General features: G+C 30.0%; 1 protein-coding gene across 1 annotated transcript; it reads right to left on the bottom strand.

The window, feature by feature from the left end:
* Positions 1-57,942: 57,942 nt before the first annotated feature.
* Positions 57,943-70,433, bottom strand: LOC113513610 (uncharacterized). Its single transcript, XM_052903466.1, has 12 exons — positions 70,195-70,433; positions 69,356-69,425; positions 66,926-67,019; positions 66,572-66,729; positions 65,804-65,956; positions 64,493-64,699; positions 63,556-63,858; positions 62,941-63,077; positions 61,979-62,124; positions 60,892-61,058; positions 59,287-59,438; positions 57,943-58,399 (listed from the first exon to the last, which is right to left on the bottom strand). Exons 1-12 carry the CDS (start codon positions 70,260-70,262, stop codon positions 58,246-58,248), a joined length of 1,809 nt encoding a protein of 602 aa, XP_052759426.1. The 5' UTR covers positions 70,263-70,433; the 3' UTR covers positions 57,943-58,245.
* Between the last annotated feature and the right edge of the window lie 1,656 nt (positions 70,434-72,089).

The raw sequence follows: 72,089 nt of genomic DNA, 5'->3' as shown, positions 1-72,089 counted from the left end.
GTCAATGTATTTTTGATGACTACCATGTAGAGCGTCAACTTGTTTGCCATTCTGGGTTCCATAAAAAAGTTTTAGAGACAAGACGAATCGCAATATAATAAGAATAAACTAAAAATAATAACTACTCGAAGTTTTTCTATAGGTTCTGTATTATATATTGTAGAATAATATTTATAACATTTTACTAAAGAAGTGTATATCAATTGGTGTTGGACGTAAGTAGATACAATGAAATACGAATAGGTATTATGTAAGTAAGTGTTACCGAAACTCGTCACGTACTTAGAAGTTACCTACTTTGTACAAATATGTGTTGTTAGTATTTATATGTTTTTAAATCACTTTTTTGTTATGCACATATTAGGCTTCATGGCTTTGTCCATGCCCTACAAACAATACATGCCCTACATACAAATCTATCATAAGTATCTACCTTATATTTATAGATTATCTGTGTACCAAATTTTATTCAAATATTTTCATTCATTTAAGTGTGGAGGGGTGTAGCAATGAGAGGCAATGCCGTACCTTGAAAAATTTTTTTTGGACAAAACAAATTCGCTTTTTCGAAGTCACTTATTTATGTCTTCTGCCCTACGAATAAGTTATTTTCCTTACTTTAAATTTGGGTCTAGGCACGGCCCTGCCTTCCATAAAAAGTATTTTTTATCCCTGTTAATAGTCACATGGGCACAGCTGTAGGTTAAAACTAGTGTTGTATATAATGCAAATAAAGTATACATATATAAATATGGCATACATATATAAATAAACCTATGGTACAAATTTATGGTACAAATTATACAAAATATTGCATTCGAAATTCTAAATTGACTTGGTATGTCACAGATATAACGACATAACGGATTAGTTTGTGGAAGCCGAAAACCGACAAATAAAGGCCTGTAGACACACCTTACCATGAATTTTAATGAAGTAGATTCACTGGAATAATTCCTTTTACACGGTTGAATGCCTAAACAGTCACAAAGGGTTAACATTTTGGATCAACGCCTTTGTTCCGGTTAAAGGTGGACGCAAACAATAGACATCCTATTTATTATGTTTTGAACTGAGATTAGAAATTATTTTCATCCATTTCGCAGGAAATGAAACAAATAAGAGAGCATCTGCTTATTTCAGATTAAACTTCCTCATTTAAGACATTATTGAAAATTTTAACGGAGCGATAGCTTTTTCAAATGATTGGACAAAATATCTCGGATTTATGATTTTATCTTTAGATTCGTAATGCATTTGCAAAAAAAAAAAAACAAGGGATTGATATTGTTTTTTTTTTTTTCAATTACGTTTATTATGTATTCCGTATTTACTGAATTTTTTCCTTATTTATATATTTTTTATTATTAAAATTTGATTTGTCATAAAGCTGTATTTTCGCTATTAATTTAAGACATTAAATTTTAAAATGTAGAATAAATCAGTTAGGTATTTATTTGTAATGGAATTGTTGTAAATTAAAATTAATATTATACTAAATATTAAATAAAGATCATATTATAATTCAGAAGTAACAAGTCTGTATAAAGATCAAAATTGAAGGAAATGGCGATATGTTATTTATACTTGTTTCAGAGGGGAAATAATTCTATCGTTATTGTAAACTCTGTATGAATTTATGACAATTATTATTATAATATTTAATTTACATTTGGAAATATAGGTAAAATATAGTTAAAATCTTTAGTATCCATGCATGGTAATGTAATGAATGATAGTATACGTAAGATTATTATCCCCTTAAAAAGACGCATTTATACTTTCAGACATGTTTGCTAAGCTTCGTTACAATCCTGAGATGAATGTTTTACGATTCTAAGATGGGCACGGTCCACCCGCACGCTTATAGTGTTTACCAGTAAAACTATATTTCTAAAGAAAAATATATATATATATATATATATATATATATATATATATATATATATATATATATATATATATATATATATATATATATATATATTATCATTATATTTATTTTATTATATGCATTGATTGAATATCCCTCTTAAAAGTATAGTAATAATTTCATCTTATATATTTCATAGAAATTACCACTTAACCTTCCAGAGTATAATTAATGCGGATAACATTTTAAACTAAATAAACAAACCATTTGATGTCCACTGATATACAAATTTCTTCCTCGAAATTTAGTTACCGCTCTTACGGCTTATTCCATAACAAATGAATGTTTTTCATTATAAATATCTGAAACAAGGTCCCAAGGGCAAGGGATATTGTTGTATCAAAGGTTCTCCTTCATGTTCATAGACGTTAATAATTTCTGTCATTTGCGTAAAAGAGAAATAAAAGTTTTCCGGAATTTCAGGACTTGGCATAATAAAATCCAGTGGTCCTCCATATAAATATGTACGCAGTTGTGTGATATTGTTGCGGTAATGTCCACTTCATATTCTATGCCCGTCTGACACACGCGTCCGCGCTTGTAGTCTTGTTGTCATTTTGTTTCAGAGCTAGTGCACATGATCGGTATTTTATACAACTAACATTCACTGGGCGTCATTCTTGTCTAGTACAAGTTTTGCTTAGTTTAGTATTATTTATGCTATGCGATATCTTTAGGACAATTTGTTTTTAAATTTACAATCACATTTCTGTGGTAATAAAGCATAATATCGAAATACAAATGTTTCTACGTTACAAACTTTAGTAACAATTACATTAATACTATTCGCTTGAAGCAATAGAAGAAAAGTTGGTGGTAGTGATTTGCAGTGCAGATTTACTGTAGGTGGAAGCATATTCTGCGCCGGGGTACAAACACCAGTCCTGCGCAGACTCCGTCATCAATTATTTCATCAACTCTGTTATTACACTTGCTACATATAAATTAAAGATTAACGAGGAGGTGTAACAAGACGACGTTTTCAGTCTGTCTTTGTATATATAATCATAATTTTCAATATGATAAAGTATTAAGGGAATACAAGGTGTGTTTGTATTAAGATTTTGCTCCTGTGCGTCATTCACCTCTATTATTTACGTCACGAGAGGTATTTTGGATGGATATGCTATTAATAGTGGATTTTTCTTCAAATTATAGATGTAATAATTCTCAACATACATAAAAATCTCCTCATTTTTCATCAATTAGATCTAAAACATATATTAAGTGGCAACCGTAAATGTATCTAAAAAAATAAACATGTAAAGTAAGTTTATTACTCATGTAATATATTGGCTCGTCTGACGAATAACCATGTCACAATTTATTTATAAAACAGGAATCTAGTTTGGTTGCGGGGAAGTCATGAAATCCATGCGCTGGGAGAGAGCGTGTGCTGAATCTTTATAGCTTTTACATATTTAATTTTTTATCAGTGTTTATCACCTTTGTTTATTCTGGTCGATAGCTAACTTCGCATATAGCAGGTGTGGATCCAGCTCAGTTTATCTATGCTTATATAACAAAGGGTTACCGGCATCTTTACTGTATCAATTTTATAATGTATTTAATAATATTAAATTCATGCACAATTTTAAATTCTGTGTTACAGGTACAGTAAAACTTCTATGTAAGTATTTAATACATTTTTTTATACAACTCAGAATGACAAATAAGTTGATGGCTCACCTGATGGAAAGTGGTAACCGTCGCCCATAGACATGAGTAGTACCATGGACATAACAGAGTACACTGCTTCGTCCATGACACCCCCCATGCGTTGCCATTCCTGAGGACTCGGGTTTTATTCCTCTGTACTCTGTAAATTCACGCCATATTCTACCCTTCAAACTGAAACACAGCCATGCAAACACAACTCCTTTACGGTTGAAACACGAATGGTACAGAGATGCCCAAGCAAACGACTTTTGTACAAAGTCTCCCTCTGGGTAATTACATTAATAAGACATCGTTATACAATAAATAAAAAAGTGTCTCAGAATGTATAGAACTGAAATTTGTCAGTGTTATCGGTGTACAACTATAATAATATGTAAAAAAATACTTGATCCCAAGAATATTTGAATAAAGCAAAATTGTAAGGAAAAATGTATTAAATATCTTATAATTTTGTATTTTTTTTTCTAGCACAAAATTAATTTAAAATTGAATTTTTTGATGGTTGTTGTTTTCGTTTTAATTAATTCATATGAAAAAAAAAATATATGGTAAAAAATAATCGACAATACTTTTGTGTCAATAAAGTACTCTGTTATTATATCAGCTGTTAACTGTCCACTACTGAACATAGCCTCCCTCATAAGCTGGGTTTTGCCAGTAGTTGTCAGAATTGGCAGGCGGGTTGGCAACCGCAGTTAGGTTTTGGTGATCTTTTAAGAGGGACGCCGCTATTCCCTTAGTAGCCTCTTACGACACCCACGGGAAAAGAAGAGGTGGCCTATTCTACGCTGGGACCTACACGTCGGTATTATTCAATATTTTAATTTTTTTATATTTTGTTGATAATTCTCGTATTTCTCATTTTTTTTTTTCGAGATATTGTGCAATGATTGAGCTCAAAATAAAACATCAGCACTTAAGATTTTGTCATGAAAAACATTTTAAATAGGGGTGAAAAATGTACATGGAATTGATATGAAGGTAAACCAAATTAATTGCAAAAAGAATGATCGAAATGTGTAAAGAATTTGTGGAAGAGTTTATTAGTGCCAAAGCCATTAATCATAAAATTTTAAATACACCTGTCTAGTATTTAAAATAGATAGGACATAGGCTACTTTTTATCCTAGGCAATCGATATATGTGGACAAATTGCAACTTACAGTTTATCTTTAAACCAAAAATAGTGTAGAATATGTACGATAACAAACAATAACAAAAGAATGAAGTGGCAAGAACAGCCAGTGTCGAAAAATATGTATTTGTAAATAATAGACGCTGCCAAAGTGAACTTGGCTGGCCGTCTATCAAGCATGAAATATAATGAAAGTTCCTGAAAAATGGTTGCGCATATGCCGTAAAAGTGAATTTCATCATGAGGTAAGGCATGGCTGAATATTTGTACTGAGGGTGCGTACTGGCATCATTTATCACACCTTTATGTTATGGACGTAATATAAAAAAATCGTACACCGTGATAGATAACGGTGTTCGAAGGTACGACAAAAAGATTATTGTGCGGTTTATGTTGTGCTGCTTTGTGTGTGGATTTAAATGGGTTTAGGCAAATAAATTATTATCGATATCGTAAAGCTTTAGTAATGTAATTATAGAATCTATTGTGTGTATTTTTATCATGGGTACTGTGTGTTTGAATTTTCTACATCATTGTGTTTGTTTATGAGTATAAATATACTGCGGATAATAATTCACTAGAACCAATTACTTATGATATGCGATATTCATAGAAGAAATATTGAGTAGGTATTAAAGGTAACATAAGATGATTCAACAAAATATTTGCATAAATTCTAACTCTCTATCTAAAAAAGTAAAAGTACTTTTATTTCCGCTAACTCCGCTAAATCTCAGCTATTATCCGTACCATGTTATAATGCTTAGTATTTATTGCTTTACTCATATATAAAATTTAGCATTTACTCGCGACTTCATCCGCGTGACCGAGATATGTTTACTAACCAGGATAAAAAGTCTATATATAATTCTCCATTGCATATAGTACATTTATACTAAATTTCATAGTGATTGGTTAAGCCGTCAAAGCGCTATAACAAACAAACACTTTCACATTTATAATATTAGTAAGGGTACCAAGTTGTAACATATATAACGTTTACTGAAAATCATAATTATTACAATTTAGTTGATATTATTTCTACTCGGATCGCTTTGATAAAAAAAGACTCAGTGAATAAAAAATTCGGTATATTATTGGTACGTATAAAAAGGTATATATATATGATATTGGAATTTTGTCTTATTTGCTGTATGCAAACGCTGTCAGTATGAAAACGGTCGCTGTTTTGTAAAATGACAGACAAAGTAAATTAACGAATTCCTCTTCATTTTATTCTTATTAAATGCTTCATGGCATTTTACAAAATTCCATGACTCCAATGTCTCTCCAAATAACGATCCAAATGTTTTATAAAATACCACAATAAATTATATCAAGTCATTTTACTTTTATAACGCGTAGTGTTTCTATTACATAATACGAATAACATGATAATATTGCAGAAAATCATGTATTTGATTTGAGATAAAAGTTATCAATATAGTAATAACATTTGTAAAAAAATCTTGCAACGAATTATAAGTATTGTATTTTTAAAAACCGCGTGGCCATCTTGATTTGTAGGTAATAATAGCGCAATAATAGAGTAGATAATTATCACGTATTTGTCTTCTGATAAAAGTTGTCACTAAAATAGTAACAAGATTTATATGAAATGAAACAACTAAGATAAATGTTAATGAATTAAATTGTTTAAAAGCTACATGTAACAATAAATTTTATTACACACACACACACACAAACACACACACGCGCACACGCTGGCATGCACGCACGCGCGCACGCACGCGCGCTCACACATACACTCGCATGCACGCACACACACATACATCTTAGTTCTCACCACAACATCTTACATTTCTGATAAAAAAAAGAAAATAGTAAGCTATAAAAGTTTTTCCATATGAATAAACATCCGATGATAAATATTGAATATTTCTTATTCTGTGATTTTTCCATATTTAGACAGTGAAAAGCTTCAAAAATAACGCAACATTTAATGGATATAATATATAGGTAAAAACGATACATTTTAAGGAAACCAAAAATACCTATATTCTCTATAAAAGAACAATCTAAAGTGAAATTTTGCGGTTGTCATAACAGTTGTAAAACGATAGGTGTTTGAATGTTTATATATTATAATTGATAACTGTAATATTCTTATGATATTAATTATTTGGTTAAAAATTGTTGCTTTTCTGATACCACGAAATACGAGGGGAACGAGTATATCGCGGCCGCTGCTGGCAAATTGCCAGAGAGAAATTTTAAAACTGCGACTATTTAGAGCTTTCGACTATATTTTGTCCTTACTTTATTATTTCATATTTAGAGTCATACCGCACTATTTGTTTTTACTTTCAATTACAATTCGTAAAATCTTGGGTAATAAAAGGATTATTACCCAAGATTTTCTGACTGATAAGAGATAATTCTTGACGTAAATTTTTACGTATATGTATTGTACAACTAAACGACTTATAAAGGCGGCTTTTGTGCAAACAATAAGACCATTATTCAACCTTAACATTTTACTTTTTGTATCAAACGATTATTTTCGGAATTTAACAAAAATGGCTATTTTTAAAGTACCGACGTTCTTCGTAAAGGAATTATAAAATAGTCAACGATGTCTTATACACAGAAGACTTATTAATTGTAATAATACCAATTGCGGTCTGCTTGCAGTTTCAAAAATAATTTATTATTTGCAATGTATGTATTTAAGTTCTATAGATAAACAGTAACGAGAATTCTTACTTTTTAAAAACACAATAAAAGCTTGCAAATTGCAATGATGTAACTATACGATCACTGACAACAATTATGAAAATTATAAAATGTTTAAGGGTAAAAACCGTACAGCTAAAGATAAACTGTATATTACCTAGTGAAAATTAAACATATAAAACAATTATGCTCTTCTCCACTCCAAACTATTAAATAAATGTAAATTTTATGATAATTGGTTGAGATATTGAGGCAGCAAGAGGTAACGAACAAATAAAAGGCCGGCAGCACACCTGCAATGCCGCTGGTGTTGTGGGTGATCATGGGCGGCGGTAGTCACTTACCATCAGGTGAGCCGTATGCTCGTTTGCCCCCTGCGTTGTAAAAAAAATCACTTATGTTCACATTTACCATATAATATTAGTAAAATTGATAAACTTGATTTTAATCAATTAATACTATCTTAAAACGCGGATAAAGTCACAAGCTGAAACTAGTCATTCAAATTATTTTGATATATATTTATATAATATATAATAATAATGCAGAATTAGTAGTAATAAATTTGGTTTAGTATTTAATTTAAATAGGTCAAAATTACGAAGAATAAAATAATTAGTGCCTAGATGTATTATAAAGTATACTTAGGAATGTTTTCTTAAATGATAGTTTAGATAAGTAGTAATATAAATATTATAACAAGTCATTATAATAACTGTAAATAAAACATTAACAACTCTACACAATATAACAGACCCTTCTACTGACACTGATGTAACGAACTATTTACTATGCAATCAAATTACAGCTTAGGCACTCACATTTTCCATCAATATTGGCATTGCAAATGAAACCAACATAACATCCTGCCTGCATCGAGCATCGTGAATTCACTGATTTATATCTATACAGACTGGTACAGTCAGAGCAAAAAGTTTTATTATACTACTATCTACTCAGAGTAACTAGTTTTGGTGTTGAATTTCTAGACTGACATTGTTATGTAGGAAGATAGTTTCAGAATAAAACGTAGAGAAAATAACTATCAATACCATATAAGTTATATTGGTAATTAATGCTCCTTTACACTCAGGGTTTGCTGGAAGAGAACTCTTTTACAGAGTTAAGCTCGTCTGTTGTACATCTTTAGTTAACATAAATTGAATGTAATTTTTGTGTACTGTATTACACAGATTTTTTGCAAAAGTGGCTTTTCATAATTTGGTTATAGTATTTTAAGTTATTTTTTACATGTTTCCGTATATCATCATAAAAAAACCGTTACAATGTTCGAAAATACAATTTTTTTTTTTATATTTTTTTATGCATTTATGGCAAACAAACTGATGGCCCACCTGATGGAAAGTGGTAACCATCGCCTATAGACATATGCAGTACCATGGATATAACAGAGTATACTGTTTCGCCCATGATACCCTCATGCGTTGCCATTCCTGAAGACTCAGGTGTTATTCCTCTGTACCCTGTAAATTCATTGCCATATTCTACCCTTCAAACTGAAACACAGCCAAGCAAACACAACTGCTTAACGGTAACAGGAATGGGACAGAGGGGCCCAAGAAAACAATTTTTGTACTAAGTCTCCCTCTGGTGTATGGTGGTATATTAAAACAAATATTTGCATATCACACACAGTTTTGCAAACTTTCGACACGTATCCAGAAATGTCATCATACAAGTATTTAGAAGTCCACATATAAAGTTGAAAAAGGGCAAGTAAATTAATAAAATTATTAATTTAAATGTTATTTAAGGTTTGTTAGTAACTAATTCTCCATATATATATATTTGGTTTATTGAATTGTTATTTGACATCGACTGTACTAACATGCTATATAAACATATTGCCTAATTGGGGGTGGTTGTAAGGGACACGATTCATTACTCGTAGTTTCATTTAATGAAGCCATTTATCTATTTATTTTTTGATGAAGGTTTGAATGTATAATATATTATTATTTATCATCATATTTACATTGTTTAGTAAAATTCTGAAATATTTTAATTTACTTATGTATATAACAATAAGGCAGATAGTTTGAATGATATGAGGCAACCTTTTTCAAACCGTCACAATGTTCAAAAATACAATTTTTTTATGCTTTTATGGCAAACAAGCTGACAGCTCACCTGATGAAAAGTGGTATCCGTCACCTATAGACATGAGCAGTACCATAGACATAAATGAGTAAACTATTTCGCCCATGATAATAATAATGCCAAAATTCGTTGCCATTGGTAATAACAATAGTAAAATAATAATAATATATTCAAATTAAAATCACCTTTATTCAAATAGGCTTGTTTATAAGCACTTTCAAATCATTTTTTTTTTAAACTTACTGCACGATACGAAATGTTATCTGTTGAGAAGAACCTACAATAAACTCAATAGTTACTCTTTTAAATCTCTGTATATTAATCTATATAAAGTATAATCAACTAACTAGTAATATAGTGTTGAATTTGATCCGTATTCAAAATTACAATTTTTTTTATTTATGTTGTCCAATTAAAATCACGCTTAAATAATTGCTCGTGTTCTCAAATAGAACTGTCAGTGGATAATATCAGGAATTTACACATATAATTTCGTGCAGCCGCAACCACAGGATGTATCTAGCCTCCATACTATTTAAGGCGGACGTTATTGCAATTTATAATTTCTATCCGAAGGCGATAGCGAAATGCATTTGAATATTGGTTTAAAATAATTTTTCTCTGCAAAACTGTTTTTCACGCGATACTATCTTTGTCTTTAAAAAGAGAAATATGGTACTGACAGCAATTCTATTGTAGATGGAATAGAAAGGTGTATTTTAACGATTATTACCTAGCTTTCATAAAAGGATGAAAATAACGGAAATCCAATTGAATGAATCGAATCTTTATTTCTTGTAATTTATCAGTAGTTTCCTTTACTTGTAGTTTAGCTTACATGATTTATTGTATACAGTGTCGTTTGATGTTTCTTCTGTGTACAAAATTTCATTTAAATGGATGGACGAATCATCCATTTAATAACAAATATCAAAACAACGTTGCGAAATAGCTATGTCCCGCGGCTGTGAGCGTGTTTATTCAACTTTAATACACCTAGAAAGTGTAAAAGGCGGACTTTATACCATATTTTATAATCGTTATCTACCAATCGATTAAATCTTATTTTTTTTCATCGTAAAACATAAAATTGCTAGAGGCGAAACAAAATTACTAGAATACATAATTCTACGTTCTAAATTGAAATATTTTTTTGAAGCTGCTGATTTTTTGTAGAGCTAAGGATTCTCTAAGATAGAAATTGCATTTAAAATTATTTTTGAATTTTATTTGTATACAAAAATAAGAAATTTATGCATTAAGAAAGATAAATAAAATATAAGCCAGATTCATTCATTATGTACGAAATGCTGTAAATAACGCCGAGTTTGCTCATCCGACGCCATGATGGAAGTCGAACTCATGATACTGCACGTTCTTTTTCCCTTTCCGGATGCTTCAAAAGCTTTTTTGGCTCACTAATGGGTATTAGTCAGATGGAACTGCATTGAATGCTTTTGTATACATTTTATTTGATGTTGATTCCCCAATGGATTTACCATGTATCTAGTAAACCTTTTTTTTATACTGCGACCCTTAAATGTAAACTTAGTTTATTATTAAAAAAATTCGTAAATGAAAACGAGAAATGTTGGGATACTTATTACAATATAAAGAACTTATGTACATTGTTATAAAATGTAAAGAGGCAAAAGGGAAAAGGAAAATTAAGACAAAGCAAAACAAGTAGTGTGAGAAAAAAGTTGAAGTCGTGTCATATCAAGGTATAAAAAAACTTATTGAAAGCATATTGATTGGTAAGGATGTAGTTCTTAAATAATAAATAAATGAGAAATAAATAGATTTTCGTGCTGTGTAGGTTCCTGTATAGAATAGGCCACCCTATTCCTTTCTCGTGGGTGTCGTAAGAGGCGACTAAGGGAGCTTATGATGGAGGGATGGACAGCAGTGTCCCTCATAAAACATCACCAAAAGTCAAACTGCAGTTGCCTACCTGCCTGTCAAGCGTGACAACTACTGGCAAAACCAACCTTATGGTGGAGGCTATGTTCAGCAGTGGACAGTTAATGGCTGAAACAACACCTCTACTTTTCAGGTATAGTAACCCATCTGTTGTATTATAGGAATTATTCTGTGGTTTACAAATAATAATACATTGTTTATTATTCGAAGTTGTTTAAAATAATATATACCTAATATAAAGAAGACTTTTCTTAACTGATTAATGGTAAGAGTTTCATTCCCAGTATTGAAGCTTCTGTTAATGTTATTTATTTTACATTACTATTTGGTAAACATTAAAATGTGTTTGAATTAACGGTTTTAGACTAAAACAATGAAAAATTGAATATTAAATTAGGAATATGAAATATTATAATTTATATAGATAGGTAAATTTGTATCTATTTTGACATAAGGTCTCGGTACGAAAACTTGGCTATATCTAGTTATCTATGTTTTCTTCATAGGTTTCCATCAAGCGAAACACCGGGTAATTCGGTATGTCGCCATTTGTCCATTTCAATGCAACAACCGCAAATGGCGTTTGTAACCACAAACTGACGTTAATGAAACCTCATTGATGTTGGACATTAGATACATATATCAGTGTTACACTAAGCTATTAATAAGCTCATTAAACTATATTGTACATATTAGTTTTATTAGGGAATTTTTTATTGATCAAGAAAATTAATTTTGCCTAAAAACGAGATATTTTAATTAATTTTTAATTCATATCAGGTCCATTATTAGCAACTTAAGTAGGCTTTCTTGAATGGTAAAGTTAAGTATAATATCTTTTTCTGATATTTCATAAAATATGTAATAATATTATTTCATTTTCATCTCATTAAATTCAGTTTAATTATTTATTACATTTTCATAGATATTCTTGTCGTAAATAGCAGGATGCAGTAATAAAACATATATGTATTTGTGATATAAAATAATAAGTCAAGTGAAAAAAAATACGAGACATGTCTTATAAAAATCTGACACAAAACTAACTCAACAGCCAGTATTAAAACTTCAACAATTTTAAGCATTATCAACGTGAACCCTATAAGGGCACAGCAATTATATTAATAAATATTTGTTACATATAATTTTAATAACAAATATTTGCTATATTATTATTCTTATAATCTTTTTTTTTTCAGTTTTTTTATAAACATAAGTGTAATGTAGAGATGTATGATGTTTAAAAAGTCATTGAGAATATTTAAATTACTGTTCTACTAAATAGAGCGACTCGGTACTATGACTATGACAAATTATCGGTATCGTTTACTTCGAAGAAGCTCGCTTTAAAGTGATATTGATTCTTCTTTGTAATGGCAGTAAAGTGCAAACACAAAATACTTTTGTGGTATCTTTTTTATCGTTCATTGTATTTAGTAAAATCTTTGAAATGTTTTGTAAAATATACAGCTTACTTATTTCTGAGAAAATGTTGCTTGGTATATTAATAAAGCATGTTCCTTGATCTTATTTCTACAAATATTAAATGTCACTTCTAATAAAAATAAATATAGAAGTGAAAATACTCGTATAGCTACTTTTCCATAAGCTTATTTTACCATGTCATATCAATAACACGTCATTAATTTTTCACTTCTGTGCCTTTAGAGGTATAATCCCTATTGACGGAGGATAGGTATTAGTCTACTATTACCACTCTATGCAGGGCGATTGGAATTAGTATTTTATCTATGGTATAGTGTTTTATTTCTACTTTTTTCCTTCTTACGTGGATGCATTGTGCATATCATATATGTACTCATATCAAGATAATATGTATATATTTTAATAATTACTAAATTAAAAATATTTAAAAATTGACAGCATTATAACCAAATACTATTGTAAGTGTGAAAGTTTGTTACGATATATGGATAAATGTTTACGCAAAAATACTGAATAGATATAAATAAAATTTGGTATACAGATACTTTATACTTTAACTTAACATATAGGATACTTTATGTACTAATTTATGTACATAGTAGTGAGATACAGTTAATAATATTATAAATTTGAAAGGTAGATACGTGACCTTTAGGTGCTTTAACGACTTAACCGATCGTTATGAAATTTGATATGCACGTAGAATTTGGAGTAAAAATGCCATAGTTTTTTTTTTATTCTAATCAATATATCTCGAACACGCGAAAGTCGCGAGTAAAAATGACTCCGACTATAAAGTCTGCGATATAATAGAAGAGTTGTTTTAATTATTGCATTATTTGTACTGGATATTTCGTTAAATCACATCGTGATAGTATTATGTATTTAATGCATCTAGTACAAGTACAATCTAGTACAATAGAAGAATCTAGTACAATAGAAGGTATGATCGATATACGTTACAAATAATAGTAATTCTAAATAATATATTATGCTCCAATGACTCCGTAGCTGTTACCATTAACCATTTAGTTCTAAGCTCGTTTACGACGTCACCGTGGATAAATACGTTACAATATACATACACGTAACGTATTTAACCTTTGTAAAGTAAATGGGAGGGTATCTATTGTCATTGGAAAATAGGATAATCAGTGTTTGGGACATGTTATCGAAGAGTCACAGTTTATAGTCGATTCCGAAAATGGAAAAGATCCCTCTCACCCTACTAGTATTTTTATAGAAATAATAGTGAATAAAATATACAAATATCTAATTTAGAAAGCTTTTGTATTTGTGATATATTATTGTATATTTACTCGTTGTTTTTCTATCTTATTATTTTTAAACGACTGAATTCGTAAAATTAAATATTATAATTTATCATTAATTTTAAAAGAAGAAATTTCTTTATTTGTGTCTACTTTTGTGTAATAATATTATAAGATAGATATCTACTTACCAATGTTGAAATGCTTTTAAAATCATCATTTCTATAAAATTATTGTAATAGATTGTTGGTGTTTTTTTTTCTAAAATTCATTTAGTGCGTCTAAAGAATATTTTTATAATATAAAATATATTTTTACAAAAAACTTAGCTAATATTTTAAGGATATGTTTTACAAAAAAACTTAAATCGAGATAAAATTAATAATTAAAATTACTACACCAGCAACACAAGATAGCTGTTTTAATTAAAAAAAAATCAGCAGTAAAGTTGATGTAAAATTGGCAAAGATACAATGTAACAATCACAAATCTTTCGCGGGCGGGTAACTAGTGATAATTTTTTTTTATACTACTTAGAATGGCAAACAAGCTGACGGCCCACCTGGTGGAGAGTGGTAACCGTCGCCTATAGACATGAGCAGTACCATGGACATAACAGTACACACACATACTGTTTCGCCCATGATACCCTCCATGCGTTGCCATTCCTGAGGACTCAGGTGTTATTCTTCTGTACCCTGTAAATTCACGCCATATCCCATCCTTCAAACCGAAACACAACCATGCAAACACAACTGCTTCACGGTAGAAACACGAATGGGACAGAGGTACCCAAGCATTCGACTTTTGTACAAAGTCTCTCTCTGGTAATTAATATTGACACTGAGAACCATTTTTAATAAGACCAACATTGAAAGTAAAATAAAATAAACACGAACAAAATTAAACATTCAGATTTGCAGTATTTGTAAAATAAATTACAAGAAAAGAAGCCAGTTGAGAATAAATCAACCTCAGAATGTTTCACTTGGGTGTAATTAATGGAAATTATAGTATTCGTTCTGCGTAAATAAGCAAACTTTTGCTATTTTTAAGCAGTTACGGAATCAAGGTGGTTCTCAGTTTTATTGTTTTTAGTAAATATACTTATATATAAACGTCGTAAAAATAATAATTTATGTTTATTTTTCTTGCATTCGATAGATATGATTTTTATATATTGGTCGTGGGTAGATACATAAATCTTGTCACAATTATGTTTTTTTTTGTAAAAAGAAGTCTTAAATTATAGGTAAGTTTAGATGTAAATAATTTACAATTTATTTATAATTATATTGTACGAAATGTCTGTACGTGTGTCTCCTGCATAGTCTTATTTGATAAATGGGGACTTCTTTATATATTTCTCCTTCCACTTTGTACGATTACATATAATCTGTACATAATTAATTATTATAATTTTGTTTTGCACAATAAATGTTTTTAAATTCTAATAACTGGTTTTGCAGTTTTCGAATTTCATTGAAGTCGGTTTTGTATCTTTAATTATTAGATTTATTGAATTACGACGACAACAAAGTTCAAAAAATGTCATAAATTATTCAGAATATAAATAAATTGGTTTTTAATTTGGTATTGCTGTAAAATACAATAATATAATTTTAATATTTTAATTTTTTTTTAAGTGCAACTATTTAAATAAGATCATTCATCGAGTTTGAACTTTATATCCAATAGAAAGGAACAGAAAACCAAGAAGGTATATTGCTTACACGTTCCTCCCTATAGCCGATTATTTAGTAAATCCCCCTGGCAGTGTATCGCTACTTGCCTGTAGTCTATATTAATGGGCCTACCTGCCGCGTGACTGAGACGGATGGCTCTTAACCGACCCTGTGACCTGACACCTTTACTCCATATCCAATTTGTTTCATCCCAATTTTGTAGGCAAGGGCGTAAACAACGCGGATTCTACACCAGATTAAGGTAATTTATTTGCCTATAGCTGTTATGTATATATAAGTGTAATCATACATATATTTGCGTCCCTTTTCTATAACCTTACAATTTATTAGGAGGTAATTGTGCAAATACTCCTTCATAATTTTGTAAATGTTTACTCATGTTTGGATCACATTGTTTGATATTTTAATATTAAGAATTATATTAAATTCCTTTTAAATTAATTATTATATTTAAATGTGATAATAGAATTGTATTATCCTAATATATAAAAAATCTATGGGTTACACTTTTCATTCTGATAAACTGATTTTAATGGAATTTTGTATGTATGTATATTATTTGCTCCAACTTGAGAGATAAGATAGTTTAATACGTTAAGTTTTTAAGACGTTCACGTACGAGCTAATGATACTAGGTATAATAAATTTATACCAATTTGCGATTTTACCTAAAATATCAATAGCTTATTTTTATTTTACTTCAATAAACCGAATATACCTACTTCTGAAATTCCTTTAACATATTTTATTTTAAAATGTGAACGTCTAAATACATTCATGGTAGATTGTAATTAAATTAAATAACTTTTACCAAGGCTTCTATACTTCGATGCATGCAAACAATTTTTGAACTTTTCACATAGAATCAATTACGATCATACGGTTTGTATCTACTTATGTATAATGTATAAAGAAAGCAGTTAAGTTTCATAAATAATTATCAGTTTCTTTAAGTCTTATTATTTGTGTAACTTTGGAGCAATCGAAGTGTGCGTTAAGCAATAATTATCATCGTCAATTCTCAACTGGTATTAAAATTTATTTATGCGATTGATATACATAGTTTATTACTGTATTCATATTCCATATTAATTTTTTCACAATTGTCACCATTTAATATTTTCTCTGCAATAATAAAATTTTGCAGAGCTAATATTAAATTGCTTATAAAATGAATATAGAATAGATATTCTGTCACATAGCACAAATAGCTTAGCATTAATTAGATTTACATAATGCCGTTCACAATCCCTGAAACGATACCTAATTCCATTTACTGAAATCCGTTTATAGAGATGTGCCGATCCATACAAAGGAATATATTTACGTGGGTGTAAACGTACATGGTTGGATCACAACAGACTTTGTCACGTGTCCTTAGTAATTACTTTACAAACATTTACCTCCATTAGGTAACTCTAAATAGTTATAAACAAAGTGCCTATCCGTGTCTGTCTGTTTCTATGCTTATTTTTCCTATTCACGCGATGGAATTAAATATGGTTTTATCAATAAATTATATATTTTTACACAAACATCATAACTTGAATTATCCCCCTTCATCCTAAGGTTGCCTGCAAGAGATTGCTATTTAGCGATAAAACCGCCCATTGTTGTCTCTTTATCTTTCTTTTATGTAATTAAGTTTATGTAATTAATTATTCATTTTGTTTGTGTGCATATTGTTAATCTTTATAATCTGTATCATTCTTTGAAGAGAACAAAGAGATTTCATTCATTCATTCATAATAAACTTTAAAGAGTACATTTTTAATATTATTAAAAGCTCATAAAAAATACACAAAGACATTTTTTAATTATACGTTTATTTAACCTACTGTTACGTTTTTACTATTAAATATTTTTAATAATAAAAAAAAAGTAAATGGCTATCTATCTTCCTGTACGAGATAAACAGAGTAAACCGAGTACCATAGGATCTAATCCTTACGTGCTCCGTCCATTTTCATTACTCGTATTGTGCATACAGTCAGTTTCAGGGGCTCGTTTTGTCTCCTTCCTAAGATTATGTACTCTATTTCACAACGATAAGGTAAAAAAATTCGCTTAACAATAAGAAAGGAAAACATATATATCCAATGGTTGAAATATGTGTTTCTTAAATCTAGCCGACACCAAAAATTTTTGTCATCTTAAAATGTCCATTTCCTTAAAAATACTCCTATCTTTTTTTAATTATACAATCACTACTAATACCTTAATAATTGACAAAAATATATTCCTAATTGAATCGATAGATAGTTGTTTGACAGAATGTAAATTGCATTTGCTTCAATATTTCATACAAGTTTCGTTCTATTTTGTGGTACTATAGCCGTATGCCAACGAGAGACCTTTGTCCGTGAAAGACAATGTGTAACTAATATGGATATTTGAATTCGGCTCTCTAAACACAGGCATAGAGTTTGAAATAATGTTGTACTTAAATATTTATTCTTAAATTTAGAGCAGTTATAATAAGCATGAGTCTGCTTTATTATGTTTTCTTTAATGTAGGTTACATTACAGAAAACACAATGTTGAGTTTATCCAGCTAAAACTATTAAACGTATTTGGAACACAATTCTCTGTAAAAGGCAAATTATATTTCCTGTTGTATACAAATAAATAAACATCTTTATTCATAGTACAAACAAATTCTGCAAAAGTTGAATACGTGTTGTAACAATACAATTGTAAGATAAATGGATTTTGGCATGCCCTCTTGCCAAAATTAAGTTGTAGAGTCAGTAAGATACGCCTCAGTAAATACATTGTAAAGATAACTAAGAATAATGAAATAATTAAATATATTTAAACTATTTTTAGGTACACAGTTGACTATTTTGGAATAACCAGCGACTTTAAAAACCAATCGAGGATTATTATTTAATCAATTAATTAATTCTTAGAACTGCTATTTTATTAATGTCGTATGTTCAACCATCATAATAATTTACGCAAAATAAATTGTATTTATAATTTATAAAATTTTAAAAATCCATATATGCTTGTACTAGTAATTAAAAAAAAATATCAAAAAACGATAACCTCGTAACAAAGTATCAGATTTACAAATATAAAATTTATGCTAAACAATAAACGTCGACGTGAGAACCTCTTTTCTACAGATTAAAAAGGAAGCATAAAATAGTACGAAAAAAAATGTATACAATCTAATCAGATATTTATTTTAATTTTATTTGTTTACACGGTGTTTACTATTACCTACCGTGTGGTCCCAATATAGAATGGACCTTTTCTGTGAGTATCGTAAGAGGCGTTTAAAAGGAACGTAATAGTCGAGTAACGGACAGAAGCGTCCCTCTTAAAATATCGCCAAAAGCCAAACTGCAGTTGCCAAGCCATCTGCAAAGCGACTGGCTAGTACTGGCTAAACCTTTCTTATGGCGGAGGCTATGTTAAGCAGTGGACAGTTAACGGCTGATATAATGATTATCATGATGGTGTTTTCATTTATGACAGATTAGTACCTACATCAAATAATGACATCGATATTTTTTTATTTAGTATGTTATCTAGGAAATAATTCTTTTAAGGGGCAATTGCAGTGGTACCCTGCATTTTTGTTGTATTTTGTTAAGACAGGGACTGGCTGAAAACTAGTGCTGTGAAGCTGTTCACATTGCGCTGGGACACTCACAGCATCAGATGAGCCGGTTCCTTTTGCCTAGTATGGGTCGCTTCTTGTATATGTATTTTCTATATTTTCTATTGTGATTGTGTGTTTACTAGCAATAAATGTTTTCTATTCTATTCTTCGCTTTTCATCAAAATAATAGTTACAGAGAAAGAGAGAGTAACAGAGAGCGAAAGATAGAAAATAGCATTTTAGAATCGATCGAAATGAATCCCCTTTGTAAAGTAACATGGAACAAATTCAATTTGATACTCACAATACTCACATCTTCACACATATATGAGGGTACAGGTATTGTGAGCATGTGAGTATATACATATATAATAACTGACACGTAATATATCACCAAAGGTAGCTTGAATTATACGTAAAGGCATATAAGAATGTTTTTATCCTTTTTTTATTTCTTTTTATAACGGGCAAGTGAGCAGTAAAAATAAACCCAGTTACAACGTACTCAGCGTTCAAAATTACACTCGTAACCTTAATTTATGATCAATAATAATTCAAGAGAGCAAAACGGTTATTCCTTATTCCGTCAAAGCCCTAGTCGATAACGCCCTAATTACTCAATAGTTTCCTGTATATTCAGCTATATTAATTAATTATTATAATTGATATTGACTTTAGGTACATTGATTATGTCTCAGTTAATGACGACCGATTTATGGCACGTGCCTGTCTCCCTAATGGTTTACTAGACAGTGTGTTAGATAGCTCCTTGTTATGTAATGACATCAACGGAGATAACTAACGTCACATAATAATAGATGTGATATGATTTATGTGCTCTGTTAGTGAATCATTTTATACATTTCCTTCGATATTATTACATCTGATCGTTTTATCTGATATTACAGAAAGTCGAAAAGATTTTCTTAAACTTGCTACTAAAAGTAATTTTAATATATCATAATAATGAAATTTGAGACGTTTCAGTTTTAGGAGAATAGAAAATGAAATTTTTTTTTTATTTAATAAAATAAATATTAAGAAGACAAACAGTAAAATTTATTTTAAATAAATATTTGTTATTATTTCAATACCTAATAAATTTACTTAAATTTTTTGTAGATAACAATTTTGAAGGAAGAAAATTCTATTTTATAATATAAAAATAATTACGATGGTAACAACATATTTCAGTGAATATAGTTATTGTTATTTTCTTAATAATTACCACACATTCATTCTACTTACTGTGTCGCTTGTCTGTGTGTCTTGTCTTATAATTCGAGGTTATGGAAGATCAGACAGACGTGGGAACTCGTGGTTATAAAGTTAAGCCAGTGATTTGGGATGAGCTCCGATAAGCCAAATTAAGACAATAATGATCGCCGACTTTCGGTAGGAGATGGTGTCTACAGAGAAAGATTGCGTTGTTTGAAATGATAAGTTATTATGATGCACAGGAGTTACGAAATTGTTGATCATGTGTGAAAAATATAAAATTACATAAATTATATCAGTAAATAAATGTGTGCTACTAACTTACTAACTAGTAACTTTATAAAAATATACTATATTTTAAATAATGTCAGATGACATATACATATACGTTTATAATATTGGTAATTCCTAACAAAAGTACCTGTGATATATACCTATATAATATTTTATATACACATATATAAACGGATGCAAACTCATTAAAGAATATTCTTCAAATATTTTATTGATATTATGCCATTATTCTGCGAAAGTCAACAAAATAAATCTCAACATTGGTAAGTGATATGCACTATTTAGTTGATTAGATTAATTTTGTTTAATTTCATTACAATTAGACGGTTCAGCGCCCAGACTGTGAGCGGTCTAAACTGGACTCCGAGCCTGTTTAGTTTTAGTTAATTTGCCTGAACATGCCTCGTTTAGGTGAAACACGTGTCACATGACGTAGACTAAATAACGTTCAGAGATTAATGAATAATACGGAAGATTATAGAAGTTCTAATAATAGTTATCTATTGTCAAATATTGATAGTCACACGCATATTAAAAGTAGAACAATTAAATAATGAGAATCAAAAGAACCTGGATATAAAAAATTCTACTTAAATAATTAATTTTGTTACCATCGAAGTTATTGTTTTTTGCTAATTATTGTTAAAAGTATCCATCCATTAACTTCTTACAAAGAAAGAATGAAATAAACTAAAATTCTGGACTAATAATGATTTGTACATATTATATATATAACTTTTAAATGTACCTAAACCAAAAACTAAACATTTATCAATGGCTGTTTTTTTAAGAATTACTGAAATATGATTATCAAGTTTCAATAGCATTTCTTTACCTAAATCAATTTGTTATTTAATTTAGAATAAAATTTAATTTATAATAATAATAATAATTAATATTTAAAATAAGCGATCTGGTTGTTACCATTGACCATTTCGATTGATGTAATATAACGGCAAATGACTTCGATATTAAATTCTCTGAAAGCAGTATTCACAGAAGTCTCCATTAAGTGAAATTTCCTATCTTCAATATTTAAAGTGTTTTCCTTCCATGCCTACGTGGGATGTTTTAAATGAACAGGTTTTTGATTTTGGTTGTGTATTAAATTATAATATTCTAAGAAAAGCTGTACGTACTTGTAAATAAGTACAAATAAATAGTAAATTTATTTGAAGAGATTTATTGTAATTATTTTTTATGGCAATTACTGTTAGTAATAAAAGCTCTACTTGCAACTTCGTTTGAGTGATGGGAATAAAAACTAGCATATGTCCTTTTCTATTTTATATTAAATAAATAGTTTAAATAGTAACGATTGATTGAGCATTAAAAGTTATCAATAATATTTTTAAGGATTGTTTATTATTAATATGAGACGTTAGATAATAAAATAAATTATTAATAGTAAATTAAAATTAATAAATTCATACAAATAGTAGAGACTAAGTAACAGTTATTATTGTTTGTTAATTCTATCTATAGCAGCATACATATATTTAAATTCTAAACTTTCTTCTGGAAGCATATGACCGGAACAAAGTATGCATAAATACGCCATAACATTGAGACAAGATTACAAGGACCTTAGCTGTGAGATTATTCACGGCAAATGCATAAAATTTCATCTTTATCTAGGAGTGGTTTCTTTCGTTGATATTCAGACTTTTAAAACACACATATATCGTAGGGAAAAGCTAGTTTAACAGTATAAGTAGAAATAGTTGAATATATAAGTGAATGGTATAAGTAAAATGGCATAATAATGCTCCTAGTTGTCGCAGCTCAAAGTGTATACAGCATAATTGTCTGTGACATAAACCCTAACAGAATAATCTTTATAAGCGAGAAAACTCTAACAGAATCGTTATAAAAGTTCCGTCTCCGAGGCTCGTTATCTCAGTACTGCTAATGTTTGTCGGGACCTTTAAAGGGTTAAGCACATTTAATTTTATTAGATATTAACAAGCAGCGCCCGCATTATACTTGTGCGGATCAGAATTAACCGTTTCGGAGATTAGTTTTTTGATGTTCTTGTGGGAATTGTTTGATTTTCGGGATAAAATTTAATCCGTGCATTAATACAGTATAAGATATAGTCGTAATGAAATTAGACTGAATTACAATGATAATATTCAAGATAATAGGCAAGTTTCCAAGAATTATAGTCGATGTTTTTAATTTTTCATATATAGAACACGGTCATGCGGTCGATTTAGTATGAAAAATTCAAAAAATATTGTTGAATATTTCATTTGTATAGTTTCGCAATACCAATAGTGTCCATTCATTTATTCATTCACTTTTAGCTTATTCAGATCCGACCAATACTGTGTTTCGACATAATAATTGGAATATTTTTATGGTTTCCGCTCGTCTATAGTAACTAACCCGTATAAGCCATAACACTGCTATTATTGGGTAATATATGATATTACAATTTCTAATAATTCAGCTTCCTTCAATTGTCGTAGAAAAAAGTGTTTTTTTTTTATGTGTTGGTAATGTACCTACCTACCTGGATCCTTAAAATAACGTACAAGTCAAACGTTTTGATTGAATTTAATTTCATAAATAGAAGATATGAAGAAACTATTTTCTCAGAATGGAGTGACTATGTCAAAAGTGCAGCAGTCACTTAGTTAATGCTGAATACAAGAGGTGGTACTTTGTGATGAAGTATGATGAAGCCCTATGTTTAATAATAAAAGGTGGATACAGTTGTACGACGATGGTAAGTGATGATAAGATCTAGATTAGAATGCGTATACCTAAACATTACTGTAATGTAGATTAGTATGAAAAATGTATTTTTTAGACTTACATTAAATTTTTTTTTATACAACTTAGAATGGCAAATATGTTGACGGCCCACCTGATGGAAAGTGGTAACCGTTGCTTATAGACATGAGCAGTACCGTGGACATAACAGAGTATACTGTTTCGCCCATGATACCCCCCATGCGTTGTAAAACACAAGCCACAAGCTGTATGTATTTATTTGAACATTGCACAGCGTAACGGACTTAACACCAGATGGCGTTCTCTACCAGTCAACTATTAGACAAACAGAGAAATGGGTAGGCGGTGAATATGATATATTACAGTATAAAAAATAGGCGGTTATAATTTGATGACGCTCATTTGTAAAATGATAATAATTTCCTTTTCTTGGTACTTTCTTTCTTTAGTCATCTGTTGTCTTAGTTTTTTTACTGCTTCACTATACGGAGATAACCATATCTGTAAAAAATCGCTGTTATATTTTATATATTACTAGATGAGCCGGCAAACGTTGTTCTGCCAAAATATTTTTATTCTAGATAGGGACACTCTAATCACCTAGCGCTATACTTTACGACCTTTTCTCATACCTACCAAATATACGTAAACAATTTCATAAAAAATTATCAAGCCGTATCGCATGAGTTCGACCACAAACACCGCAATAAGAGATTTTTATATATAAGAAAATATAATGATTTAAATGTTAAAATATTAGATATGAATAATAGAAAATCATTTCATACGGTGATGTACTGATAATGGTATAATAATTTGCCACCACCTCATTTTAATTACAGAATGCTGTTCCAAGTAACTAAGATAATAAAGTAGAATATACCAATTCAAAACTCGAAATAAATAAAACTCTGTATGATCCTCGTGATAACAGTAAGCAGTAAGTATCTTAATAATAGTAGCAGTATTTCCTCTATATCTAGCTTTTTCTCTAGAATAGTAGGCTCTATCCTTTATTTCTAGGTAGATCTATAGATGAGGAAGATATCGTCTTTTATAATTAATTTGCTATTTTTATTAATTGCGAAAATGGAGTAGTAACTTTATCTGCGTTAGCGATATATGCTGGTAGGGTGATATTGAGCCAGAAGAAAGAATTAAACACGATTGCTTCCACGGATTAGCGAGGAATTTCACCTGATAGGTTGTTTTGCTAGCAATGACTGATTTTCCCATTAATAACTCCTCTTCCATGTTCGTGCTTATAAACTTGTGGATATATTATTAGTTTCTACCTTTGCCCAGTAATGGGAGGTTAATGCGTTATTAAAGTGAGAGAAAAACTGACTATGGATACCAGAAATAGAAGTTTACAGGTCTAAATGTGACGTAACGAGACTGTGACCGTCTAATGTGAATGGATGGATTCCAGTAGCTCCGCTTATCCTTTTAATCTTTCAGGTGGAGTCTTTGAACAAGCGGGTGGCGGAAAATAAGGAAAATGGTAAACCTTATTAAGTAATTATTGAGCCTATTACATCAAAAGTGTCATTACGTTTTCCTTCAATGAATACGAAGCCAAATTAGGGCAAGGGTCTCAAGTAAAGCCACAAGCAAAAGGTCTGGCTGGTATTTAGTTTGTGCTTAGAGCATGGAGACTGTTTTGTTAAGAGCTTAATTAAGACTGCGTTTAGAATTTTGGGACTTACAACAAACTTGTTTCACTAGATGTGACTCTTATAACCTATATGTACATTTTTATTTTAGCAACATTTGTTACCAATTCGATCACGTAAAATTCGGTTTATGTAAAATGTTCTAAAATGATTTTAAATTTTCGACTATGCTTCATATTCAATTTCTTGATACTATCACTGGATTTCACCTTAGTTACTCGTTACAATAAAAATTACATTATGCTTACTTTTTTTGTATAATTTAATACGTAAAATCAGATTCGGATAATTTAAATAGAATGTGATATATTCACTTTACATATAAAAATAATTTTACATATAAAAGAATATCTATCCTTATTAATAATATAAATGTGAAAGTAAATTTATTTATTACTTCTTAGCACTTCAACGGTTTAAACAATCAATATGAAATTTAGTATATATGTACGTTCTGCATGCGATAGAGATGGACTACTTTTTATCCCGATCAGCAAACATTTTCTGGTGACGCCGACGATGTCGCGGGCATAAGTTAGTTTAAAATAAAACTATTATACAGATTTTCATGTACATAATCGAATAATGGAATTATGTCACTTAGAATATCTCTAGTCATTCATGAATCAAAATATAAATTAATCGGAAAATAGCAGTAGGTAACAAAATTGTTTTTTTTTCAGTGCTATAATATAGTGGTGTACTATTTCTATATATAGACCCTCGAGACCGCGAGTTGGAATCTGGTTGATTAGATCACCAAAAACTTTGCGTGTCAATTTAAAGTTTCAACTATGGAATATAATGAAATTAATTCGAGAGACGGCAGCAGGCTCGCCTACTGCCATGTTGATTTATATATGTCTAGTATTACATATTTTTAATATACAGCGTATATAGTAGCCATGTAACGTATATAGTTGCCATTTGGTCTTGGCATAGAATAAGCCACCACTTCCTTTGCCGTGGGTGTCATAAGAGGCGAGTAAGGGAGGGTGAGAGATGGGCAGCAGCCTCTTAAAACATCTCCAAAGCCTAACTGCGGCTAATCCGCCTGCCAAACGTGGCAACTACTGGCAAAATTCCCTAGGGGAGAGACTTATGTTCAGCAGTAGACAGTTTTAAGTTGATATGGTGTATATAGTAGCATATATCATTTTACTCAAGGCCACAGCTGATGTAATCCAGTCGTATTGTCGAAATAACTTAGTTACATTATCACAGTTTATCTAAATTATCGCATTAATTCCAGACACTTATGTACCACCATACCATAACCATAAACCATACAACGCAAAAAAATTCAAAGTTAATATTGCATACTATTACTACCTACTAGCAATCCGCCTCGACTTTGTAGATAATAAATAGAAACATAAATTAGTATTTTATACTAGTTTTAATTTAACGTCATTGTGATTTTCGTTGGATTTTTTTTAAATAGTATGTAGCCTATGTTGCTCGCTGATAATGTATCTTTCCATAGATGAAAAAATATTTAAAATCAATTAAGTAGTTTTTGAGTTTAATCCATTACAATCACACAAAAATCTTTCATAGCATAAATTGTCTTTTTTATATAAAAGTTGTACGCTTACACTGAGAATGTAAGTTTTATACGCTGTCTTGCTCTAACATACATCACCCTTAACGCAATAAAAGTATACGGCGACGACACAAAAACTTGAACCCGGGTAAGAGCTGTCGTCTAGAGCGATTTATCGTAGGTAATGTTCATGTAAAAAAAAATAGCATTTTATTTTCATCGTGTACAACCACAGCAAATTGAGGAGAAGGACAGAACGATTTGTTAATAACAGGGATTAGTAGCTTCATTGCTTGCAACATACTAGAGAATATCCATCTCGATGAAAGTAGAGAAACTATCATGGTTGATTCTTGGTCAATTCATGTAAAGGGTTGACTTAATTTTTATCCCTGATTGGTTTTTATCAGCAATAGAGCTAGCGGCCATTCTATTTTCATCTTTTAAAAAACAGATATTTAATATATTAATGAGCTATCTTAAATTAATTTCTAAAATACGAGTAGACCTATCTTATTACAATAAAGGAGTTTAAGTAAGTATTAAGCCTGAGGCAATACGTAAAATGTTTACACGCGTAATTAGAATGCGAACAGAGCGATAATACCAAAGTCTAGTACGTTTTGTGTTGCCAGTCAATTTTTGAAACAATTCTAGGTGATAATATCATGTAGATATTGCATGATTTCAGTATAAATGTACTATAGTCTTTTTTTATAGAACTTTATAAAAAGGTAATCAAGTAGGTATATCGAAAATATTAGAAAAGCACTAAAAAATGCACGAAAATATTAGAATTTTTATTTTTAATTCACATAATATACAGACTCTTACTATTATGACTGGAACAGTTTTTGTACAATTGTCATGATCGAATAAATTATTCGTTCACATTTTCAAATCATTAGCGCTATCTTACTATTTCGTTTTTACTAGTCTAATACTGATGTAATAGTAACAAGATTATTTAGTCGTGAATATTTTTTACAAAATTTTCAACTAATGTTTCCCTTTCTTAAAATATATCTTTTTATTATTTTATTACTTACCACTGTTTTATGATTTTACTCTTACATTTTTTCATCTAATGTGTTTGTTTGATATATTATTGGGTTTTATTATAATTTATATTTAGTCTTATTGAGTCTTCCCAAGAAATAAAAAAATACTCCGCGGACTTTTATTTGTGTTTCTTGAAATATAATACTCTGAATTCTTATAATTAAATATACTTATAGGTATTAATTTTTACTCAAGAATCGACTCGTGTTAATTAAAACTTAATCACTCGACGTCGTTTAAAAATATATCGTTTCGTATAATATTTCGTTTCTTTGTAAAAATAATTTGTAAAAAATGCTAATTTGTCCTAAAAGTTGCTAAATTGTAGTTGAAATTGAGTCCTATTGAATGTAGGTAAAAAACCTGATTTGTTATAATAACTTCCAGTAAAAATTAACTTGTTTTTTTTTCTGCATGTTGCTACAAATGAATTATTTTTACACCATAGCAAGCATTTATAAATTTATATACACCCAGATGGCGAATAACCATTACTTGTAAGTCGTAATCATATTTTTTTTACAGCTTTGGCCAGTAGGTACCCATTGTTGAAATTTGAACTTTTATAAAAATACAAATACTAGCTATATCCCGTAGTTTCGCCCACATGAACTAGAATATACATAATATGTACGATTTATGTTAATCTAGAAAATGGCTTAGGTGTATAACAAATTTCTTTTAAATCTGCTCAGCCATTTGAGATTGATTGTGAAATAAACATCAATATGTCTAAGTATCCAAATATTGCTACACACTTTCACGTTTATGACAAAGCAATACAGAGTTGTTAAAACTCTGCGTTGTTTCTAAACATTGTTATTAAATTTATAATAACAGCATAGAATAATTAAAATGAATGTTGTAGTTCTCATTATTATTTTTTCCCCCGGTCTGCTAGTCTCATTTAATACCTTGTTAGCGACGAGTTCATCATTATAATTAATTTGCAAAGCTCCCAGCTTCGTTAGGTATATCAATATAGCTACATTACTAATGTAGTACCCACTTAAAAACCACACTCTATTGGAGCAGTGATAACACCCACTTTTCCTTGTTAATGTTAATCTTGAAGGCACAAAGTTATTGCTCCCTCTGAATAGTATTTCTTAGGGGACACTTATGGCTTCGCGACGTGAGTGCAATTGAAGAGATCGAGTCAACGAGTTTGCCTTCATAACCCATCTCACCCTTGTCAAAGGGATGACACACTCTTATTAAAGCGCACCCCTCGGTTTACACCCTAAGATCAAAGCCACTTCGATAATTTCGTTCGTGTCGACCCTATTTCTAAGACGCCACTTAAAATCTTCGATGAAACAATATCTATAAACAATATCCTTCCAATAAGTTTGGGGCACCTATGGTACATGCTACGGATAATAATTTGTTACGTCACATAACTTTGGCTCAACTTTTTTTTTTAATAAGTGATAATGGTATGGCAACCCCGCCTGCGCTATCAGTATACACTGGCGGGGCACCAGTGTAAGATGACAGATGAGGATAAAAGCAGGTCAGTTAGCCCATCCTGACGAATTTAGCTTGAATTAAACACGATGGTTTCCAGGGGTAACCACGTGGAAATCGACCTGATAGGGTATATTTCAGTGATGGGACTATTTGATCCCATTACTAACAGTCCCTTTTCCTCCATTCCGTGTTGGTTTCGAATTAAAATTACTGTTTTTTGCCATGCGTAATTAAAGAGACTAGGGACAAATTGACACTAGCAAATTTCAGCTTACATATTATTTTTATGTAGACAATCTATTTTTGCGTAACTTAATATAATATTATATATAACAATAACTGTTTAATGAGTGTTTGTATCCAGAGATTTAATAAGAGCATTTTCTTTTTTATTAGTTTGTTTATTCAGTGATATAACAAAGGTATATTTTCCCATAAACAGACACAGATCTGTGTAATCAGAAAGTACCTAATAGGTATGTATACATATAATATAAAATAAAGCCGAGGGGTCGTTACTTATTAGCAAAGTTTATAAGAAAAACAGTCGGATATTTGGGGAATGATACATTCCCAGGAGCGTAATTGTGTTGATTTAATAGTTTGTTCTACCAAAATAATGATGTGAAAGGTTGCCTTTTGGCAAACATTAGTTACTTTACGTTTCGTTTAGAAAGAATGTTACTTAAGAGAAAGATCTTTTATGAGAAAATGACATTTAATTTTATAATATATATGGGATATGGCAGTGAATTTACCAGGTACAAAGGAATAACACCTGAGTCCTCAGGAATGGCAACGCATGGGGGGTATCATGGGTGAAATAGTATATTCTGTTATGTCCATTGTACTGCTGATGTCTATAGGCGACGTTTATTACTTTCCATCAAGTGGGCCGTCAGCTTGTTTGCCATTCTTTCACGATTGCTTCCAAGTGGAACCACGTGGAGGTCGACCTAATAAGGCATATTGCTAGCAATGGGGCTGTCAAACTCTATGGCTAACAATCCTTTTGCCACCCATACGAAAGAGATTGTTAGTAACAGATTTCCACGCGGTTCCTTCTGAAAATCATTGTGGTTAATTCTCACGAAATTCTTCACGATGGGCTAACTAACCTGATTTCACCCTCACCTATCACCTCTCACTGGTGCCCCAGCAGTGTATACCGATAACGTAGGCGCGCTTACCATTCCATTTTCATTCATTACAAAAAATCCTAGAATTGATTATGGCAAATAAATAGAGATTTGGTTGAACTTAAATTGTCCTCAAGAATTTTAATTCGTTATATTGTTTAGTCATCAACTAGCGATAGAAATTACATGATAACGTCAGATAACAACATAATTTAAGATTTTACCTGCACTCAGACTAACACTATAATTTATTGTAACTTTTGATTTTATACCACAAAATAAGTGGTTATATTGGACTATTATGGAAATAAATTTTATCGATTGTAAAAATTATACTAAAATCGACTTTGAATATCGCGATGCTATTGTGGTAGTCATGAAAAGATACAGGCGGATTGCGAATCTACCTTTTTGATGTCGCTTAAATCACTGAAGCAAGTAATATAAAAAGACCGATCCTTTTGATAAGGACCATTTGCGTGTAAGTACGTAATCTAATACACATACCTGTAATAAAATTGTATCTTGACAATATCTGTATATAGGAGGCATTTAAGAAAAATTAATACGAGCAGTCTCAATAAGAGCAATGGAAGCTAAAATATATATATAATAGTCTTTTTTTTTATAGATATTTTCTTTATTTGTTAGGGCATCACATATAAAGTATTTCACCAAATTAAATGTAATTTTTACAGCGGTATTCCGAAACATTAACATAGAATTTAAAATCTACTGTATTTTTTATATAGACATGCCAAGTGCCCTATTTAATTAATTGTCCTACTTCCAAAATTAATATTTATAAACTATAGGTACTTATTATGCTATAATATATTGCATTCATCAATATCAATCAACTTAATTAAAATCTGATAATGGAGGTGATCGCACAAATAACATTTTACAGTAGAATGAATTTAATGAATTCCATCAGGCTTTCCCTCAGGCAAATTGTATGCCTGATTGCCGGCGGCGTTGCATAAAAAAATATTAAATACCTACTGATCATTGAGCTAAAATATTATATTCTGATACGAGAATATAATTTTCGTCAGACTGTTAAACTTTAGCCCAGCTTTGTGTAAACTAAGGTGTAAACCTACATTTTAATGTCCACTAATTAGTATATTTTCGATAATATTATTTGGCTTAATCTCGTAAGTGGTTTCAAGTTTAGATTCAGTAGAAATATAGTATTATTTATATGTATATATAAAAATTTCTTAAAAATCAATCGAGTGGTTTCGGAGGAGTTTGGTAATAAATATCGCGACACGAGAATTTTATATATTAGATATAATTACACCTTTACATTACAGTAGCACACGCGCATAATTTTTCAAGTAACATGGCTCTCTCAACTTTATCCTTTGAAGATTTTATGTGCGTGTTTTAGTTATGTCACAGTAAAGCTTGCCAAGATAATTCAATAAATTAATATATGCTATATTATTATAGAAATTAGAGAATATCTTTTGACATGAATATAGCATATGAATTCATTATGTAAACTTTGAAAATGTACTCGCATAAACAAGATTTTCCTTTGTGGAGTATATTGAAATTCAATATTGGTGACATGGATCGTTAAATAAACGTGATTACTTTGCAGAAATTCTGAGAAATTCGGTCAATTTAAAGAATATCCGAATGCCTTTGAAATGAAGATAAAACACAAACGGAAGGCAAAGTGAGAATTTTGCAGTAAGAATACAAAGTTGCAAATTTTCTTGTAAGGGATTCTCCAAACCAAAAGTATAAAGACAGATTTTATTATTTTAGAAAACCGATAATATTTGTTTCCACAAGTATATAAAAGTATGCAGAGCATATAATCTGTATGTTACGCAAGTAAAGAATTATGTATAAATTTAGAGATGTGTCACAATACAATAGAATTTTTTTTTATGCAACATAGAATGGCAAACAAGCTGACGGTTCACGTGATGGAAAGTGGTAACGATCGTCTATAGACATGAGCAATACCATGAATATTACAGAGTATGCTGTTTCGCCCATGATACCTCCCATGCGTTGCCATTATTGAGTTCTCAGGTGTTATTCCTTTGTAGCCTGTAAATTTACTGCCATGTCCCACCCTTCAAACCGAAACACAGCCAAGCAAACAACTGCTTCGCGATAAAAACACGAATGCGAAAGAGGTGCCCAAGCAAACGATTTTTGTACAAAATCTTCCTCTGATAAATAAACAAAGAATAGTACTTTATTGCTGTATACATCAATTTTGTTGTAGGATTTGAATTATGTTGGAATTATATGAAATATCAACAACATTTTATCGCACATAAAACATTCTAGTACGAGATATCGATTATAAAAAAATGTGTTGCATTACCTAAATATCTGCCAAGTTTTAGAGCAAACGTTAAAGATTTCTATCTAAGCAAGTTGTCATCTTCTAATATTATATGTTTGCTTAGCACACTTATACCTTCAGATATCTAAAAATTTTATATTTTTGTTTTAAGTATACTTACAACTTAAAAAATTACTTAAGAATAAAAAAAAATTCTTTGAGATCACTGCAACTGGTAGGTTACCTAGTAGACTTGCTGCATTTCCACGCTGAATAGCTATGAAAACGCGCTGACCAAAATACAGGCCAGCTTTCCGGTCACCAGAGGTTTCCACCAGCTGACATGATATCTCTTTGAAAAGACTTATGGTCTCGGGGCCCCACGGACCCAGAATCTCAACTCCAAACGCCGTAAATATATATCTATTTCCAAGGGGTGAATATTTACGGAACTTATCAAGTTCTTATCAAGTCTCCTGGTGTGTTGCGGCGGCACTAGCCCTTTTGGATGTACTTGGAAGGTAAGACTACACCACCATGTCGACGCAGGTGAAGTCCATACAAGCGGACACCTCATCCTCCAAGTACAATAGCTCACAATACTAAGTAGGGATTTATATTTACATTATTTCGTGTATTGCATCTCTATATGCACTCTATATGCAAATGGCACCTTTGCATCACATACATACATGTATATATATTAATCACTTTTAGCGATAATGCCACCCATTGTTTTCCCATTGTGATTAATTCTTGTAATTTTATCTATATAATTGGTTAACTATTGTTATCTTTTAGAAGAAGCAATAAAAGGTGTCTATCTATTTTAGATTAGAATGTTGGATAAGGAAAGAAAAATTTTAAAGTTCTTGAGTATTCTAATTATTAATATAATATCAGATTAAAAATAAACTTTCTCATTTCATTCAAGTAGATAAGGGATTTCAGTAATAACATAAGTTTCGTCTATTATAATTTTTGTATGCATGTTTTTGATAATTCTATGTGTAACTTTGCCACTAGTTTCACACGTTTCTGTATTATAATTATTACAACTGAACAACAAGATTAAAGTTTAATATTATTTACATAAAGAAACGAAATTGCAAAAACAAGTGCGGTATTGAACGGAGGTTTGGACACTTAGGCGAGAGATCCTCGTAAAAAGTCCTCTTCATTGAAGCGATTCTTTTGTAATCAAGTCACGGAGGCAAAGAGAATTGGGTCAAGCGGACGACATTTGTTATACATGACGATGGTAATCGTAACAAACGTTTCTTTTTTACTCTCCTTGTAACACATTATCAGTATTCATATTTGCATCAGCCGTTAACTATCCACTGCTGAACATAGGCCTCTCCTGTAGATTGTCATAAGGAATGGTCATGAGCTACCTACATTCATTGATTACTTGTAATACATATGAGATGATTATGTGGCCTACACTGCGTCTGCCTGTACGGGGTTGCTACTCAAGAACCTTCAAGATCCTTCTTTTCCAATCGGTTGTCAGCTCTTCGAGCAATGTAACTCATTGCCACTTGAGCTTGCTTATTCTTCGAGCTATTTCGATCACTTTCTTTCTTTTACGGATATCTTCATTCTGGATTTTATCATACAAAAGAACTCCAAATATAACTGTTTCCATAGCTCGCTGATCCACTTCAAACTTTTACATATGACCATTATCAGCATTACTATTGTTATTTTAAAACGAATTTAATATACCTCACCCCGTCATCATCTTTACATAGTAATCTGTAGATTTACTGTGCCCGTGGTATTCATTATGTATTGTTTCGTACCTCCGTGCCCTATACTAACTTTACATCTTTCCTTTCAAATGGAAACATAGACATACTCATTTAGCTTTAGCGGTAGAAATACGAGTGAGACATACGAGTAGGAACGTATTCAGACAAAGGAGACTTTGTACGAAGTCTCCCGCAGGTAAGCTCTTGTAATTGTATCGTTCCTTATATACGAAAAGTCAGTTCTATTTTTCGAATAAGATAATCTAAATTTCTAAAATAAAAATAGTTTTTTTAAATGTTCGTTTAACCAAAATTGCTCCATACTATATTTACCCTGAACAACAAGACACTTCCGGGAAGACAAAACTATTGTCGAAAACGACAAACATAGCGAGTTCATTAAATTCCAGTTATCCAGTTATATTTAAACACACTTTCATCAATAAGTCCTTGCACAGCTAACTATATATGGGGAATCGATCAGTTTTGATATTTACCTAGTTTTGGCGTTCTTATTGAGCGTATTATTTTTGTAAAAAACATTAAAAATTTTGATATGTTAATTGACTTTTTAGTGCTGACTGTAAAAATAATAATAGATAATTATTAATGCAAGTAACTAAGTTCGTTTTATACCTCAAATATGGTTAAGTTAGGTTAAGTAATAATTTGTCAGTAAATGGTATACTGATTGACCGCGTTAAATTGTGGCAAAGAACGTCGAGTCTAATTATCTAGACAGACTAACTAGAAATGCTTCGAATCCGCTCAACTTCATTCCCAAAATGATACACTTTGTAAAATTGTATTATTTTTACAATTGCTGATATTATATTAAACAAACCGTCAATTTATTTATTTATTATATTAGTATGTTATTATATTATCATTTTCTTATTATTTTTATTTCAGCCGTTAACTGTCCACTGCTGGACATAAGCCTTCCCCATGAATGGAATTTCGTCAGTAGTTACCACGCTTGACAGGCGGGTTGGCAATCGCAGTTAGGCTTTTAAAGATGTTTTAAGAGGGATGCTGTTGCCCATCCCTCATCCTCCCTTAGTCGACACTTAGGAAACCCACGAAGAAGGGGCCCGTGCCAGAGCACATACGGCGAGTTTATGTTATTATATATTTTAATTCTCACGAAAATACGTCAAAATTTTTTTTACTTAAATGTTTCATTTTACTGTCAACATAAAAATATAACTACGAATCAATTATAGTTAGTTAATTTTTTTATCATTTTTTTTAACAATCGACACAATCTACATGTATACGATTTATAGATTTGTTTTTAATTTAGGTATCTTGTTCCGGAAAACTGTGTAAAAATATGTTATTGTAAATAAAATATATAATATAGTGTTATGTGGGTACCACATAACATTTTCCCTTTGTCTCATCTACGTTGTATATACAACGACTTAATTAAACATCTTTCATTAAACCACTAATTGCACCTACTCTACGGTGTATGATTCAGTTATATAAATAATATTCATGCATGGTACGTATGTGACGTCATGATAAGGAACTCAATTAGAAGGTGTTGTTGGATGTTAATTAATCCATTATAACGTGTTATTACTCCGGAGGCTTGTTTTTATAATTACATACGAGTTTAGAGGAACAGGAAAAAAAATATATAGTTTTTTTTTTTCAGTGTATCTATAATAATAATAAACTTTATTCAGACAAAAATGCGGGTAGGTTCACAATTTTGTTTTGAGTGGTTACTACACTAAGCTCACAGATCTGTTTCTTAGCAATCGGTGAGGGACTAATTAAATAAGTACATATTTATTGCCATTTACGGTCTAGTTCTTGTATCTATATATAGTTTTTAGTATCGTAAGTATATCATCTGTATACATACTATTGTTTACCTGCGACTTTGTCCGCGTGACTAGGACACCGATAAATAGTAGCCTATATCCTTCTCTGTCTTAAATAGTCTAATCAAATTTTATGGTTGAGACATTAAAGTGCCAAGAAGTGATGATGTCATTATTATTTATACGTTCAGGGTGTTGTTTGCACTATGGTGTACTTTCCATTAGGCGAGACCCGTTTGCCATTTGTGTCAATCTACAGGTGCCACAAATGGCAAACAAGGCTCGCCTAATGGAAAGTAGTAACCGCACTTACCAGTTTGACCGCCAACCTTTCCTATTTATAGTGGTATAAAAAAAGGGCTGGTGCAATTGACATCACGCTGTGGTACTTTAAATATACTTTTGTAAATAAATAAAAAAAGTCTCTAATATTACATTATTCATATTTTCTTGATTATTTAAGTTTTTTTTTTATAATACAGGGAACAAATGGGCATACGGCTTACCTGATGGTAAGTGACTACCGCCGCCCATAATCACTTACAACACCAAAGGCATGGCAGATGTGTCGTGGACCTTTTAAAAAGGCCGGCAGTATATCTGCAATGTCTTTTTGCCACCTCTTTTCTTGAAGGTTCGATTCGGTTCGAAAATACTGTTGCTGAAAGTTGATTTCGAAGAGTGGTTGTGCGTGGAAGAAAGTGCTTTAAAAAACGCACGATGGGAGACCACTACTCATCCAGATGGTTGGAATGAAATTTTAGTTTGTGGCGGGTTGTACGGTGGTGAAAATCAGCAGCAGGTATCAATTCGAACAATTCCCTAGAGTACTCCTTATGATAAATTCGGTAGAAGATGCACAGAGGTGCAACATCTCTACGCAGTTTCAGTGAGTCGAGTTGGACAATAAGTAACAATAAGAATTATTGAAAAGTAAGTAAGTAATCATCAATAATTCGAACCGCCTAAAGTTGTTTTTTTTTTTAGCTGTTCCTCGCGATATTGCTCGTGTTAAGATGTAATTTACATATGTATCAAATTTTATTCATAATCGTTCAGCTGTTTAAGCGTGATTGAATAACAAATATGCAAATATCCAAACGATTTTTACAAAATTTTACATTTATGATATTACTACATCTAAATATCATCAAATAACGATTTCTTAGATATCTATAGCCATTTTCTCTAAGTAAAATTTTGTATGAAAATCGTCTGCATACATACCATGTTTCAGCTGCAGCTGTTCTTGCATGTCTTTAGGAATGGGAATACATAAGGGGTAACATTGGTCATGTCATCTGCAAGTCTTTTAATACAAAGTTTTAATTTTATTATTAAATGTATAATTTTAGTAGTGATCGATAGGTATAAGTAATATTAATATTGTTATAGCAATAACGAGCTTATTCTTAGAATTCCTAATTATACCTCAAAACACTTTTCCAGAATTTTGTAACAGTCTTTGTTTTACATAATTAAAAAGATAGCCATAACCAACTGCGATGTTAATTAAAAATGTAACTCGAACATATTGTATTTATTTATTATACTGAAAGAGAAAATGAAACGAAAACAATAGAAAACTAACGTGTTTTATGCGGAAAATGTACCTCAAAGAAATGAAAAAGCTAAACCTTTTACGGAGACTCATTAGTAAGTTCTAACTAAACAATTGAACACAATTGTACGAAGATAAAAGGTAAAGAAAGAACATAAAATTGGACAAATGCGGCTAAGTCACGTACGTATCTTGTTAAGTAGGTAGAGGGATTGGGGAATGGAAATCAATACTTATTGTTTAACAAGTAAGATAAATTCTCATACTTTTGTATAAAATTTGAACGCTGCAATAATTTATAAGGATGAAATTTACAAGTAATTTTGTAAAATACGACACTACTTTATACATAGTACTACTACATAATACTACATTATAATTCCTTCGGATATTTTTTAAGTATCTAGTTAAACTGTATTTATTAAGAAGTATTTACCATATAGATATACAAGGACATCAACTATATTATGGCGTATATATCAGCGATATTTTGGCGTTTGTGAAAGTACTATACCTACTAATATTCTCTGAGATTTTAAAATGAACAGCTTGTAAAATTTTTTTACCATTAACATAAAATCCATCTTTTTGACTGAAATACTAATCTTAAATATATGATGTCGCGAACTTGAAAGCTAAAAGTGATGAATATTGTTGCTATACTTTTTTTTTTTTTTATTTCAATCAGTTCAAGCAGCGCATGCCATTTTATAGAATTTTTGCCGACTTTAATTACATTTATTATGATTAATTATTAAAAATATATATTTACCAAAATAAAAAGAAGTCTTTCACACTTGGGTATATATACCTTTCTAATGGTGGATGAATTTTCGAAATTAGATCAGTAGTACCGGATATTACCCTGAACATCCAAACACAAATTTTGCATCTTTATAATATTGGTATAGACTAGATATTAAATTTATTACTTTAGAGCTTGTGAATTCGTTTGTAAAGTATTCTACAGACATAATACGATGTTGAATATAAATAAAATCTATACAACCTTTCTATTTTTAATATACCTAAAGCATTTTTCTCTCTTTATAAGGCGCAAACTATGTCATCCCACTTCCTGCCCAACCCAATTCATAGTTTATTCCCTCATGTCCTTTATCCCGTCTGGTCATCTTTTGTTGTCGATGAATAGAAATGTTTCTTGAAAGAAAGCAAGTCGTTTGTTTGAAAGCAATCCAAGTTTTCCAATAATCGCAAGTGTCTATATAAAATATTGTTTACCTATGTTATCAATTCTTTGTGTAACAGACGTAGTGTAAAATTCCGATAAGGCGAATATTGTTGTCGTTGTAATTTGAAGATTGAGACGATATTTTGTCTTTACATCTGTATTAGTACAGTCAGCACCATCAATTCGGTAAAATTTATTGTCGATTACCGCAATAAATTTTACCTAATTATTTAAGAAAACTATTATTATATTATGTGTATATATATACATACACACGTTTTAACAATATATACATATACGAGGATGTTACTATCCCTACTATTTTTTATGAATTAATATTTTTTTTTTTATGAATCATAGAATGACAAATTCGCTGACGGTCCACCTGATTAAAAGTGGTAACCGTCGCCTATATAGGTACATGAATATAAAAGAGTAATATACCAATATACAAATGAGGAATAAGGTGTTATACCTCTGTACCTAGTACATTCATATATTACTTATTAAGTGAAATTGAGTTTGTATCTCTTTGCTCCTCAATAACTCAACCAATCATCACGATATTTGGTATACATATTTGATAATATTTGATATAGAGAAAACATACTTAAGACATACTTCTTAAGCTGGTGAATAAACATATCCAGTCATACGGACGATAGTCGGTGACAAAGCGGTATTAACTATCTTTTAATGCTGACTATACCTGTGGGAACTCTGAATATATACATATTCATATGTAATACATACAGATATTCTGTATTGAAGCAATACCATACAAACAAACCAAGAAGCGATCTAGATTCTCGGAATATTGAAGTTTAAATCAATACAATAAAGTTGAAGAGTGACTTTCAATACACAATAACTTGTCCAATTAACTATATTATTAGTATTTGCAGTGAGCCAAGACGGACTCTAGTTTAGATTAATTGAAACTCTCACCAAGTTCTATTATTTTGAATATTGTTTATAAAAATACGATTTAATAATGTAAATAGTTTTCTGCAAAAAAATATTTTAAGTATCTTTCATTTTTATATTATCAGGTATAAATATCCAATAAGCTAAAGTAGTGACTTAAACAGCATCACGAATATATATAAAACTCCTCATTCGTTGCTTGCCATTCCTGATTAAGATTGACTAAGATGTTATGCCTACGTACCCTGAAATTTCACTGGCGTATCCCTCCCTTTGGAATAAAATATAGTCATGTACTTACAGCTTCTTCAAAAACACAAGGGAGATATAGGTATCCATATAAATGATTTGTGTACTATTATAACTTTTCTTCTGGTTAATAAGTTTGTTTGTTACCCATTAGCACTATAATGGTTTAACCAATAACTATGGAATTTGCTATACATGTAATTTGAATAAAAAAGATAAAAAAGCATCTGCTTTTTCATCTTTTTAAAAAAGTAGCGTATCTACGCTACTTTTTAACCCTGTCATGTAAACGAGGTCGCAGGTAAAGTTCGTAAAATAATAAAATAGCGGATTGTTTTCAAGCAACTTCTAATAAGTATATCGGTTTATATGCTTGCCGGTACTTATACTTTATAACTTTGACCAAATTTGTTAACATCTAAATGTTAACAAATTTGGTCAAAGTTATAAAGTAAGTTGTCAAGGTAAGTACAAGAAAAATCTAATTTTAAAGCAAATCTAATTTTTTTATTACATTCGTAACACAACTGTATTCAGAATTCAGAGTTCGTACGGAAGAAGGGTATATTCTGGCAGTATTGATTTACACACAAAGGTAAATTCAAATTCCAAATCATCTTTATCCAAATAGACTTGTTTACAAGCACTTTTAAATCGGCATTTTTTGTGATTACAGGGTTCGGAAAGTTGTTATCTGCTGAGAAGAACCTACAAGAAACTCAACAGTTACTCAACAGGTATGTCAATGTTACTTCTATATGGATATTTATTCTTATAAATATATATATATATACTATTTAATATTTTTTCAGCGGTCAATATCACAGAAACGAGACATCAGTAACATAATAATAAATCGTTTGTTGTCGTATCAATTAGTATTCGCAACGCGCCCTTTTTACCGCCGCCATTTCCCTCACGTGCTTGTTACAAGAAACCGCGTGAGGTAGATTATTTTTCATGTTGTTCATTTCACTCGTTTGCAGCAATATAAATATATTTCACGCGAAACTCGTGTAATATTTCTATACAGTTGTTAATAACAGTAATAATTGTAGACGTGGCGATGTAGCGGTTTTGACACATTTCTTTTCTTTCCGATTGTTGTGGGTTCGTTTCTTCATAATACAAACATTTTTAACCGACTTTAGAAAAGGAGGAGGTTCCCAATTTGGTGGTATTTTTTATGTTTATTACCCAATAACTTCGTCGGATAAAAACCAATTTGGAAAATTCTATTCTGTAATTTGCAAGTATCATCTTCCTACCCTTATCCCAATAATTATTTGGGGTCGGCATAGTATGGTTTTATCCATATTACAAAAAGATTTAGTTTTTAGTTTTACGACCAACCGCCTGCCTAACGTCAACCCTCTTTGGGAATGCATTTGTTGGCGGTTTCCGCCACCTACGGTATGGAGGAAAGAATTAAGGAATAAAAAATGAAGGGAACATTGGAAACGTGTAAAGGAAATTGGTAAATGAGAGGAATAAGAGACTTATGTGGAAAAAGAAAGGGAGGGGGAACACTGCAGTTGCTAAAAGGACTGGGACACGGTAGAGGTTCGGGAGGCCGGGTCGCATATCCGTATGCCCTTATTTTAGAATCGGACAGATTTCTAGAGAATAACACCCCTGACACAATGACCTGTAATTTGCAAGTATATTGTTTCAAATAAAAAAGAATTCCCTAAATTAACGGAATAACTGAGGGAGTTACGTGGTAACAAACAAAAAAAAAATACAACCGAATTGAATACCATCTCTTTTTATACCACGAAGGTGGCAAAGAAGTATACAGCCAATTTGATAGTAAATGGTCACTGCACTTGTCCTTGATCCTTCTTTTTGAAGTCGGCTGAAAATATATATATTTACAAATAAACATATTCAAGTTCATATGGGTTTAGGAATGGGCAGCAGCATCCCTCTTAAAACATCTGTAAAAATCTAACTGCGGTTGCCAACCTGCCTGCCAAGCATGGCAGATACTTACAAAACTCCCCTAATGGAGAAGGCTTATGTTTAGCAGTGAAATAATAATAATAAATATTCAAGTTTTTTAGCGTGTGATCCTGGCAGAGCATGGGTTACCACTTCCTTTCCCGTGGGTGTCATAAGAGGCGACTAACGGAACTTAATTATCGTGAGACGGGCAACAACGTCCCTCTTTAAACATCACCAATGAACGCCTAACTGCGGTTGTCAACTCGTCTACCAAGCGTGGTACTACTACTGGCAAAATCCCCTTACAGAGGAATCCTTAGTTTAGCAATGAGCAGTTAACGGCTGATATGACGATGATGATGATATTCAAGTGAATTTATCAGTTTATCATTTCGCTTAGCTTGACTAGATGTCACTATGCCAGGACTTTTTGTATAATTTTTTTTATACTATTTTAAGCAACCCTGCGTAGTCAAGTATGGTCTGGGATGACTTTTTTAATATGAAATGAGGACTTTCAGTGTTATAGAAGGTAACATTATGCTCAGCAATAGACAATAAACGAGCTGTAATGATGACGATTATAATAATGATTATTCATTAAATATACACACAATAGAAGTTTAATTATAACTACGTAGATATACAGTTGTAAAAGACGTTGATTCAGTGACCGTGAATGTGGTAATAATTTTTCTTTTATCGCAGTCATAGAGGGCTAAGATAAAGTTAAATTCATCTAAATGATTTTGCTAATATAATGATTGATTTTATTTATCATTATCGTCTTAGCCATTACCTGTCCACTGCTGAATCTAGGCCTTCTTCATAGACTGCCAGATGCAGGTGTCTCAGGACCATTCCTTAGGTCCTGAGACACCTGCATCCACTCCCTGCAATGCATTTTATTTTGTTTATACATAAAAGTAATTTCTTAAATGATCGATTATATGAATATTAGATAAAATATTATAATGTCAAACTTTGTCGAATTTTATCTACATATCCAGATATAATATTTAACCAATCATACAAAACATTCATGTATAACAGGAGAATAGACAGTGATAGACATTATCTTACTATTTTATATTTTCTGTCATAAATAAAAGGTTGTAGGATCGTATAACGGCACGAAATTGAATCCCTAAAAGAAAATTACATTTGAGTTTTATTTCATTTCCTTTGTATTGGCTTAAAGCGAAAGGCAATAAAAAATATGCGCATTTAAAATCGCAAAGATAAGGCAGTTTTTTAGTCGTTAATGAAATTGGCGGGATTCAGTAAGTGGTCGATTTGTTGCTCGATATAACGAGAGTGTGGATACAGGGCTTTATTAAGAAAATTATTGCGGCCCAGCGGAAAATGCTACGGCCTCTTTTATTAATTGCATTCATTTTTATCTTTTTTTGTTGCTTTGAATTAACAATTCGGAATGTTTAAGGTTGTATAGATATAGGTATCTAGATGAATGAAAGCTAAATTGTATGCTGTAGGTATTTAATTTTAGCATTTGGCTTATTAAATTAAACAGTGCTTTCAATTGAGTCGAAATTCATTAAATATCGGTTGAAAATTAGTGATAATATCGCATTGCAATATAGGTATATTTACACATGCAATACATATGAGTTAAAATTATCTTTTTGAAATTGCTTAAAATTTATGTCACTTATCTTACAATTGATCCTTGATTACAATTGATCAATATTATACGCGATATATATAAACTTTTATTGAATTAGTCCCTAAAATTATTTTCGTACGTACGTGGGTTTCGTGGCAAAAATGTACTCTTTAAGTGCGATTTTGTCCGTCAGTCCGTCCAAATATCTGTCTGTCACTGCACTGTATCGCAGTAACTACTAATGTTATCGATTTGATATTTGGAATAGTTTTACATATTGTTGGTGCATATAAAATTCAATAATAATAATTGAATTTTTTTTTTCTTTTTTTTGATAAAGGGCCCAAAAGAGATATTTAAATTTCAAAATTAACCTATTAGCCCAAATAGGTTGTCATATGAAAGCGATACTATGAGTTAATTGTGCTACACACTTACAGTTTTGTTCGCATTTTTTATAAAAGTTATTAGTATAATGAACAACAATTATAAGTAGATAATAATTGTAAAATATTAAAACATATAATAATTTTAAGTTTTCATTGTGGTTAGTGTGTCAACTCTTGTCATATAGTAAACATTATCCATACAAAGACCAAGCTTCAACCGGTCGAGAGAGCAATATCGGGGAGTGTGCAGTGCATCCGTCGGGTATGTTTGCGTCCCGGGATACTATGCAAATAATTTAGTAATGAACTAGGTATATTTTCAGAATAGAGGTATATATTTTTTAAAATTTTGTTTTTTTGTTTAAAAAATATATAAAGTTAACAGTTAAACAAACTTTTTTCTTTAAATTAATCTTGTGAATTATAACATAACATTATATATATTCACACTAATCGTTTGATCCACAAACAATAATATGTATCTGGAGACCCAATTCAGAAATACTTGAACGAATTTAGACAGTTTGTACTTAATGAAAATTGATTCGACTGAGAGTCAATCCTGGCATATATTCACAAAACATTATGCTACGAAGATCTCAGTATGTATAAATAATATTAGTTAAAATCTGAATTACATTACCTATATAATGTGAAGTTTATAAATATATTTGTATATATGTTACATAATCATACTTAAACGATTAAACATATTTTAAAAACAAATGATGACTTATTAGGCAACCTAAGAGGAGATTCTTAATTTGTCTGTATTTTTTATGACTATGTCATTTAATTATGTCACAAATTTTAATTTGATAATTATAATTTATTAAAAATCTGAAGTATTTACTACCGTTTTGCAATTATTATTTTTTTGTTTTGTATTTATTTATTATATATATATATTTGTGCAGAAAATAGCTTGTTGAGAAAAGAAATCTATTTACAGACACACGGTTCTACGTTATAAATTGAAGTATTTTAAATTTAATCTTTCTACGAAACATTTCATTATTCATCAATAGATGTGTGTGCGTGCGTACATGCCTGCGTGCGTGCGTACATGCTTGTATGCGTGCGTGCGTACGTGCATGTGTGCGTGCATACGTGCGTTCGTGCGTTCGTGCGTATATGCGTGCGTACGTGCGTGCGTGATTATTTTTCGGTCCCGGATATTTAATTCCATTCGGATAATTAATATTATACATAATTTTATAAACTACTTATCTTATTAATACATAATTATAACTATCTAGTTTGCTCTATATAACTGTCTACATTCTAATTATACATTTCTGGCTGGGGATAACTATTTACATTTATATTTTATATTCTATTTAACACTAATTAGTCTTTTGTCTAGCCTATATTATAGATCATATAGTCATCATATGTTCTTAATATAGTATTACTGTGCGTGCGTGATTGCGTGCGTGCGTGTGTGCGTAAAGAGTTGTAACTAGACGATTTTTGTACATAAGAGATATTTAATAATAAAATATATGAGGCATTTAAAAAATAGAAATAAAAGCAGAGATAATAATTTTTAGAATGTTTGTCTATCTATATATTTATCCCGGTATCATGCAGAAAGTATTGCATCAAATCAAGTGTGATTATCACAATTGCATTTCTGAAGGTTTAACTTAAATTCTGGTATATGGTTTAATCTAGATACGCTATTTAAAAGTTGCCTACTTTCAAAATCGTTACTTAAAAATTGATATAAGTTTACGGATATGCCAATTTCATTGAAAAATTTATTAAGAATAAATAAAAATTATTTATTTGTCACGACAAATATGTCCGGTGAATCGAGATAATATTTGATCGTCAGAACAATGTAAGTATATAATATGAATACTCACTTTGGTACTACAATATTTACTACCAGTTATTGAGAAACTAGCAACGCACCAAATACAAAGTCAATATACGAGCATGTATATAAAATTTCTTTGCATCAAAGTATAATATTGTAGCAGAAATATATTGTGATATTGATAATACTGGTAACATATTTGTATATATAAATACTTATATATAATTATTTTTAATGACAACCTTTATAATTCTTAGAATGTTTAGTATAAATCAGTCATAGTAATTATGAAAAATGGGTATAAAAACAGATCTGGGTAAATATGTCTACAAACTATAAAAAAAAGTAAATAAATCATAAATAATTGACTGTAACATAATTTATTGTACCTTGAATAACCGAAACGTGGACATAATGGAATATGGAACCCAAAATCTCATTTACGTAAGAAACGCGTACGAATATTTCGCTCTATCTTCACATCTGATATAAATAGATCTTTACTACAGAATGTAAATTTAAAAAAAAATTATATAGAGAATAAAAAGGGGAGTTTCAGCACATTCTTGTAATTTCAAATATAGAAATTACGTAAATATTCGTAAGACACATTAATTTAATCTCAACTGGCTGCGTCTTTCCGAGAATACACTTAAAACTTATTAAGTACTCTATGAAGACTCTACTGTGGTTATGATTCTGGCAGATAAGTGGATTACGTATGTATAGTACAAATATTAGGTAGAGTATGTACTATACTAATATTTTATGAGACAGAGTACTAATAAATAATGCCTGTTTGGTAATATTTTTATTATTTAGAAGTTAGGGGAGAAATACAATACCGCCATGGATTACTATCTTTTAATCTCGCCTGAAAATGCTGGTAGTTCATATGAATAGCTACGCTGGTATATGGTCATTCGTCCAAATGTCCAATATATAAGAGTCTCGATACCAAACTCAAAGATTTTTAGCATCACGATTAGTTTTAAACAGAGAGACTAATGAACTTGAAGAATTTGAAATATTTTGAAGAGGGATATTCATATAAAAGATTCCATTAATGAATGAAATGTACGGGTATTGCATGTTTCTAAAGCATTCATTGATAACAAAAGGTACAAATAGACGTTTATCGATCGTAGAAACGGAAGTTTGATATACTTGTAATATTCGAATAAACCAACATAACTTCAATATCAACGTAAGAGTAAAAGAATGACCAATCAATTATTCACATTTTATTTGCATTATTTGTATTTAATTTTTTTTTTAATTTATATAATAGTAAGAAAAGCGATATATGTAATGAATATTATATTTTCTTACATTGAGAATTTAAGTTATATAGCTAGTTAAAGCAACGCACGTAGAAATGTATTTTATGTAGGTATATTATCGAAAATGAAATATAATTTCAAAAAGAATGAAAAGTATCTAATAAAGTAGCTGGAGTTTTAAATTTTATATCGAATCGTTGTGTACGTTATAATGAGGATGTAAATTTGTAAATTAAGTTTTTATGTTTGTAGTAATCCAAATATGTCTTCGTTGATTTGTCATAAAAGCCAGAATTATTACATAATAATATAGAAAACCGTGGCCGTCTGGTCCCGACATAGAATAGGCCATCCTTTCGTTTCCAATGGGTGTCGTAAGAAGCGAATAAGGGAGGACAATATCTTAAAATAACTCGAAAGCCTAACGGCGGTTGCCAAACCGCCTGCCAAGCGTGGCAACTTTTGACAAAAGCCCTTAATGGGGAGGCTTATGTTCAGCAGCAGACAATTAAAGGCTGATATGATGATGATCAAAACAGAAAAAGGGACCGCATTCCACATAATTTACTTGTAGGTTGGGACGAAATTCTGATTTAGATAGGAAAGTTGTATGCCTTTTTATTAAATTTTAACACAGTCTAATATGAGCTTAAGTTTAATTTAATATAAATCCACTCGTGTTAACTTGTTACGTTGATTACATAGATTTCGCGATGTAAATACATTTATTTTGAGAAATTATGCTTCATTAAAAGGGAGGGGAAGCTAACTCGCATTTATGTTACTATCTTGAGACTGTCTTTGGCAAGATTCCATTTGAGACCTGTTTGTTATTTAGATATCCAATTTGTCTTTATGTGTAGTGTCTTTGTAACAAAGAAGCTTGTTCAGCCTACATACTGTAAAGGAAATGAAATAGATTACACATTCACTCATAATATTGTTATTATTATAAATTCGCGATTGGGACTCTAAATGACAACCCCCCCTCCTTCTTATGGGGGAGGCCTATAATCAGCAGTGGACAATTCTGTGCCTCTAGTGAGAAAGGGTATAACTCAAGTTATAGCCTTTTTCTTTTTTAGGCTACTTTAAATAAGCAATTTTTTCTCTTTCGAATGGTATAAGAATCGTAACGATATCTTTAAAAACAATAGAGATAGTAAACATGTAAAAGGCTACAATTAACAAAATATTTGTGGTAAAAAAGTCATAATTAGAAATAAAACTACAATATTTGACAAAAATTATTTTTGTAAAATGAATCAGTTCGATTTGAACCCTTTTACACCATTTAATAACGATTATTTTTTATAGCGTAAAATACACAACATTGTTTTTCTTCAATACTTCAATAAAATAGTTTTAATTCAACTTAAAACTATTTTCACGTGATAATTTTAATATTTTTGTTAAGTGTGATTAGGTATAATAGAATTATTTTTAAAACTATAGGTTTTACACAAAAACCGACAATTTCATAAGAAAGAGGAGAAAAAATTACTATAAATGCAATCATTGACTTGTTCAATTATTAATAAAAGCAGCAGAATTTTTTTTCTTTATTTAAAATAGTTTTTTGGCTCTCCTGAAAAGTGACCATTTTGAATTGAACCCTTTCTCACTAGAGGCACAGAATTAATAGCTGATATAATAAAAATGTTCTTGATAAGATTTGATAGATTTATGATGTCACTTTAGCTGGGCACTCGAAAATAATATTATGTTATTAATTAAATTAACTTTTAGCTTTTATTTATATATATATATATATATATATATATATATATATATATATATATATATATATATATATATATATATATATATAACTAAATATATAAATAAAAGTATATATACATTTATATATATATCGTATCTTTATATTATTGTATATCTATCTGTGATTACTCTGGACCACGTACGTTTGTAAAATTTATGACTAATTTATATACCTAGTAGTAAGAATATTATGCTTCAATTGTTTTAATATTTATCACGTACATCAAACCATACCAAAAATGTAAATAGTAAATCCCATTTGAGCGCGCGGGAGCTACGCATTGTGGCTGTGATAATATTATAAAAGGGATTCCATAACCTCCCAGCGGGAGACCATTCGCGGCAAATCTCAAATCCTCTTTCTCCACAACACGACAATGGACATTCCAATCTAAATTTATATCTTCTATTCTGTTGCATTTTGCGATACGTATCGAATCGGCAATGACGAGTGGGAAAAATATATAATACAAGCTGTATAATAGCAGTATCAGTTTTCAATACGTTGTGCTTAGATATCGAACTTGTTCGCTGCATCGCATAGTATTAGAGTATTGTATTGCTGCTGTTACTATTATTTCTATAACTGCTTTAAACATCTCTGAGATACTATCCAATTCAATAGTTGTTATACAATTATTAAAGAAAATTCTATTATTACGATCATTATTAGTTATATATATATATATATATATATATATCTTTTATTTCTGATGTTAAAGTTTTATTAGTTAAAGCTTCAAGTGGTAATTGGCCAAGTTCTGTGTTATGGTAAACCAAATAAGGATTATTTAAAGGCACGTGCCATTAATCTTGCCTAAGTTGTTAAAGGACGTCTCTTAACAGCTTAAACCTAAACTAAATTATAAAGAGAGTTATTTTCCTAATGTTTCCTGACTGATTATCGAAAAAAGGATCTTATTTATGTAAATTATAGTAATTTTACCTTCCACAGTAACACGGAGAAACATAAAGGTGAAAGAAGCAAGTGATACCAGTGTGTATGAATAGAAAGTCCCTTTTTACTTGGGTTATATAATAAAAATTAAAAACATCAAAATCAACAGATATAAATATAAAAATGTTACGATTAGCATTAAAATATATTGAAGAGTTTATTAAGGGTTATTTAAAGGTAGAAAATAATAAAAATTATATCCAACCTTATGTTATATAAATATTTTAATATCTTGCATAAAAATATATTTTGGATCTCCGGATGTTTGTTCATAATTTTTTTGTTACCACACGAGCAAATATTATGGTATATATACCTTTGTCGAAAAATATCTTCTAAAGAACACTTAGACATTCTATATCATTTTATATGTATAGTATTGGTTTTACTTACTACCTAGGGCATAAATTTGAATAAGTATTAAGTTGCAACAACAGAAGTTGCAGAACAGAAATAAACACAAACATCTAACAGGGTTGTTATTCTCATAATATACCTATGTTCTTTGAGATGATTTCTGTTACGTAAACTTCGACTATTCATATATTATGAACGAGGTATGTTAATGGCATATAGACCAGAGGGAGACTTTGTACAAAAGTCGATTGCTTAAGTACCTCTATCCCATTCGTGTTTCAACCGTAAAGCAGTTGTGTTTGCATTACTGTGTTTCGGTTTGAAGGGTGGGATACGGCGTGAATTTACAGGGTACAGAAGGATAACACCTAAGACCTCAGGAATGGCAACGTCATGGGGGATATCATGGGCGAAACAGTATACTTGTTTTTTGATACTGCTCATGTCTATAGGCGACGGTTACCACTTTCCATCAGGTGGGCCGTCACTTGTTTGCCATTCTAAAATAAAAAAAATTATTTTGTTTCCTTTTTAAGTTACAACCAAAAGAAGAAGTTTTTAATTGATCTGTAATTTTTACGATTATGCCATACGATTATCTTGTCTATTTTGGACCAATTGTAAAGGTTTTTTTTTTACTTAAAAGGAAAATAACTAAATAAAATAAAAAAAAAAGAAATAAAAATAATATTCTTACGATTATAATTTCTAGTCGTTAGAGAAATCCCATATGTAATCGAGCACATTAGGATCTAATGTTACTTACAGTGGAGTGAAATGGAATGAACCTACCACACCTCACTGAAATTTATTTGAAATTACAATTAATACATTAAGTTTTTGGTGTAGGCCTGATTCGAATTCCTGATTTTGCGGTCATGATAATACACTACCGGGCCACGACGCCATTACATTGTTATTTAATAAATTATTACAAGTACAATGTTAAATATACTAAAACTCGAAAGTAAATTATAGTAATATAATCTTTTTAATAATGCGGTCTGTGTAAGGCTTTTTAGATTCGCAGTGGGACTTAGTCGTCAGTAAATTAAAGTTAGTGGAATAAGCCGCGCAACTCTAGTCACTTGAAGAACTTTTTAAAAGTTTCTTAATAAATTTCACGTCCTTATAAAATTCTTATTTTTATAAAACCAACGATTGTAAGATTTTTAGATTGTGATTCTATCTGTGATGTGATGTGATAATATCTGAGGGCCTACCAAGACATGTTTCCTGAAATTTCGGGGCCGAATGAAATACAAATTTAATGTTAAAATTACATGCCGTTTAAAAATGTTAAAATATCATTATTTGGAACTTTTATGGTAGGTTTCATGACGAATAAAATTTTAAACTTATATTACTGAACAAAAACACGAAATTGAGTTCGAAAATTCGAAATTTTATTTCAAAGTAGATTCATAAATAACATAGTTTCAATCGATCTCAAAAAGAAGAGGTTTAATTTCAATTTTCTTTGCGCCTTTATATTAGTTTATTTTACGTATTATTCTTTTGTTTGAATAAAGTTCAAGTTGTTAGTACAACTGTATACATAAACAATAATAGCAAGCAACGACAAACCTTGTATGTAAGAATATAATAAAAATGAAAAAAAAAAAAAACATTATACCTACAAACAATATACGTTTCTAATTACAGTTGAAACGGTTTATTAATCAGTGCCATTCGCTATCACGTATTGTGTGACAACAATAACGAAAATTTCAAATTGCCCATTAATCATGAGGGAAAATGATACAAATTTGTCAGCCTCCGGTTGCCCCACGGTGTTCCCGTCACACAATAATTAATGAACCATCCCTTAAAATAGAGGTGAAATATACCTATATACCTAACTACAACGTGATATTTTAGTACATAGATATGTCACTGTCACAGTCGATACAGATTGTAGGAACTAGTAACTTTTAGAGTATCGGGATTTGCAAACGTCAAACTTGTAAAATCTAATAGGTATTACTGTTGAGAATATTGAATCTAATGTAGGTATATTTGAAATTCAATGTTACCCTATAAAAGATAAATATATACTATCCAAATCCTTACAGTTTTCACTATACTATTATTTTTGTGCTTAATTAATTAACCAGTATTAAAACCTACTTTTTTATTTTAGGAAAGAACAATTAAAATAATAAAATATTTGCCTAGTATATTATTGTATATTTTTTTAACCTTAAAGATCTATTATTAACTGTAGTTTTAGTATATTTTTTTACTATTATGTTTCTTACTACTGTAGAGACATCGTATAAATAAATTATACTTACATTTAAAATATTATATATACGTTATATTAATAACTTAAGAGTATTCATAGCTTTTACTTACTGAGGTATGGCAACATCGCAATTATCTATTTTCAAAAACAATTTAACAGTTTTCAATGTTTTTGTTTTATTATTTAAAAAGCATCCTCCTCAAACTCCAACTAAAATGTTATTCAAAGAATACATTGCAATAAAACTACATTAAAAATTTTCACCTCTTTCATGTTTTGCTTCATAATTTCTCAAATACCATCTGTATTTGCTATCAAAAACCAAATTTTTAATGACAGAATACTATTGCAGGATTAACGTTTTAGTTCGCTAGCAGTTATAAGTGTAAAGAGAAGATTTTTTTTTCTATATATTTTTTAAAATAATCAATAATCAATTATATATTTTCAAATTGTAAAGTTTTATTTTTTTACTGTTTGAATCGAAGCATTTGGGCTTCCATCATTTCTGCCAACCTCAATGGGAAACAGGCATAACAAATATGTATGTATGTATTTTTTACTAAATTAATATTACTAATATTATTATTACTAATATATTATTGTTGTACATATTAATGTAACAATGTGTAATATTTAATACTCTATGAATCAAAATATTTGGGGTTGTCACATACAGCGATTGAGTATTAAATCTTTTTTATGTATTCAATGTAAATTATGTACAATAAAGATTTTACAATACAATACAGCTATACGTAGTAGGTATATAATAATGTATAATATTATGTAGGTATCTACAATATTATAATCATAGTCGTATATTTTTATCATCTCATAACATCGCATGGTAGATATTTCAAAAATATGCTGATTTTCTTGTGCCCAAATCATTCATTTACATAAGTATCCAATCAGAATAACAAAAACCACTGTAATGAAACTCATTGTCATTTTTTTTTCTGTTTGCTTTGCAAAGTATTCGCCTTATTACTACTTATCACAAATCTCTGCATTATTAACTTATTTATATGAAAACTGTATCATATCATATCATATCATATTTTGACGAATTCATTTCTGTCACACATCGATGTCAAAAAATAATATTTTTGTTATAAAAAATAAACGAATAGATTTTACTCTGCAAAAAAAGCAGTGACTTTATTTATGACAAAACATCGATTGACGACCAGATGTTTCGTAGAAGTATTAGTATAAGAATATTTAAATAGTAAGCAGTAGTCATATTTATAACGCGAAATTGGTTCATACTAATTGAAAAATTTTACAAAGTAAAACGGTGACATCAATCATGAAAATAATATGAGACTAACGAGGGAATGAAACCCTATCAATTACAAAGGGGCCTATCAATATCAGTTTCGAATTCAGAAGCAACAAAAAAAAATTAAAAGAATAGAGAAGCCTTTCCTTTCGAAAGTCAATTAAAAAGTACCTAATTATCTTACGACAAAGAGCGAATACTCTACTGAATTCACACTCATCGTAATTTGAATTGGACGAGACGTTATATTTTTACAAAATTTCAAAGAACGTTTCGGCTCGTTATCTATAAAAATGATACTGGTTAGATAAAAATAAGATTAAATTCATAATTGGACACTAATTATTCTGAGAAAATTAAACATATAATAGTATAGTAGATACGTATAAATAGTATTTAATTTTGATCAAAATTATATAAAGTAATTATAATTACTGATATATCATATTTATTGGCCTATATGACATTGAATTAAATTTTAAATATACTCACGATACCGATGATCGAATGTAAATTATTATTATTGGTTCATTATGAAAATTTAATGGCGATTCTGTTCATTTTCCGGCATTAATTTGATGCATCTTTGTAATGAATTAATAATTGAATAATTCACTGGCCTGGGTTTCATAATAAGTTATTGGAATGCTCAATTATTTTGACAGCCCATTATTTAACAGCATACAGGCACGAATTATATTGTTATACCTATATTATTTAGAGGCCATTTTTAATTCACATAATTGGAATGGTAACTTCACCTGTGATATTGATTTACGATAGCACAGTACGAATGAGAGATGATATTATACAAGGAAGATGTTACATCAGTAAGTCGTCGTGACAAATTCATCAAGAATTGACTATAAATATATTTTCCACTGTGTGGTCCTGTCATAGAATAGGCCAACCTTTCCTTTTCCGTGGGTTTTGAAGAGGTGACTAAACTTAATGGTCGAGAGATGGGCAGCAGCGTCGCTCTTAAAATATCACAAAAGCTTAACTGCGGTTGCCAATACGTATGCCAAGCATGACAATTACTAGCGAAACTTTCCCTTATGGGAGAGGCCTATGTTCAGCAGTAAACAAGTAATGGATGATATGATGACGATGTTGACAGTATTTTCCAGAGGAAACCTGTATATATATTACTAGCGATAGCGCCATAAAACACCATATAATAATCTTCTTTTTACTTACCTTGTAGATAGTATCATATTATTTTTCAATCAAAACTAAGCGCCAAATAGCGGTCTATTAATTACCTGAAGATGTTTCGTTTAAAGTTGAAACTTGTGTCGCAACATGTGCGTAGACCGAATAACTGTCAGAGATTAATGATTAATAGGGTAGGTCGTAGAACCTCTACTAATAATAATAGTAATCAACTCTCAAATATTGTCAACCATACCCAAACTAATGGTTGAAACAAGATATTTATACCTAATGGACTAACCAGTGATGCGGACTTTAGCAAAATGGCACATAATTCACTAAAAACTGTTTTAATAAGAAAATAGCCATTAACTTAGTAAATTTAGATTATTAAATTAGTAATAAAGATTAGATCAGATTTACAGTGTATATCTATGACGTAAAATATAGGTGTATATGAGTAGTGTGTCTATGTAATATTATTTAATTTTTATCAAGCTAAACCAAAATTTATGTGGTAGATCGATAGGAGTCTTATGCATCATTGATATTTAGTTTATTATAATATAATTTCTTAAATAAATCATTCACAAATATTCAACATTAACAGACTTTAGCTCTTTTTAAAGCTTATTCATGTAATAACAATTTATTAGACTATAACATTAAAACCTTATTTTCTCCCGTTATCGGTAAACATAAATATGGAAAACGAGAATCATACGATCATGATCGGTAGGACATTATTGTAAATCTGAAATACAGTATAAAACCATTTTATATGCAATATTATTATTAACATTTTGAACAGACTTTCTGGAATTTTAGCTTATAAAAAAATTATTATGTTAATTAATATGGTCACAAAAAAGTCTTAGAATCAAATTTTATAATAACAAAAATATTTGAACGTACAGAAATCGTGAAATTGATTAAAATAGTACTAATCGACTAACTAAAGTAAGTATTTTTTAACAAAGAAAAAAAGCAAAGGCAATCATTTAAAAATATGAATTCTCAAGAATATTATTCATTAGATTTTATTCGTAACTTTGTTTGTTCCCATATATATAATATTATATATTATATATATGGGAACAAACAAAGTAATATTATATATACGAAATATATATATTATATATATTTCGTATATATAATATTATATATTATATATGCGAAATTTTATCGACCAAAATAAAATTTCGCATTGGTAATATTTAAGGGTGGGTTCGTTGTTGGGCCAGTAAATAGATATTGTAACTAAAATATTATATATTGCTGTATATTACCAGTTTGTGCATCTCAAATACTAATGATGTTTTCGTGATGGTAGTGGAGTCATGAAATAACAAAGAAATTCACAAACAGTTATAATTTTTGAATAGACACAGAAATGTACTTAATTGCTGTTTATCTAAGAACAAGAACATTTTACTTCATTTATGAGAAGGATGATTGACGCTCTGCTTTGAAGTACTTTAAACACGAGTACAAAGGCTTTCTTGTGACAGAGAGAGTAAATTTTATGCATTTTGTCAACATAAAATAATTTAAGACAAACTGCTTGTATGATTCCTATATAATTTTGTATTTTACGTGTTTCTGAATAATTTACAACCTATTTGTATTTAACATTTTGAACTTGTCTGTATTTTAGCTTTCAATTGTGGATGTATTCGTATTTTTTATTTCAATTGATATTCTCTTTGTATTCTTAATTTAAAACTGATCCTTTTATATCTACAAAACTATTTGAATATTTAATAGAAACACTATCTCTTTTGCGATATTTTTGTTACAAAGAATAAATATTTTTTATTAGCATTTTAACAGTTCAATCAATTGAAATAAAATTTAGTATATACGTAGTAGTTATTAGTGATGCGTAAAGAAATAGGTATCTTTTTATCCTTGACAATAAACGTGTCCCGGGAAAATATTAGTCATAAAAAATAAATATGAATAAATTTGTATTCGATATTTTTATTACATATAAATAATAAATTATAAGATTTTCGTTTCCCGACAAATTACTTTGTTGATTTGATATAATAATCTATTAAGATATGTCTTAGAAATAGAAAAATATATATCTAAAAATTTTTGATATTTACTAGATAGTTACCATAATAGGAATGATATATACCCGTTATATTTAGATAATATATTTGAATGAAAATGTCTCGTGTTGAATATGTAATTATTTAGGTCTTATACATTTTATTCGTTAATCATTAATTCTTGCGTATTATTATTATAAGTATAAAAATAAGTTTGATTATAAATATGAAGATAAGGTTGATAGTCGGGATAAAACTTTAGCTTGTGGCGGGGTGTATGGTAATAAAATTGAACAATTAATATTAATTCGAATGATTTCTCTGAAATTCCTATCTAATGTTTGTTTTGACATAATTACTTATTAACCGAAAAAAAAAACAAATGTTTCCAGTTATATTACTGTCACTTTCTAGGTATTTTTTAATCTAATCTATAGGCAATGGTTACAAATTTCCATCAGATTTCACCAAATTTCCGTCAGCATTTTGGACACTCCATATTGCATAAAGAAGATATTTCAATAAAAATATATTTAATAAATATAACTACATTAATAATAAATAAATCATGAAAAATATTAGAAAATAAATATTTAATACCAAAATGATTCGATAACATTATACTATAACTGACATTAGAATCGGCATAAAATGAAAAAAATGCTGTATACACAGGTACTTACTGTATAAGTATCCGATTGCTTAAACCAAGTATTATATTCGTATAAAATCAGTCATACATATAAATGTCGACGAATTTAACTCATAATTTATAAAAATATTCGAATATAAAAATAAAGGTTGTATTTATATGTCGAAATCTTGGAATCCCAATGTACGGCATGTCCTGTACTGTATACGCGTGGGTTGTTGAGCCCGGGGTATGATGGATATGCGACGACTGGCAGCATTGGGAGGCATAGGATCCTCCACACGCGTGCCTGGCATTATAGAGAATCGTCTGCGATAAATAAAAGAGAGTTTAGATACTAACTACGCTTGTGACTTTCTGTATGTAGACGGTATAAAAATATAAATTGATACAACTTTCGATTAACTAAATACATTTTTATTAGATAAAAATATTATATTATATATATATATATATATATATATATATATATATATATATATATATATATATATATATATATATATATATATATATATAACCAATATTTATTCCTTATTATGTCATATATAAATAATTTGTGCCATTTCGAATATTAATGGCAACAAATACTGTTTTTCTCGAAGTTGTTACAGTGATTTTTAATATTCCGAACAGAACTTGAACCGGTATGTTGTTTTAAAATTAATATTTGTTCTGTACATATAATTTCATTATTCGAGCGAATAGCTCTTCAAGTAGTTTACAGTTTATAGGTTAATAAATGTTCAAATTGAACTTGTGTAAATTTGCAAAAGCAGTAAACGAACAGTAGCTACATCAACACATATCTATAACATATAAAATAAATACGTACTTTTCATCTGTGTATCAATTTTTATTCAAATTCATTTAGTCTTTTAATCTTGAGTAACAAAAATCGATATATACACGCACACATACAAACATTTAAATAACATAATACACAAACTTTTAAATAGCTAAACTTCCTTACCAACATTCATTATCCTTCGAATATTATAAATGTAAAAGTTTTTAAGATTCGTGAATATTTAGAAGACTGTTACTAAATTACACTTCAATGGCTAAACGAATTTTAATGATATTTGATACACAGATGAACTATATCTTTGAATACTTCTTGTTCTAATTGCTGCAAGTATATGTAGCTGACTTTATAAATAGTGTATAATATTAGTAAAAAGCAAAATAAATACCTGGCTGCTGGTATGACTGACATCCTTCTAAAGAGGTGCTCAGCAGCAGATCGTAAATCATCGTCTTGCATCAAGCTTACCATGGCTTTTTCACGTTTTTCCAGGGCGGCTTCTGTCGAGACTATGTCGCCTTCTAGTGAGATGTTTACGCACTGTACAAGAAAATATAATTTAAGACTTTTCCACAAAAATCGATTGACTTCAATTAAAATAAAATAGTAGTTACCAATTCGGACCAAGACAGAGTTAGCCCTGCCTATTATATAATTAATTATTAAAATCAAGTGCAGAGTTATTAAAAATATACTTAAATGAAGTGTGAAAGTGTAAAACGTGACAAGATTAATATATTTAATATTAATAATTATTTATATTTTGTAAATGCTATATTTTTGTTATTTTGTTGTAATTATTTAAAGGAGACAAAATAACAAGTTTTAATTAAATATATATTATTACAATATATTTAATAAATTATCACTTATTTGACGTTATTGATGACGCAATTTTACACTATAAGCATAATATATTATAAAAAACTTTGTTAAGTTGCATTAGATGGGTCAACTTACACATCTAGTGGTTATATGTAATTCCTTATTCTTAAAGGGAGTTCGGAGCAATGAAAGCTTGGCTTAATTAGGATTATGGGAATTACCAAGAGAAATTACGTAGGGAGGATGCCGGTCATAAATACCATTCTACCGCCGGTCCACACTTGAGTTATATCTTAAGGGCACTCATGGATCCGACCGCATATATCCCCATATAATGTCAGATGTACGTAATATATTAATGTAGAAAAATAATTAATTAAGTAGGCCTACAGAATGATTAAGTAGATGAATTTTCAGATTGATCCTTTGTTTTGTTAAAGTTTATCCTCATTTATCTCGGGTCCTAAGCTCTGCAATCTTGCTATTAAAAACGGGTAAGTGCCGTATCGTGTCAACATTAAGGTAGAGTTTCGTAATTGTGATAATAAAGAAAATTTTATGTCGTAAATCATTGTAATGTATTTAGTGAATTATAAGGATCTAAGTCATTATTGCCATCAGTTCACTCTAATTATGGACCATGTGTGTAATTGGAATTTATGTGTATGCCTAAAACTCATAGAGATAGATAAAAAATTTTTGCTAAAATATATGTGTAAATTTTTGGTTCCTAAAATTAGATTTGTAACAGATCCTAAATTGGTTCAAATTGTATTTTGATCCTTGTCCAAATATATGAAAAAACATTTAGAAAACTAATAAAGATTTAGCTGTCACGCTAATCAAGCAGATTCGTATGGAATCATATTTTTTGAGGTTATTTTCTCTTATCTATCTTAGCCATTACCTGTTTACTGTTGAACATAGGCCTCTCCCATAGACTGTCATAAGGAGCGGTCCTGAGCTATCTGCAAACACTAATTTCCTATCATTATTTTTTCATATTTTGGTTCTTAATTCCTACAGTCGCTTTTTATTATATTTTGGGATATGAAAAAGAGCGCTATAATTATACTTTCATATATTTAATAAAAAAATCTTTTCCAATTAGGTATCAATTATTAAAAAAGAAAAACAATATTCTATCGTACGTAAAATAACTACTAACAGTATCAAAGAATGCAGCTACATCATCATATCCAAATGTGCGTGATAATCCTGTTCCTTCTATGAGGGCAGCGCGCGCTTCTGGGCGATTATTTTGTAGCAAATGACAGCGCGCTAGAAGAAATGTGGCGTTTAAAAGCCACACACGTTGGTTTGCAGCACGGCATTCTGCGCATAAAATATAAAGGAATTAAACTACGAAAGTGATAAATTGAACAACCTGTAGTTTATGTTGTTAATTAGCGATAAAGCGGGGTCTGTTCCGTCAGTCATGGCAATAAAAGGAACGACATAAAAGATGCTATTAAAAGAGTAAAATAACAATGTATTATGATAATATTATAATTCTGTTCCAGATTGAATTTTGACAAAATTAGTACGTAATAATTAGTAGTAGTAATTCCCATAAACTATATGTTATTGCCAAATGTTTTAAGGTATTTTAATTCAGGACTAACGTAAGTTAAGAAGTAATTGCTGCTAATTACAGGAATTCATCATAATTGTTGTAGACAATATAAACTGTAAAAAATATTGTCAAATCCATAATTGCTTCTCCAAAGTTGGTTGAACATTGCCTAATAAAGTAATATTTAATATGTATTACGTTATACAAGCAAAAAGTAATAATAAAAGATATAGTATATCCAAAGTAAAAAAGACATAAAAATTACAGGATATTCTTATATCAGTATTATTTTAAAAATTCGTACAGAAATTTTCCTGTCAATTGAATACTCTTGAAGCCAAAAGTTAACAGAATAGAATAACATTGAGATACTCTATTTCATTTTACGGCATTGTACATAAATGGTAATAAGGCTTATAATTTCGACACGTGCATCTAATTACCACGACAATAATTTTTTCAATCTACATGATATTTAAAAAAATAAAATTTTTAATCTTCTGCATTTAAGCGAGACATATGTAAGCGAGACGGTGCAGAATCATTTTATATAGGTAATAGACTATAATATCCAATCAAGAATAATTTTTATTATGGTTTATTATATATTAGGCGTGGTGACATATTTATAATCGCTTTTTACGTGTAATGTACCTTCAAAATAAGTAAAGTCAAATACCAGCTTGACATTTAGTAGCGTAGAAGCGCGCTCTGTGCGCTTGCTTAGTATCTACATGCAGCCGCGCTAGTTCATGGAGTATGTAACAGCGTTCGGGCGCACGAGAGCTTAATGTTAAACCTCTCTCCAAAACTCGCAAGCGACGTCTGCACAGAATGCAATTACTCATGCAACAACCACACGTAATAATAGAGTTTAATCACTTGATAAAACATTACGTAATTAAAATTTATTATTATTATTATAAAATTTTATTATTACTTTTATTTGCATCGGCGACTCCTCTGATGTTGATATGACTGTAAATGCCTAATGTCCAGGGATGTTTATAAATTTGTGATGACTGTTTACAATTAAGTGAAGCGTAACCTTGTTTACACCACGCTTTCATAAAATATCATATTAGCATTACAAATGTAAATTTATAAAGAATTTGGACGTTGTTACGCATTCACGAATATAACAATTGAATGAATGTAAATGAAATCACATTATATTCATATTCTTATTTATGAAATGGAATTCTAACAGAATTATAATACCTACTGTATTAACAAGCAGGATATTTTTATTTAATACTCAATTCGGAGGAGAATATATTCACACACAATCTAACAATCTACTACATCTGATAGGTGTAGTAGATTCTTAGGTAGATTATTATTACCCCCACCCTCCCTAAAAAAACTGTTAGTAATGGGGTCTAACAGCCCCATTACTAGCAATGTACTCTATCAGGTCCATAAAAATCTTGTGAAAGTCGTCATAAAAAAATCCTCACCTATCATCTATCATCAGTGCTTCGCTAGCGTATACCGATAACGTAAGCGGGGTTAGCATACTATTATCATTCATAAAAAAAAACGAAACCTAATACAAAATATTTGAACAATATCTCTTAAGTTACATAAAAATATGATACTATAAATTTGTATTTTGAAAATAATAATTAAAAAAATTACTTGGCATCCCGCGGTGGCGCTGGTGGTCGAACCCGCAGCACCGAATCACGACTCGGCTCACGAGATAACACCATGCCGAGCAATATAAACGCTCTTTTTTCACGATCAGTCTCACTCATAGTTGTTTTAACACGTTTCTAAATGTAATATGTACCACTTATTATATCAATCTAATTCTACGATTTGAATTTTCCGATACATACAAATAGGTGACAACACATTTATAATCCACGCATTTAGGTTTTTTTTTTACAACACAGGGGGCAAACGAGCATGCGGCTCGTATTTAAGTATTTTTTACCTAACGATAGGGAGAGGTATAAATTAAATTAGGTAGAAGCAGGTAGTGCATAATTATAGTACAGTAATTTGTTTTGTGAAAAGATATAATAAACTTTAAAACCAATAAATACTCATTAAAAAACAAAAAAACAATTATGAGAGCCTTGATTTTTCAAATGTGCATTTGCCAAGGAGCAATATTTTACAAACAAAGTTCTATTCGTATAGATTACAAATTAAAAGAAATAAGACAATTGATAAATAAAACAAAAATAATAAAATACAAAAGGGTTATTTAATTTGTAACTTTTTTGAGATATTGAAAAAACTAACCTGATCTAAGAAAGCTTCAGCAACTATATTGTATAACTCTTGTAAGAATTTTTCTTTCCCAGGTAGTAAGTTTGCTGGTATTCTTGATATTTGTTCCATTGCAAACTCTGCATTTTCTAAGCAGTTGCTTGTATCTCGCTCTTCATATGTGACTCGTGCTGCTCTTATAAGTCTTTCCGCATCTCTGATATGCTGTTTTTGAGCTCGGGTGAGTTGCTCTTTACGTGTTTTGTAAAGACGTGCTCTCGCAGCTGCTTCTAAAGCTACAGCGGCATACATAGGCTGACGTATTCGGAGTACAGCCTTGTGAAAATAATAGCAAAACCATTACTTTTATAAAATACTAGCTATTCCCCACGGCGTTACCCGCGTGTTAATGTATAAATTATCCTGTGTTAAGTTAGGATACAATCTACCTGTGTACAAAATTTTATTCAAATCTCTTCAGCCGTTTAAGCATAATTGAGTAACAAACATTCATTGTCACAATTCATTGTCGAAAATTTAGATAGTATATCAATGTAAATTAATATTATGTATAATGAAGAAAGATGATAGATTTTTGTTTGTTACGATTTAACTCAAAAACTACTCAACCAATTTTACAGAAATCTACATCTCCTCGGCTATTTTATATTTTTTGTAAATAGTCCGAGCGAAGCCGGAGCGGGTTGCTTGCTAGTAATAATATAAAGGGATGTAAGGAGACTCAAACGTTGCTAGACAGATTAGCAGTTTTGTAAGTACATATCAAATGATTCTATAAGTATTATTAATTAGTATAACATTGAATAGTAGCTACCTATAAAAAATTATACTATTCTAGGTCCAGGTCAAGACTTAAACTAACAAAATCTTAATATTAGTAATTATTTTGCTATGAAAAAAAAAATACCTAGGAAATACCGTTGAAGATCAAATAGGTTTTGGTAAATACCTGACGTTTTTCAATATTTTCTAAAGCTTTATTAGCTAATTCTTGCAATTGTATGGCTCCTTTTTTATTAGCTGACGCCAATCTTTCATCTTTACATAAATTAGTGAGAAAATATTTATCATAGGCCATTTGCTCTAAATATTTAGATGCCATCAACCGTGAAATTCGTTTCACCCTCTGTTGTTCAGCACGCGAAATTTCTTGTACCTGAAAGAAAAAGAAAGTCATTATAATAAAAAATAATAAAACATTAAAAAAAAAACACAAATTTTACCTTTGTTGCCGAAACTGACTTAAAAAAAATTGTTAGCAGAGGTTTTAAAAATTGTACTTACCTACCATACAAATTAATGAGTCTTTAAGTTAAATGAGGGGACAAGAGAAACAAATGAAGTTTTCGAGGTTACTTCTTTTTAATAGATGCTACTCTCAGAGTATATCGTTGTTTTAAAACTTTTGCCATTTAGTTTATTAATGTCCAATTAGTGTACTGTTCACTCTAATGTAAAATTACTCCATTTTATTTAATATATCTATTATTCAATACTTGTTAATAATGAATAATAGATATATTACACAATACAGACTTATGAGTAATTTATCTACGTTGTGTAATCAGTATAAAACCACGAATTGTACGTTTTTACTACATATAATGTTCTTACATTGTATTCTATTAAATTATAATACGATTTATAGAAGGTTTCATTTATTTAAAAGTGGAAAATTAAGTAACTGGATCAAAAAACCTTTGATCTGACTTATATATTTATTGAATTATTTTGGCATAGTTAAATAGCCTAAATACTTATTCATCTTTTAAGGTTAAGAATAACTAGAAACTAAGTAACTAATTTTTAAATTGCTAAGGAAACGTTATTACAATATCTGGGCATTATTGCAATATATAAGCATATATTGCAGTTAACTAATTGGCCACAACGTCGATATCAAATACTGTCGTAGGTGTGGAATCAAAGCCAATATTATGTACACTATATTAATATGCTAAGAACATCTACAGATCTATTTAAAATAGTGTAGAGTTGCATTATTTCCTTAAAAAAATTAACAGTTAAATACTATTTATTAAATAATAAGTTATATAATATTAGGAAAAATAAGTATATATTAGTCTGGTGTTAGGTTGGACACTTTTTAAAATATAGGATACACTTTCAGTTAGATCAGAAGCAACGTACACTAGCTGCATGTACTAATTCGATAGATATTAGTAAATAATCATACTGGTGTTGTTTATTTCAATTATTATTTAATATTTCGTTATATTAGTTACATTTACGAAGATACCTGGTGCATAGGTTGCGATTGCATTCGACTTTTTCGCTGCAGTACTGCAGGTGTTTCAACATCAATAGAATCTCTTTTTAATTCGATCCGATGCAAAAGAGATACAGCTGCAGATAAAACTTTACTTGCATTATTGCCTACACATTCTCGAATCTGCGAAAGATATTGACTAGCTATATTTACAAGATTAAATATTTAATAACTGAAAGTATACTCTTTTTCTTAGGTACTTCTACATTATTAAAGATTTTATATCTAAACTAGTTGATCTGACAAGCGTTGTTTTACTCCACGGAAATATTATCAAGCTGGAACACACACTATACATATTGACAATACATCATTAAAATCGGTTGAGCTGTTTCAGAGATCAGTATGATGCGGAGATGAACGAACATCGTGATACGAGAGTTTTAAACGTTTTAAACGTCCCAGTGTTGCGTATTAAAAATCCAGTAATTATTTAATTTTTACATATAATTTACTGTAATTATTATTTAAACGGCTACTGTAATCATTTACCATCAGACTCCCCGTATGCTTGTTTACTTCCATAGTAGTATAAAAATATACATAAATGCACCAAACTTGTATACCAGTTGAATGAAATCAATACTTATCTATTCCATGATAAGTTAGATACAGCGCTGTAAAGTTTATTGTATAGTGAATTTATCTCACCAAAACCCGGGGCACTTTCAAATGTACAATGCTCTTAAGAGAGATAGACATATAGTAAGTTTATTTAATATATAAAACTATTTTCACCGTTTCCTCAGCTAGTCTGGCACACTCAGCAAAGTTGGGTGGGAAACGACGCTCTCGTTGACCTCTGGTGGCGAAAACCAAGGCTCGCTCAAAAGTGCATTTCTCATAGTCAGTATATGCACGAATTTGTAGAGCTGTCATGTTTTCAGGTTCTAATTCTAAAAATAATGTTCTTTAATCAACATTAGGTAATGTACTTAAACTTAAGGTATAGTATTGCCATTAATTATGAGTACATACATTCATGTAAATACAAGTGCAGAACCATAAACAAAATACAAGTTCATATGCAGACGAGTGTTTCAAAACAAAATCTCCCTCAGGGAGCAAATTAAAATATCGATTAATCCTTACCGGCTGCTCTTGCCGCGTCTGCTAATGCTCCCGAGTAATGCGTCATTTTAGCCCTCGCCAAACTCCGACCGAGAAGTGAACGCACATCGGAATCCTGTAAATTTTTTTTTTTTTTTCAATTCGAAAATTCATACCAGTTCCCAATAAAAAACATACTTGTAATTATTGTTGTGAAGCATCGCCAGAACTGCCGCAAGATTCGAATGCGTATTTACAGTTAGCGAGATTATGATGAATAACAAACTAAACGAATATTGATTTATTTTATAAATATTAAAATCGATACAGATCGTAGATATTTAAATGTATAGTTATAAAAAGGTTAAATAAATTTACACTGTTTAAAATAATATCTTCTCTATAGAATACCACGACATTATTTATCATGTTTATAAATAACACATAATTATTTGTATAATTACATATTATGAAACGTAAAAATCGTTAGATTTTTGTATTACTAGATGAAAGTATATAAAAAATTACTTCTGAACCTATGATAATGAATAAAAGTATACTTAAATAAAAACTATTTTAATGTGAATAATAATAGGTTATACTAAAACTGGATATCAAAGTATACATATATAAGGCTGATATAGCGTATCCCATCAAAATAAGGGAGTTATATTAGATTTCTTAATAGATATCTGCTCGCATAACGACAACATCGCCATCACATGTTACGTGCGAGGGCCAACTTTTAGTGACCTTTGATAATTAACGTCCATTCTACATACATACAATCCTCCGCATTCTCTAATACTTTACGTGACTTTCTAGGATATTATACAACATAATATATAAAATAAGGAAAAAATATTATATGGGTTATTATATTACTATTATTATTGAATATTATTCTTTTTGAGTATTTCGTTCTATTGAACAGAATACTTAGAAGATTAATTTTAGCCAAAACAATAAACAAAATGTTGCATAACAAAACAAAATCAAATTCAAATCCAATCATTTTATATTTCTTTCCGGCCTTGTCTCTAATCTAAGCGTTGGGGTTTCACAAATTAAGTTAGAGCTGCTGTCGTTTAACCAAAACCCGAATTGAATTTTACATATTTTTACTTAAAATATAACAATGAAAATGGGACGAAGGTCGATATGCAAATAGGATAACAGTCTCCGCGTTGGTTTAGGCATTTTGATAATATCAAAGTGTCTATGGAGATTACATAGAAATGGAAATGTTGAAGAAAACCAAATTGACAATTATTTTATTTAAAAATGCTGTAAGAATATTTTTGAAATAATACATTTTCTACTAAAGCTAATAAAAGTGCAGAACTAACAATTTTTGCATGTATTTGTTTCGCTATATGGTACCTACATATTAATTATTACAATAAAAAATATAGAAGAAATATATTTTATAACACGTAGTGGTATTGTGATTGTCAATAGAGAACACAAATCTACAAAAAATAATTTTAAATAAAATATCAAAAATCCTCTAAAAACAAACTTAGTTAACCAGTCCAGTTTTTTACTACGATTATGGTTCAAAATAAAAATATTAAGAATTTTAATACCAATAATAACAACTATTAGGTATCTAATTCGTATGAGAAATCCAATAAAAAGAATTTTATCGCATATTTATATATTTATGTACAGAAGCCCCCGGCGTATGATTTAACTCGCATTTGACCGGTTTTTTAACTAAATTATTTTAAAGTATACATTTTGAGTTCTGATAGTGTTGTTTTTTTTAATAACACTAATTTGAAATCTTTATCGCAACCAATCATTCGTCAGTCAATAAGTACACGCACATTAATTAACTGTCCATCAACTACGAGTATCAAGTTGAACGCACTCATTCTCCAATAGAGCCGCACTACAGTTTCATATAAATGAGAGCAAAACAAATTAAACAAGGCTTTTGGAATGGATCGTACTATCAACTTTGCTGTTTATCTACCATAGATAACGATTCAAGAGTAAACATTATCAACGTTTAGGCTACCGTCTAATTGCATGTTTGTAAATACTGAATTCTCGTCCTACATGTATTTCAGTAGAATTGCGGTAATGCGAAGTCTCAGGGGCTACCTTTGTTTTTAACCCAATTTGATTGATTGTGACAGATCTGACAGAGAAACATTACGAAGTGGCTTATTTAAGACAAAGATTTCGGATTTAAGAGCCTTAAATCGTGATTTGAATAAATCATCCATAATCCGTTGAATGATAGACGTCACAAATCGAATGTAATGTTCAAATATTTTCATTGCAATTAGACCAGCTTCAATTTTTTTTTAATAAACATTTTTATTTTTAGTTAGATATTTGGCAATGTTTTATATTTCAAAATTTAAACCATTATTTAAATAAATGTATTAAAATTCTATGTGTTTTATTTAAATTCCAATATCTGGTTACACTAAATGTTATTTGTTTTTAGTAACTCACATTCCAGCGCAGAGCCTCGTCGTAAGCCAGTATCGCTTTCTCAAATTGCTCCAGGCGCTGTAAATAATTTCTGTGGAAAATAATGTTTGCTGTGTCAACTGTTTTTCCATTACATTCCTCAAATAAGTACTCTGTTTTTATAATACTGAAAAAGTTAAAGAACCTATGAAACCTTATAATCACCGCCTATCCACTATGAACAATGAAATCAAATGGATTCCCTATGACCGACAGAAAATGCGTACTATATACTATATGATACATTTTATATGAGATTTTAGAGCATTAGCAATTAGAGCGATACAAAAAAATATACACTCATTGCTGATCTACACTTTCAAAGCCGAAATAGCCGACTACATATATATACAACTAAAATAGATACGACTTCAAAATAAAATTTGTTACTTTAAATTTCTTTAAACTACATCATATTAAAAAAAAAAAATAGATAACATAAAAGAAATACACAGGAGGGCATATTCCAAATAAAGATGTCTCCCAGTCAACCTGGTAATCATTTGACAAAAGTTTGGATTAGATTTTTATCAATTGAAGGATGCAAGTGACTTTCATAAAATTACTAGTAGATATTATCTATAATGAATGAGGTATTTAATGATCATTAATTTTAGTAACAGTTTTAAGGTGTGATATGTAATATAAATAAGGAAACTTGTAGTAGAACAAATAAGTCTTAATTAATCGAAACCTTAGTAACACATATGTTCAGATTGTACTTAATTACATATTTATAAAGAAAATACACTTTACCAATTTAAGAGACACACTATACTATATATTCTTTGTACACCAGTGAGACCAGTACAAGTGCTCACCCACGCTCCCTATAGACGGCGACTACGTTGCATATAGCCTTCTCCACTGGCACTAATTTCTTCCTCATGTTTCCGAGGCGCCTTTGTCTCCCGCCACGGCTTCTGGCATTTGTTTACACTGCGTTGCTATGTTTAGGTAGGTACATGTGTTTTGCAGTTTCACAATCTAGATGACCTCGGATTTGTTATTTAAAACAAGACATGTAATTTCAATGTATCTGTTTATTTTTGTGTAAAAATGTAAAAATGGCAGTCGTGCAATGAAATACAATTATACAAATAAAGATTATCAAACTAAGATATTAGTCTACGAAAAAAATTGTCTTCTTCTTCTCCTTTTCTCTCTCACCTTTTTCCGTTATACGGAGTCGGCTGTCGTAATTATGCATTGTCATTTGTTTCGCTGATGTATATTATAAACGGTTAGGCCGTGCTTCTTCATATTCTCTTAGACATTTAACATGCAGGTAATCTGCGGCCTGCCTCGTCCTTTCTTTTTTCCATGGAAAGGCATTTCTTTGCAACGTGGCAATTGGGCCACCTCAATACATGTCCATACCACCTGAGCCTACACTTTGCAATTTTATCTGCGCTAGGCGCAACCTTAAAGCTACGATGAAATCGACGTTGATCTTTGCAAAATTAATATAAGAAAAAGGTATCGTCTAACATACAATCGTATTGCCTAGAATATTTTAAAAGATGTTTCTATTATTTTTAAATTGTATATTAGATTTATATAAAGTGCTAAAACTCTTTAATTCGTACATAAATTACAAATATAAACATTGAAAACAAAGGTACAATTGTATGGCAAACATTACACATATTATAGAGCCTCATAGTGTACTCAAATCGATATATTTAAAAATATTTTATTTTCAAATAATACATTGAAACATTTATCTATATTTCTACGCTTGGCTTTATAATTCTCTCATTTCGTTATTATTCTATTTTTTTTTTGGTGTATAAAAATAAAATTTTAAAAAGGAGTTATAAGCTTTTTTAGGGTTGACTACACGCTAGCAATTTTTACGGTGCTACCTTAGGTGCTACGAAGGCTTATAAGGTGGCGGTAATAATTTACCATCAGGCAAGCCACGTACTCGCTATAACACACGTTTTTATTAATACATAAAAATATTTGATGTGAAATTAAAAAAAGACCTTGGTCGGTTACTATAAAAAAATAAAAGTTATAAAAGAGATAATATTAAATTAATTTAATATATTATGAATAAATACTGTAGGTACTTGAAGATGTTTAGGTAAGACATGAAATTTTGTTTCCAATTAAAATTCAAAGAATAATTTAAAACTATATATTTATTTATTCTTTCCAATTAGATATTAATTGTTATATAAAATATTTCATAATATTGTTTTGGACTATCTACCTATTAAAAGTAATTTAAATGAGAGACTGATTGCCTGTTTATAACTTATATAATATTAAATCTAAGAGTAGATATTTCGAATTTTAATTAATTATAACAGATATTTATAAAAAGAAAATTATTATTCTAATATTTGCAGAGCAAAAACAACTTACTACAACACAAATATTTTCAATTTATTTTTTAAAATGTACCCGTACATTACTCATGAATGATATATAAATAAATTTTACTTACTAATGTTCTATAAAACGTTTCGTCGTTCATTGATATGGCCGTTCATGATTAAAGACATTTTTTTGCAAATCATTATATTTGTTTAGGAAGCAAGATAATTTTTATATTATTGTTTTCTATTAATGACATATAGAAATATATATTGCTTAAATCTCATTTCATTATTTGCTTTGTTTTCGCTCTCTAATCGAAACCTTTACATAAATTAGAAGTTTCCCTATGAATTTATAGTCGCTGATAAAATTAGTTTAGTTCTAT

Source organism: Galleria mellonella, unplaced genomic scaffold (genome assembly GCF_026898425.1).
Source record: "Galleria mellonella isolate WM207_F2 unplaced genomic scaffold, CSIRO_AGI_GalMel_v1 utg139, whole genome shotgun sequence".
Classification (NCBI taxonomy): Eukaryota; Metazoa; Arthropoda; class Insecta; order Lepidoptera; family Pyralidae; genus Galleria; species Galleria mellonella.
Note: the sequence above shows the minus strand (reverse complement) of the source record. Positions and strands in the feature narration are given on the sequence as shown.

Coding starts and splice junctions, on each gene's coding strand:
- LOC113513610 (XM_052903466.1), bottom strand. CDS start 70,262: ATGAGGAAGAAATTAGTGCCAGTGGAGAAGGCTATATGCAACGTAGTC. Junction 67,020..69,355: donor ACGAGGCTCTGCGCTGGAAT/GTGAGTTACTAA, acceptor AAAAATTTACAG/GATTCCGATGTGCGTTCACT. Junction 58,400..59,286: donor TCAGTCATACCAGCAGCCAG/GTATTTATTTTG, acceptor TATTTATCGCAG/ACGATTCTCTATAATGCCAG.